General features: G+C 36.1%; 5 protein-coding genes and 1 long non-coding RNA gene across 10 annotated transcripts; 2 read left to right on the top strand and 4 right to left on the bottom strand.

Moving 5' to 3' along the window:
* The first annotated feature begins 6,109 nt into the window (after positions 1-6,109).
* Positions 6,110-11,824, top strand: LOC137830918 (uncharacterized). 4 transcript variants are annotated; one of them, XR_016521628.1, is made up of 4 exons: positions 6,131-7,217; positions 9,570-9,692; positions 9,828-10,089; positions 11,238-11,824. XR_016521628.1 is itself a non-coding variant. In XM_068638326.2 (3 exons), exons 1-3 carry the CDS (start codon positions 6,286-6,288, stop codon positions 11,415-11,417), a joined length of 1,374 nt encoding a protein of 457 aa, XP_068494427.1. In that variant the 5' UTR covers positions 6,110-6,285; the 3' UTR covers positions 11,418-11,824. The 4 variants fall into 4 exon arrangements, 2 of the variants coding, with proteins under 2 accessions (XP_068494427.1, XP_068494428.1); XR_016521629.1 differs by having other exon boundaries at positions 9,570-9,720; XM_068638326.2 differs by lacking the exon at positions 9,570-9,692 and having other exon boundaries at positions 6,110-7,217.
* Positions 11,825-13,683: 1,859 nt separating this feature from the next.
* LOC137833001 (uncharacterized) lies at positions 13,684-17,325 on the top strand. The gene is made up of 6 exons (XR_011084642.2): positions 13,684-13,868; positions 16,085-16,201; positions 16,287-16,415; positions 16,501-16,605; positions 16,685-16,775; positions 16,860-17,325. It is a non-coding gene; the product is annotated as an uncharacterized LOC137833001 (long non-coding RNA).
* A 27,450-nt stretch (positions 17,326-44,775) lies between these two features.
* Positions 44,776-45,285, bottom strand: LOC137832962 (uncharacterized). Its single transcript, XM_068641365.2, has one exon. It carries the CDS (start codon positions 45,283-45,285, stop codon positions 44,776-44,778), a length of 510 nt encoding a protein of 169 aa, XP_068497466.2.
* A 1,515-nt stretch (positions 45,286-46,800) lies between these two features.
* MAPR4 (membrane-associated progesterone binding protein 4) lies at positions 46,801-50,546 on the bottom strand. Of its 2 annotated transcripts, XR_016521537.1 has the most exons (9): positions 50,314-50,537; positions 50,065-50,141; positions 49,890-49,961; positions 49,708-49,745; positions 49,012-49,055; positions 48,744-48,790; positions 48,308-48,374; positions 48,086-48,224; positions 46,801-47,159 (listed from the first exon to the last, which is right to left on the bottom strand). XR_016521537.1 is itself a non-coding variant. In XM_068638328.1 (8 exons), the coding sequence occupies exons 1-8, from the start codon at positions 50,416-50,418 to the stop codon at positions 46,992-46,994; spliced, it is 726 nt and encodes a 241-aa protein (XP_068494429.1). In that variant the 5' UTR covers positions 50,419-50,546; the 3' UTR covers positions 46,801-46,991. The 2 variants fall into 2 exon arrangements, 1 of the variants encoding a protein (XP_068494429.1); XM_068638328.1 differs by lacking the exon at positions 48,308-48,374 and having other exon boundaries at positions 48,086-48,260; positions 50,314-50,546.
* A 1,274-nt stretch (positions 50,547-51,820) lies between these two features.
* LOC137833002 (isoleucine N-monooxygenase 1) lies at positions 51,821-53,712 on the bottom strand. The gene is made up of 2 exons (XM_068641401.2): positions 52,689-53,712; positions 51,821-52,570 (listed from the first exon to the last, which is right to left on the bottom strand). Exons 1-2 carry the CDS (start codon positions 53,673-53,675, stop codon positions 51,917-51,919), a joined length of 1,641 nt encoding a protein of 546 aa, XP_068497502.2. The 5' UTR covers positions 53,676-53,712; the 3' UTR covers positions 51,821-51,916.
* A 4,179-nt stretch (positions 53,713-57,891) lies between these two features.
* Positions 57,892-58,482, bottom strand: LOC150026279 (uncharacterized). Its single transcript, XM_090303790.1, has one exon. The coding sequence runs from the start codon at positions 58,480-58,482 to the stop codon at positions 57,892-57,894; it is 591 nt and encodes a 196-aa protein (XP_090159916.1).
* Between the last annotated feature and the right edge of the window lie 13,244 nt (positions 58,483-71,726).

Raw genomic sequence — 71,726 nt, 5'->3', positions numbered from 1 at the left:
TCTGTTTTGAACCTTCCCCAGTTTATGCTTGAAAATCAAATTTGTCAACATGTTGCAGAAAAACAACCGATTGTTTCCTTGAAACAACCGATTGTTTCTTCTCTGACAGAACTGTGAAGAATTGAATTAATTCCTCTATACTTTCTGTTTGTTGTAGATCTCAATAATGAAAGGATCTTGGGTCAATAAAGCAGTCTTGAAAGCCTGATTGTGTTCTGGAGGAAGTTACAAGATGTCATAAGGAATATATTCCATATCTTGGAAATTTAAGAGCCTTTATGTCTAGTCAAAGATCAAATGTGCTGACCATGTGTTTTTCTACTCTTCTCTGACATTTTCTATGCAGTGCTTGGACCAGTCTCTTATCTTAAAGACTGAAACCCACAATCACCAAAGGATCAAAGAAAGTATCTGATTTGCTATAAAATCTGTTGCCACTGTTTTCTTTCACAAAAACAACCAATTGAGCCATCTCTTGAAACATCTCTTTCTCTCTTTGGGTGTGTGCCTTTGTCTCTTTTTTTTTTTTGCTGTCATGGAGTCCACTCCACCTACATCAAAGAGGATCACAACAAGGGTTGTAAGGTCAGGAGGAAGGCTTGAGGGCTGGTTTTCAGGGGATAATGAACTTATTGAGAGGTATCGCTTTGAGACAAGTACAAAAAGTGATCAACAATCCAAAAGTTGTCTCCTTTGATTGGTTGAAAAGCCAAAAGCTGGACAATGTGAGAAAGCTTCTCAAGGATTAGTTGCAGAAAAGATTCTTGGAGATGAAGGGAAACATTTATCCAGATTTAATTCGGGTATTTTACACAAACTTAAAGTTTGAAGGAAACAATCTTGTTTCACATGTTAAAGGTGTAGACATGGAGATTACCCATGATGTATGGGCTGCTGCAACTGGGTTGAAATATGCTAGTCTCATAATCAATAAAGAAAATCTTGGTGTTGTGGAAGATTTTAACAAGGTTCAATACTACAAAAGCTGTTTGAAGAATCAATAAGCTCAAGTGAAAACTTGTTTTGTTGGAGGCTTGAAGTTAGATGAAAGGGTGTTGGCTTTCATTGTCACTTGGATTCTAACTCCAAGGGGGAGCAATCATTTTGTTTTAACAGAAGAAGATCTTGTTTATATCTACTACATCATGAGGAAGATCAAGATCAACTGGATTCATATCATCAAAGAACATATGCAAAAGTCCATGAGGTTAAGTGACTACCATTATCCCTATGCTGTTTTAATCTCTAAATTTTTGCTTTATTTTGAAGTGAATCTTGAAGATGAAACCTTTGAGTTGGTTAAATCAACACAAGAAGTGAACAATGGTTCACTAAGCAAAATGGGATTCACCAAGATAAATGGAAGATGGGTGAGCAGAGATGGTGATCATGGTGGTTCCTCAAGTGTTGCAGCTGTTGATTTTGATGAAGAAGATCAAGCTGTTGATATGGATATCCACAATCAAGAACAACTTGCTACTAACTTTGATGCTGGAACAAGTGCAGGACATCAAGGGCATCCCCTCAATGTCTTCTTTTGAAAGATACATGGTGGATAGACTTGATGGCTTTGCTGAAAATCAAAGAAATCTCCATGATCTTTGTGTGACAAATTTCACGAGCATTGACAACAGATTCCAGAACATGGACACTCGCTTTCAAACTCTGGATGAATAGATTGAAGCTGTTCAGAACCAAATCTTTGAGCTGCAATATGGCAAGGATGACTGAAGAAAAACAACCGTTTGAATGCTCGAAACAATCGATTGTTTTTGCTCTGTAACAGTTTTATTGCTATTTATTTTAAATTCTGTTTTATATGGAACAATTTCTGTTTTATCTCTTCTTATAGTCTATTTGTGAAGACAAATAGGGGGAGATTTTATGTTGTGTTGTCTTAAGATCTGCAAACTCTATTTGTTTAATTGATTGTTATTTCTGCTGCTGCTAATGATGTATGATTTGCTTTGGTTTACCTTTTTTGGCTGGTTTTCTGTGCTGTATTAGTTAAGCAGAACACAAGCTATATGTGGTATTCTAACCTGCTACCATAGATGTTGTGCATAAAGTTTTGTTTTGCAGGAACCGCTTCAGATTCAAAACAAGTCCAACACAAGCAACCAGGGATTTGTCTTCATCAAATATGAGGAGATTGTTGAATCAAGTGTGATCAAAAGCTTTGAAGAATCCAAATCCTAGTGTTTGATGATGGAAGGCTGAAGTTGTTGCTATGTTTAGAGTAGGATCTGGGTAGTTTATCTGTGTAATCCACTCTTTGTTGAATCTAAAGCTAAAGTGTTTTCAAATCTTTTAAGTTTAAAGTGTTTTTCAAACTAAGTGAAAAACAACATGTTGTTTTGTCGAAACAACCGATTGTTTTACTCTTAGGTGTTTTTGAAAAGGTTTAAAACTGTTTTGGTTGGTTGACTTGCTGTCAAACCAAAACAATTGATTGTTTCGTGCTTTCAATCGATTGTTTGTTTGAAAATCCAAACAGAATCTGTTTTATTAGTTGAGTGTGCTTTAAATGATTTTCAAACTGAATACGCTCCTGTTTTAAATGCTTTGACCAATCTTTGAAAGCTATAAATAGTTTGTTTATGTTTTATAACAAATAAGGAAAAAAAAACAGATTTGAGTTTTTCATAGATTGCTTTCAAGATTTGAACTTTCACTATTCAGCTTTGGTTTTCTCAAGAGAGAGTGGAATAGGATTACATCTATATTGATTTCAGTTCATTCTGTAACAAGTGTAATTCGTTCTGAATACTTTGTAAATTCTGGTGTTGTAAACCAAGGAGTGTTGTGTGCTCTTGAGGTTGTCAAGATCAACATTCTTGGTGTGTGTTGAGCCAAAGGAAGTGTGTTTCTTGAGGGGTTCAAGGTCACTTCTTTGGTGGTTTTGTGTGTAATCTGTATTTTGATTGCGTATTGGATTGCCTAGTGGATTCTGGGGACTGGATGTAGCTCTTGGTTTAAGAGTGAACCAGTATAAACTGTTTGTGTATTTCTTTCTTCCCTTAAACTCATTTAAATTCAGTTGTTGTTGATTTGCTGGTATAAACAACCGATTGTTTTTCTGGTGCTTTGTTGTTTTGTGCTTTGTTTCTTGGCTAACTGAATTCCTAATCTGGTTTCTTGCAAAGAAATTCATTCTAGCTTAAAAAGTTTTCGAAAACCCCCCTTAAACAATTCACTCCCCTCTCGTTTAAGGCCATATATTCTAACACTATGGAGGTAACACAGTTACGTTATATCCTGTGAGACCTCAAGGTTCCAATTAGCATGCCTACACCTTTGTATTGTGATAACCAAGTGACACTCCATATTCAAGCAAATCCTGTATTTTAGGAGCGTATGAAATATATCGAGATAGACTGTCACATTGTACGGGAAAAGTTGTAAGCTGGTATGATAAGTCCATCATATGTCTCTTCACATTGTTAGTTAGTAGATATATTTATTAAGCCTATCGGAAAAGATTAGTTCGTGACACTAAGCAGACCTTTATTGCTAATGAGGGCAAGGGAGATTTTTAATTATTTATTTGTTTATTTTGTCCTCGACTAAAAGGAGGTACTCAACCCTCGACTTAAGTTTATTTGTTTTTTGCAAATAAAGGGAAATTTAGGTGTAAATTTGAATGAAAGACAAAAGATTTTTAAAGGTCTTGAGGAGAACATTTCACCTCAAAAGCTTTTAGAAAGGCCCAACTATTTGGGTGAAGCTTGCTAGGAGTCATGTTCATGGCACTAAGCATTCAATTTTCAAAATGAGATAAATAAAACAAAATGTGGAGTTCTTTGCAAAGTTCATATAAACTCGATTTAAGTCATCACAAGCTTCTGTCGAGGATGAACTCGATCATGGAGTCATAACGGACACTGAAAGAGGATTACAAACTCCTCGACGGTTACGAAAGTTTAGTAAAACTACCTGCAATCCGAATAACTCATATTGACTTAAAAACTTATTTTTGTTGCAACATACTAAGAAACCTAATACATAGTAACAATTTGTTTGAATATTAACATAGATCCAAAATTTTACAAATATAACTTTATTCTACATAGAGTACTTACTCAATGTCCTTCATACTCATTAAATGCTTTTATATTTCTCTAATTTCTTACTAATTTCACAATTGAAAAAACTTCTCTAGGTGAATCTTCACTCGATGTTTCATCAACAAAACTATTTAGAAGAAGAATCAACGAGAAAGTTTAGTTAATATATTACATTTAAAAATTTATATTTCATAAATAAAAATTTAAGTCCCATATATATGCTAAAGAAAAAATGGAGCCATCTATTTCTTTTTTTAGTGGTAAAACATTATTTTTCATAACATAATATAATAAACTTGCGGGGCAAGTATTGAGTTCAACTTAATTCTAGTTCAACTTAACACAAGATATGCTGTTTTCAAAAGGAATGAGTTATATAATATATTGTACCATTCCAAAACACTTTATTCTACAAACTCATGTTGACCAAATTATCATTCACAAATAAACTATGTTTTTAATTATGCATATATTAATTCATCTCTACAATAGATGACTCCGTCAATTCAATTGCAGACAAATTTAAAAGGTTGAAATTAAGCCAACCACACTTCCAAAGGACAACCAAAGCTATTGCTTCCTTTTTTTTTAAATAATGTTATCCCCAATTCGATTTTATTTTTTAAGAATAACTTTAAATCCTTGTTTTCTTATTAATATTTCTACTTATTAAATGGAAGAATATTAAATTTTATTTTAGTTTAACATTTTATAAAATAATTAATATAAGCATATAAGAAATAAAAATACTATTATTTTTTACCTTTAATTGAATATATAGTATCAACGGTAAGTTAAACTTTTCTTATCAATAAAGTTTCTTATAGATATATTAACCACCTTTCCTAGCTGGTGAATTACTGTTGTTTTTAATTATATTAATATTAATAAAATGGATTATATTTCCAAAAGTAATGACTAATATAATTGAAGCAAACTCATAACGAATAACTCCGCTTAGATAATTCCCTTGTATTTAGGAAATAATTATAATTAACTGAATTGTTTTTATTTGAATTTATATTGATAACAGATATTAAATATCTATAAATGACTTATATACGTAAATAAAATTTTCAATTAATTATTTGAATAAAATATTTAATTAAGACCTATCAACCGATTTATTTATTTATCTAGACCAATTTAAATGTTTAATGAGTTTAATTTTTTTATATTCTAAAGTATAAAAATTGCATACTATTTATCGATTATTGAGAACAATTATTTCTTTCCCTCAAACAAACAATTATGATTTTTTTTACCAAGGTTATAGTTTTCCACATGAGTTTTTTTTATTCAAACAAAAGAAAATAATTATAAATGACCAAATTTTCATATAAATATCTAAAATGGTTATTATGTAAATCAACAAACTTACTGTATGATGATTAATTAATAATATACAAATATATATATTTTTTAAAATACTATGGAAAGAAACATTTTTTTTCTTTTGTTAACATATTCCATTCATTAAATTTAACTAAAATCTACAAACCCCCTTAATTTTTCCCACTCATTTTTCATTTAAATAAAACCACTCTATTTCCCAACCCCACCTCATCCACTTTCATCAGTTTTTCTGACAACTTTCAATCCTCTCACTATTCATATTCATCCCAAATATTTTTAAAGTACTGCATTTTTTATTCTACATCAATAAATATAACCAAAATAATAAAATTTTCAATTTTAAGAAAACTGATAAAAAATTATAAGGATCAAAATTAAAAACATAATTATTTAATCTGAACTATATTTTTGTTATCTTCGTTTCACTAAAAAAATTACACATTTTTTCTTTAGTTAATTTGAACTATTTTATTTTATTTTATTTAATAATATTTGTTCTAAACTACTCTAATACTGATTAACTTTTATTTTATTTTATGCAGAAAGAATATTTAAAAAATATATTAAAAAGTTAGTTAAATTTAATACATTTGACTAATTTTTCATTAATAATCAATAATAATTGGTGTGGAGTTAAAAAGAAAGAGAAGTATTTATAACATAAATAATAAATATAAACAGATATAGGAAAAAAAGAAAGCATAGAAACAAAACTCAGAAACAGATACATTTCTTATTCTCTCATATTTCTTTGCACAAAAGTCACAGACAAGAGAACTTCAAACACAAACATAAACAGAAAAAGAAACAGTGAAAGAAGAAGAAGAAGAAGAAAGCAACTAATTACGTTTTCCCTTATGTAATGCATCAAAAGAAATCCGAACTCCAGATCGGAAAAGAAAGCACCGGCGTCTCTTCCGATTTCAGACCCCTCCATCATCACCACCACCACCACCACCACCACCCTCACCACCACCTCAACTACCACCACCCTGTCCCGAACCTGACTCCCAACCCCAACCTCGAAACCCTAACCTCCACCGCCCCATACAAAAGACCCTCACTCTCCAAATCCCAAACCCTCCACAGATTCCCAAAACCGCGCCACGCTACCGCTCCCTCCGCCACACCCGCCGCCGCAACTGCCACGTGGCTCTCCTCCGCCTTCTCCCTCCGACGCCGCCTACGTCACCGCGTCCGCCTCTTCCTATTCCTCTCCCTACCATTCTTCTACTTCCTCGTCTCCCACCCTACAAATTCCTTCCTCCTCGATTTCCTATCGGCGTTCTTCTTCTCTGCCGCTCTCTTCTTCTCGCTCAACCTCGCTCTGCCACGAATCCCCTCCCTCCGACTCTTCCTCAAGCCCAAGGCCCGGCCCGCGCTCAAGCTCCCCGTGTTCTGGGCCCGGCCCGCCCAGCCCGAGTTTCAATTCTCCGTGGTTGCGTATTCTAACGGCGACGTTTACGAGGGGGAGTTCAGGGGAGGGAAGTGTTGTGGGAGCGGGGTTTACTACTACAGCATGAGTGGGAGGTATGAGGGGGACTGGGTAGAGGGGAAGTACGATGGCTTTGGGGTGGAGACGTGGGCCAGGGGGAGTAGGTACCGGGGGCAGTACCGCAAGGGGCTTCGCCACGGGTTCGGGGTCTACCGGTTTTACACCGGCGATGTTTATGCCGGGGAGTGGGCAAGTGGCCAGAGCCATGGCTGTGGGGTGCACACGTGCGAGGATGGGAGCAGGTACGTGGGGGAGTTCAAGTGGGGCGTTAAGCATGGCCTTGGACACTACCATTTTAGGTATGGAAATAGTTGGGTTGGTGGGGTTGGGGGATGATAAGTGTGTGTTTGTTGTTTTCATTGAAGTGACGTGGTTTATGGTTTGTGATTAGGTGTTTTTATTCTGAAAGTCACATGGTAGTGAAATTGGGTATGAGGTTGGTTTAATATATGATCAATTTTGGACCCCGAATCAATATTTCATCGTGGAACTGAGTGTGTGAATGTTTTACTTGAGATCGCGGTAACTGGTGTTTTGACGTGATTGTGTGGATTGGGTAGTGTGAATAGGACATGTGTGTGTTCTAATTGTTTGTGGGTATTGATTGACAGATGTGTGTTGGCTTGGATTGTTGGAAGTGTGCTTTGTCTTTGGTTCCTTAGGTTTGTGGATTATGGGAATTTCTTACTTCTGGACAATGTTTTGGTGGCCGTGTGTATGTTTGAGTTTCGTTTTGCTGTTTAGCTGATGGTGTTTGGGCTTTGACAAATGGGAATGGTGTTGTGCCGGCTTTTGTTGGATGTAAACTTATCGCATGCTTGTTTTGTTTTTGTTTTATTTGTTGTTTGTGTGAAGCTTTTGAGTTACCTTGGCAGGATTTGTGCGTGTATGAGTTTTTTATGTGATGCTATTTTGTGTACCTATTGGTAGCAATTGTGGAGCATAATATGTCATGCACTTATTGCCAAGCCATTGCTTTTTTTTTTTTTATCTTTTAGGATGTTAATTTTGAGTGTATCGTTAGCCTTTTCCGGGAAGAAACTAAGTTGTAAATGGACCTAATACCGATAGCATATTATGCTAATAATGATAGTTTATTTCACCTGCATTGGCATTTGGCTACCAATTGGCCAGCTGTGTGGAAGTAAATAAGTGGGAGTTTAATATTGAAATCAAAGATAAGATGCAGCAAGCATGAAGTTGGTCAAATTGCTTTGAATGGATGGCGTGAGACTGATACTCTTGGTTCAAAAGCGCCTGTATCCACTACAACTATTTTATAGAAAGCCACATTCATTTGTGGTGTCTGACTAGTTATCTGATACAAAACATCAGTGTGAAATCCTTCCCTCTTATCCTACTACATTTAGTTTTAAAGCAGTAAATATCTAGGGAGTAGTAACTTAGTAAGTTTAAGTTTGTGGGGGAGATGAATCGTGAAGTAGGTAAAACAAGCATGCTTCTTACTCTGATCATGGTCTAAAGAGACCATCGGAGCAATCATTTCTATCTTCCTGGATCAGTAAAACACAAATCGATTAGAAGGGTACAGATTGTAGAATTATCAATTCAGTAATGAAGTAGTATTGGCGGATATCACATATGTGATAATTCCTGTATCTGTAATCTTCTACGAGGTGTAAAACAGGGGACATTTTTCATAGGAAGTAAAAGGAAAAGGAGTCGACAGAAAGCATTTTGTGATATTGTTTGAGTTCATTTTCATTATCTTAGTGAATAATCTCATGTCCTTCTTGAGGAAAACCATTTTAAGGGAATACATTATTTCCTTATTATTTTATATTCCTTTTTTATTCATTTTTGAATGAAGATCATATAATCGTCTATAAAGTAGACAACAACAATGTAAAATCTTAATGCATAAAAACTGAAAAATTTAAAACGTAAACAATATATGTATGTATTCATGCTCTTAGGAGTTATCTTCATTATTGCTACTTTTGGTAAAAAGGTATCTGCTCCCAAGGATAGAATCGGTTTCAAAGGTGCTTTATACCTCTCAAACTTTAAAACAATAGGGTATTTCACAACTTGGCTTTGTGATCTTCAGGTCATGTAGCAATAATTCCAACTATTTGGATGCCACGTAGCTTAATTTGGCAAGCTTCTACAAGTGTGGTGTCTTTTCTTCTTCTTCTTCTTCTCTCTGTCTCTCTCCCTGTTTATTCCACTTAAGGAAATCAGTCAGTTTAAAACAAAAAGGACTATTTGTTCTCTGATCAGAGCATGTTGGTTGGTACTGTTACAAGCGGAAATAACACAAGGGCAAGTCAGGAAATGGGAAGAGATAAGAATAATTCTGTTATGGAGAATGGACATGTGTCAAGTGATCGATGATTGTGGGCAACCAAAAAAGTGCGATGATGAGGATGGTGAATTCATGCTTGTGGGATTATGTGTGAGATAGCAATTAATTATATAGTATCTGAGAGGATTAAAGAGGGTTATGGATATTGTTGCATTCTGTTTCTTCTTTCTAGTGTCTCTGTAGTTGCTATTGCAATATATCAACCTTCGTCTTCATTGTAATAGACCCAACATTACAATAATACATACAAAGCTTTTACCATATACACCGTCATTCATTAATTCATTATTTCACTTCTTAAGTGATTTTTACCTCATTACAGGTACTTTGTTGTGCATCTACCACATTACAAGTATCAGTGAATAGGATCTTGGGCATGCAGTTAATGAAATTTGGTGCTTAATCCTATGATGCATGAGAACATTCTTCTGATTTTTCCTTGAATGTGGGTTCCTCTCTTCTAAGGATCATTGGTGTGTTATCAATGAATTGAATTATGTAGTGCTTTGTTTGGTTCCTTTTTTGTTGCTCACCAGTAATATTTTTCATTTTTGTTGTAACTAATTATTTCTGTTATCAGAAATGGGGATGCATATGCTGGGGAATACTTTGCTGATAAGATGCATGGGTATGGCGTATATAGTTTTGCAAATGGTCATTGTTACGAAGGATCCTGGCATGATGGCAAAAGGCAAGGTCTTGGAATGTATACATTTAGAAATGGAGAAACCCAGTCTGGTCACTGGCAAAATGGAGTCCTTGACATTCCCAGCACACAGAGTGCCACCTATCCTGTTTCTCCTGTTGGGGTCAATCATTCCAGAGTACTAAATGCAGTGCAGGTACACTCTACATTTGTGACTTAGTTTACCGTAAGTTATTGTTAAATGTTCATTCCTGATTTATCATTAAAGAAAAAAGACGTTTAGAATGATCAGTCTGGACGATTCCATTTTGTCATTGGTGCTTTTCTATTTTATGACAATGTAAAAGCATGAACCAGTCTTCTGAGGTCATTGCACTATCCTCTTTTTTGAGAGATGCTTAAACTACACCCCTTCCCTTGAACACCTTACTAATTTTGAATACAAAAAGCCTAAATAGTTATGAAATGAAAAGTTATAAATGCGCCTCCCAATAATATTTTATATTTTTTATAGCTGTTATTATCACTAGCAATTAGCTTTGAAAATCTATTAACAACTTTAGTATTTTAGAAGGTCAAATGGAGTTTTATATAGAGCTAGTATTGGCTTTGAAATTTCATCTCATGAAATTGATAGTGTCAATCATGTCTAGAATCACAGTGAAACAAAAAACTCTAAAATATTTTTTTTTCCATTAAAATAGACTCAAATGTAGATATATTCATCTTTCAAGGGTGGGGAGTGTATGTATTTTAAAATAAGAGGGGAGAGATTATAATTTAAGCATCTGTTGAAGGAAAAAAAATTACTCTACCTTTTTTATGTGAAATGTTTTAGTTATGCATTCTTATGATTTCAGTTACTGTCCTGTATCTCATGCTTTCTTGTAATTTTTTATTACTGAATCTGCAAATTTGTTATAATAATTTTCTTTGGGTGTATTTCTGTCTCCAAGGTTGGTTTCTTATCTTCATATGAATGAGTGATTTTTAAACTGAAATTCCAATAAAAAATGTAGTGTTACACACACAAGAAATTTAGCCAGAATTTTCACAGATTTCAGCTAGATTCAAGGGTTGTTGAATGAGATATGGTAAAAGTCCCCCATTTATTCAATAATAAAAAAAAGATGCCACTCATTCTGTCTGAAGTTCGGTTATCTACAATTTTTCCATATGGACAAAGCTGAGAGAATTTCAGATACTTGAGCATTTTCTTTTATATGTATGAAATTAGTTCATTTGAATAGAAGGAAAGAAGAGACAAAATTAACTGCAACCAGCTAGTTTGCATCACGAGCTTTCATTACATTATCAATAACGTGTGTGTTTGTGAACAAACAGGAAGCAAGAAGAGCAGCTGAGAAGGCCTATGATGTGGCCAAGGTAGATGAAAGGGTGAATAGAGCAGTAGCAGCCGCTAATAGAGCAGCCAATGCAGCTAGAGTAGCTTCTGTCAAGGCTGTGCAAAATCAAATGCATCATAATGTTAACAGCAAGAGCATCCCAATCTCCATTGTGTGAGGGTATCAGCTGCAACTTTTGTTACAGTAAAGATGCACGAGTTTGTTGGAAGAGATCGATATTTTAAATTGCACCCTTTACACTGCCATCATCACCACAGGCTGAGAGCAAGCAGATTTATTATCCTCTGCCATAAGTCTTGTATAGAGGGAGAAAGGGTGATATGCCTTCCACTTGGTAAAAATCTACATATACACATATTTTTTTATTTTTCCTTTGCCTACATGTAAATTTATGTAGATGTAAATGCTGTGGTGTGGGTGAAACCTCAACCCAGCTACTGTTGTAATATCACTTGGTAAAATAAGGAGAGAAACATCTAGCTCAAAATCTTCTATTTCCCCTGCTTGATATCTTTGCTTTTATCTGACTTTGGAATGAGATATGTTTTTTTGTTACCTGTTTAACTGGAGTTCTCCATTGGTTTTGTATTTTGTAACTTTAAATGGTAAATATGAGAGTTTACAACTATATTTTGTATCAATAATTCTGCTTGGTGTAAAGGTTGAAAGAGAGATTAGCTTAAAGTGTTTTGGGTGTGATGTTTTGTTTTCTATTCTAATGTCTGCACCTTTTATGTTAACTGAAAACAATGCTCTATCTTTATTCAGTGGGACTGGGAGAACATGTGAGAAAAGCTGACTAGTAACAAGTCTGAATTTATTAGATCTGTGAAATTTATTTGAGCTTTCAAAAGATGCATGAGGCATTTGGTTTTGGGGATTGAATTTGAAAACATTTAGAAAGAAGTTCTATTGAACAGAGTTATTATTTAGTCATCGGAAAGTGTTAGAATTGATTTTCTATCAGGAGAAGAAGAGGGCCTTAAAAGAGATTTTGGATATCAGATACCTATATCGTGTCTTTTTTGCCAAACTGAGTTAAAAACATGGATTAAAAAAAGTGTATGGTAAACTTTTTTGGTTAAGATCACGAGTATATTTTTAAAAAAATATAGTATATGTATTTTCAGGTGAAGTTGGATTTTGTTTCTTGCCTAAATTTTAAATCTCCAAGATCCAAGATACTTGCAATGAGTTATTAGTTTTTTTTACGTGAGAGATAATTTTCAGTGTGGATTGGATTAAGATCTTAAAATATATTATATTGATTTATCATTAATGTGAATATTATAATATAATTTATACTGAATTTCTTTTGTTGTCCATTTCAATACTTTAGTTATTATAATTTTTTTTGAAGTTTGAAGTAGAGACTAAAAGAACTTAGAAACATATTTTTTTTTCTTAAAACATATTTAATTATATTTTTTTTAAATTGATATCAGACGGGCATGAATATTATATGATTTGAAATACTTTATTATATGTGCTCTCTTTCATTCTAAGATATCAAATAGACGTGTATATCAATCTTCATTGCTGTTGTTGATAATTGAATAGGTGGCAATGTGTCTGAGACATCCCATCATCATCATCATCTTGAATGAAAGACAACTTTATAAATTAAATTTGAAAGTTGATTGGATGCAGGTAAAAAATCATCGATACAGAAAGTCTGGACCATTATTTTGCTTGATAGAAGAAAAACAGAGTATTGACAAGAGGAATACTTCTTCCAATACTTCCTTATTTTTTTACACCCCAATAAATTTTGTATTTCAGAAATGTCCTTATATAAAAATGTTCAAATATATTTTTTTGATTGTGTAATGTGAAGATTTACTACATTACGGAATTTTAATATATATATATATTTATATATATAAATAAATATTGTATTTCAGATTACATAATCTGGTTTATCTCGTTTCAGGAGTAAGTTTTGGATTTTCCAAATCTGAACACATATTTCAATTAATTTTAGATTATATAATATAAAATGTAATTTATATTATAAAATTTTAAAGATATTTTTTAAAATATATTTTAAATTCTATAATTTGAAATATTTTTGTTTGTATTGTAGAATCTGAAAGATATTTTTAAATTTGGAAATATTTTTTGAATTCTATAATTTAAAAATTATTTTTGAATTTGAAAATATTTTTCAAATTTTTTCAATCTGAAAGGTACAAATAGAAAAAGGAAAATGTTAACCGCTTATCTCATTGCTCTAGTGTACATGGCAAAAAAACAAATATTAAATTATTGTTACGGGGCCCACAATTTTTTTTAGAAGGTTTAATCTTTGGTTCAAATTTCCATTAGGGTTACGAAACGTTTCCTCTTTCAATTTCTTCTTTTTTTGGTGGCTGAACACTCCCTCTTTCAATTTCTTCTTCTTTTGGTCCCGTGGTTCACCAGTGCACCGTTTACTCTTTGAATTTCTTCTTCGCAAAGGTCTCGTGGTTCTCCAGTGCACCGTTCCCTCTTGCAGTTTGTTGTTGTATTGGTTTCCTGTACCGTGGTTCCTTGTTCTTCGTCGTCGTCGGCCGGTGTTTGCTCGGTGGACGCCTCCATCTCTTTTCACGGTGGTTAGGTGATAAAGGTAATATATTTTTGATTCAATGGATTATGAAGTGAAACATTGTTGTTGTGTGATTTTGATGATGTTGTGTGATTTTGATGTTGTTGTAGAGCCTATTTTGATTCAATTTTAGTTTGAGTTTCGTGTTGAAGGAAGTTTGAAGCTTTTCTTCCTTGAATGTTGAATTGTTGGTATTGTTGTTATTACTAGACACATTGATATAGAATTGATAAATTTTTTTCACAGTGATGAAGTTAGAGCATATAAATTGTATGGTCTAATCTTGAACAAACAAGTTTGGTAATTGTTGGTTTAGGGTTTAGTAGGAATATGTGGTTGGGATAGGCATGAAGTGGGCAGAAAGTGCGTTAGATAAGATTTTTAGAGTCCATCCGCTTATTGAGTGTGATTGTATAAGTTGGGAGACCATGAACATTTGGCATGTGCTCCATTTCCTGCATCTATTGCATGTTAAGCTTTGAGGTTGTTGTTAGTAGAGGATAATTGTTTAAAACACTTTGCAGGCAAGGCCAATGGCCAATGTAAGAATATAATTCCAAAAGCCCAAATTAAAACAGCTTCGTACAACTAGATTAATTGAAAATAGAACACGATAGGGTAACCTCATCATAAAAACTACACGCAAATTACTTATTACCCCAACTCTGTGTTGTGCATAAATATGTATTAGGTCTTTCATGTTGTTGACAACCTCCGAAATTTGTCAAGCATTGTAGCATGTAATATATTGGTTGAGAAAATACAAAGCATAACAAATCAAAGGTTTTCTTTATAGTACTCAACATTTGACATACACTTTTAGGTAGAATTTAATACCATACCTGCAAACATCTCACATATGTTTCAGAAAAACCCAAGTCATTAAGCGATTGCAACTCCAAAATCTGTGGAAGTTGGCGCCATGCTGTCAATACCCTGATGCAAAATAAACATTACATTAAACAACTCAAGTGTCATTGTAATTATTTGTTACCTAGATGTGACATAGACTGTTCTAAGCAGTAGATACTTTTTAACCAATCATTGTTATAAAATGCTCAAAAACAGAGGGTGGTTGACAAAAGGGAATGAAAATCTGAATTTGTAATCTATATTTAAGAAATTACCATGAGATGCTTTTAATTTTGTATAGCATGATTGTAAAAATATGAATGTGTGACTTTGCATCTCTGTATGTATAAAATATGTTATTTCTGTGAAGCAGGGCAGCATAATGCAACCAAACATGCCCATGGGGTAAAATGTCATATTACAATAAGATCTTTTTGTTTCCAATTTTACGGTTAATGATTTCCAACAATACTTTTTTTTCCTGTGATTTTGGCCCTGGTTATATATAGTTGGATAGCCGTTCAATAAACCCAATAAATATGAAGAAACATAGTTTGCACCATATCCTTTGTGTTGAGCTGTTGTTATCCATCTATATACCGAAATCACAGAATGCAGCATGAGTGTAGGGCAGTGTCCAGTGATCACAAATTCACTCAATTTAGAGGTTTGTTGTATGTGGTGACCCTAGTATGAATATGTGGTGACCACATTAGACTTCCTGCACAGTCCCTTTGCAAACTTATTCTGGAAATGTGAAGTGTGTGTTGGTGTTGGTTTGGGTGGGCATGATGTCGGCAGAAAATGCGTTAGATCAGATTTTAGAGTCCATGAATGTAAGGCAGTGTCCAGTGATCACAAATTCACTCAACATAGGGCATTGTTGTATGTGGTGACCTTAGTAGGAATATGTGGTGACCTTAGTAGGAATATGTGGTGACCACATTATAGTTCCTACACAGTCCCTGTGCAAACTTATTATGTAAATGTGAAGAGCGTGTTAGTGTTGGTTGAGTTGGGCATGATGTGGGCAGAAAGTGTGTTATATCAGGTTTTGAGAGTCCATGAGTGTAGGGCAGTGTCCAGTGATCAGAAATTCACTCAACTTAGAGGATTGCAGTATGTGGTGACCCAAGTAGGAACATGTGGTGACCTGCATTAGACTTCTTGTACACACCCAGCGAAAACTTAATTCGTGGGAATCTGTTTTTAGGTGATGTTCTTTGCAACGGGGTTGTTCATGGTTGATCAACTTCAAAAGAATGGAAGGGCCCAACGTTTTTCCTTTAACCCTTTTTTTTGCTGTGAGTGGATTGTGGAATTTAAGTTTTTGTTTTCATATGTATACTTTCTATTAATAACACTACATTTTTTGTTGCATAAAGGATCGTGTTATTGAAGAAATGAAAACAACTTCGGAAAAGAAAGAGTGGGACACGAAGGATTACTGTTCATTTGCAAAAGATTTGATTCCATTTGAATCACTATCATATTGCGATTTTGTAAGTTTGTATTATATAATTTTCTATAATGATTTTGGGGCATAATTTTTTATGTGTTTAATTAAGTTACATTATTCACTTTTAGGTATTCATCCCAACGGTGCACAATGACCATTGGTGGGTCTACGCGTTTAATTTTCATAGTAGGGAATTGCATGTCTTGGACTCCCTCGGCCATAGAAGGTGAAAACACAACAAAATTGATAAAGTCATGGTAAAGAGTAAAAGATGATGTTTAGTAAAGAATGAAGCGATGAATTTGGTATTTGATTTCTAATTTCTTGTATTGTACGATGCAGGTTGTGCAAGTTGACCATGTGTACAAAATTCTTGACAAGTTCGGTGGAGTGAATAGTCCCCCCCATTAAAGTAGTCAAACAAAAACTTCCTATACAGCCAAACGGGTTAGTATTGAAATGAAAACTTTTGTTATTTTTATGCATATTCATATGTAAATATTTTTATGTGCTTTCCTGTATGTAGTTATGATTGTGGAGTATTGGTTTTGAAATATATTGAGCTGTGGAATGGTATGGTTGACTATGACGGGAAGACGATGCCTGAATACAACAACGTACATATTTGTTCCCTTCACTAGTAGAGTACAAATTATAACTTTTATTCTGCACTGAAAATTGATTTTCAAAATTAATTTCAGGACGAGCTTCAAGCATTCCGTCAGGAAATGGTTTGTAATTGGGTCCTTGATGCACGTAATGCAGAACGAGAAAATTTGTTGAGGGAGTTCAACTTTCGTGGAACTTTAGAATGATGGTGGTTGAAAGTGCGTTGCATGTGAATCTGCATGTTCTGCAATTGTGTAGTTATTCATTACATGTTTTAGTGTATCCTAGGAGCATTCATAACTGTAGAAACATAATGGATTACATACACTTCCATTGAGTTGAACAATGTGCGAACTTTTTAATGCTAAGAATTGAAGACGAATATTGTTGTACCATATGATGCAACAAACCTTCTAATTACACTTAAAATTAGTTTCCATCATTTGTAATTATGATGACAAGTTTTTCCATAAATGATTTTATTCGTATTCAAACCCAAAGGATCCATTAGCAGGTGCCACATACTGTGGAAGGTTAATTTAACGGTCGTTCGTGGTTAAGTATGACTTCGTTCTTAGTTCGTTGGACTCAGTAAAAAAAAAGTTATAAATATTTACATTTGTCCATTTTGCTACACTAAAATAAGTTCAAAGTTAACAATATTGAGTTAAAGTTCAAAATTTGGCAACTTTTTTACCAAGTCTTTGGGTAAAACATAAACAACTACGATCAAAGCGAGGAAGACAAAATTTCATGATACTATGCCTAAGCAACATTCCATCCAAATTTTTTTGTGCAAGCTCAAATGGACCCCCCCTTCAGCACTGGCCTATTTTCGCTCAATCCAAAAAATTTTGTGTAAGCTAAAAGGGACCCCTTCAGCACTGGACTATTTTTGCTCAATCCAAAAAATTTTGTGCAAGCTAAAATGGACCCCTTTAGCACTGTCCTATTTTCGCTCAATCTAAATTATTTTCGCGCAAGCTAGAATGGACCCCTTTAGCACTGCCCCGTTTTCGCTCAATCCAAAAATTTTTGTGCAAGCTAAAATGGACTCCTTCAGCACTGGACTATTTTCGCTCAAACCAAAAATTTTCGTGCAAGCTAAAATTGACCCCTTTAGCACTGCCCTATTTTAGATCAATCCAAATTATTTTCGTGCAAGCTAAAATGGACCCCTTCAGCACTGCCCCGTTTTCGCTCAATCCAAAAATTTTCGTACAAGCTAAAATGGACCCCTTCAGCACTGGCCTATTTTCGCTCAATCCAAAATATTTCGTGTAAGCTAAAATGGACCCCTTCAGCACTGCCCCGTTTTCGCTCAATCCAAAAAATTTCGTGCAAGCTAAAATGGTCCCCTTCAGCACTGCCCTATTTTCGCTCAATCCAAATTATTTTCGTGCAAGCTAAAATGGACCCCTTCAACACTGCCCCGTTTTCGCTCAATCCAAAAATTTTCGTGCAAGCTAAAATGGACCTCTTCATCACTGCCCTATTTTCGATCAATCCAAATTATTTTCGTGCAAGCTAAAATGGACCCCTTTAGCACTGCCCCGTTTTCGCTCAATCCAAAAATTTTCGTACAAGCTAAAATGGCTTTCTACCTTAATATAACCGTAAACAACATTGTTAAGGTATGTGACTTTCATTATAACTATAGTACAAACAACTGTGCCTTTTGTTACAATATTCATGCCTATAGGTTTTAAAATTTAACATATGTACACCATCTGATTCATGCCTATAGGTTTTCAAATTTGACATATGTTCACCATCTGATGAGGAAGTTCGTTGTTCTCATCCAGTAATACGCAATCCACCGACTCTAGGTACAATTTCAAAAATTGTCTATACTTAAAAAACAATGTCCTATATCCAATATTCTAATTCACATTTCAATATCCAAAATATATTCAGATGCAAAGCAATTGGAGTTATTGAATAAGATGGAGGAAGATAAAATCCGACGTTCAAGGATGGTTTAAACTTCCACATCTTACAAACATGGCTACATGCACAATGAAGACTATTATTGTATAATTGAGGATACAAAATTGTATTTAAAATTTATAAGCACATGTTTGAACAATGCTTATTACATGTGTTAAGTGAATTTTTTGGTTACTTGTCCTTCTTAGCTTCTATGAACTTAGTTTATATGTGTTGACACTGCCATACATTCAAATTTAAAAAATGTGTTCACTTCTACCACATAAACGGAAGACAATTAAAATTAAATAAAACTTCAAAAAGTCCAACCAAATTAGAGTTACTAAAATTACAACGTAGTTTCTAAATACATGTCTTAAATTCTCTAACCACATTACACCCAATGAAATAAACATGTATCATTTCTAACAACTACTTCGTAATAAACATACTTAAGTACTAAACACGTCATGTACGATCCCTTTCAATTATGACTAACAAAATCATTTTTTCCCCTTCCATACCTAGTCCATGGTGATTTCATCACAACCGACTTCACACGTTTCCTTGCTCTATGCTTGACTCGAGTGAATATGTTACTTTTTTCTTCTCCCCATTTTGGTCTTCGGGTACGTCTTGCTCTTGGGGTACGTCTTGTTGTTCGGGTATGTCTTGCTCTTCGGGTCCGCCTTCCTTTTCGGGTACGCCTTGCTCATCGGGTACATCTTTATCATCAAAGTAAGACGTCTGTAGATGTTCGTCATCATCTGCAGAAGGACTATCATGCACATAAGATTTTGCACGTGCACTTAAAAATTATTGTAACTCTTTCAACTCATTCTCCAAATTGCTGATGACAAGCTTTTGTTTCTTCACTTGGCGAAGCATATCAACTACTTTCACCTTCATTTTACCATGGTCCTTTTTTTTGACATGTCGGTTGTAAATCCACGTCGAACTATCTCAAATGTTTGTACAACGAATTCATTTTGCAACTTTTCATTGGACGCAGATAAGTCCACAATAACCTATTCATGCACACAACATAAATGACAAAAAAAAAACTAAGTATTGTACATTATTAAAAAAAAAATCAATGTATTCTACACACCACATTTTGTTGCAGTCCAGATGCAATTTCAATGTCACCCAGCCTAACATCCATCTAATGTGTGATACGAGGATATCTATTTCCAATCCTCAAAACTTGCCGCTTGTAAGAGAACAAATGTTCAAGAGCCCATATCTACACAATTCATGTCAAATTAATGCCACTAACCAGAAAATGTATGGGAAGTCATTACACATACGAAGTAAACATTTTAAATTACCTGCATCAAGTACACACAACCACAAACACAGATATATATATAGCATTAGTTTTCCTCCTCATACACATTGAAGCTGAACACAAACTCTGAACCAAAAAGTCATAAACTAAACCTACCCAATTCACCCAGATCATCCACAACCCTAAACAACCCACCAAGGACTAAACTCATTCTACTTGGAAATAAAAACTCTGACATTCCTAACAAGATGTACAACCCGCAAAAGTCATGTATGGAACATTCGTTGTGACGTTTAACAATTTCATCATAAATTTTCACAGATACATGACTAGTTTTGAAAAAACTCCTATTCTTACAATTGTTTTATGTTTTTTCGAAGTCAAGTTTGTCTCCCACAACTCTAAGACCTATACCTAAACAAACATCTAACAAAGTAAATGGGACAACTATAGAGCTGACTACAAAACCATGACTTCTCTCCACCCACCTAATACATAACTCCCTTAAAAGGCAGCAACTCAATTTCAGGTTCCCATCCAACACAATTAGCCAACCAAAGGGGTTGACTGAATAATAAACTTTTCTTCAACACTTAAGGTTTTGTTCAAACTTCCCAAAATTTTTGGCCTGCAATAACGCCTAAAGACCTACATTTATAAATACATGTGTAGTTTACTAAGAATGTCATGTCATCGTATGTCTAAAAAAATTAAGCATATTCGAAATCAAACCTTATCATCCACAAAAGATTTTGCATGACTACTTTCCTGAATTGTCATTATATCCTACAAAACATAAAAATTCAACAATGAATACGTTATTCAAAACCAAACAACAATGAAACAACATCAATCTTTAAAAAATCAAACAATTCACAATTAATGTATTCTGTAAATGTGCTTCTGCAATAAACTGACTTTGGGTCAACAAAAGGAACATAATAAGGACAAAAAACTTCCATTATTCCCCACCCCACCCTAACCAATAACAAAACAAACCTAACATTTTAACAAAAAGTTACCCTGCCTGTGTGATACAACTATAATGTGGGTCACCAGATATTCCCTCTAGGGTCACCACATTTTGCAACTGTCTAAGTTCAGTCAATTTTGTGGTTAGTTCGCACTTTCCTACTCTCATGGGTTCTAAAGAACCCATTTAACCCACTTTCTCCCCACCTCATGGCCCACCCTTCACCAACATGAACACTCACTTCCCATATCTAGAAAAAAAATTCACTGGGTCTGTGCTCGAACTGTAATATGGGTCACCACATATTCCCTATAGGGTCACCATTTGATGATATTGTCTTAGTTGAGTGAATTTTCTGCCCACTTCACACTACTCTAAACTCATGGCCTCTAAAGACCCCAATTAAACCACTTTGTCCCTAGCCACTACAACCAAGATGAACACTCACTTCCCATTTCCAAAAAAAGTTTCCCGCAGGAAGTGTAATCTGGGTCATCACATATTCCCTATAGGGTCACCATTTGATGATATTCTCTTAGTTTACTGAATTTTGTGCCCACTTCACAGTGCTTTACACTCATGGACTCTAAACACCTCAATTGAACTACTTTGTCCCATGCTCATGCCCCACTGAAACCAACACAAACACTCACTTCCCATTTCCATAAAAAGTTCCACTGTTGGGTCTGTGCAGGAAGTGTAATGTGGGTCAACACATACTCTTACTAGGGTCACCACATACTGCAACCCTCTAAGTTGACTGAATTATTGCTCACTTGAAACTGCCTTGCACTCTTGCCTCTAAAGATCTGATCTAACACACTTTCTCCCCACATCATGCCCATCCCAACAAACATCAACACTCACTTCATATTTCCATAAAAAAGTTTCACTGGGTTTGTGCAGGAAGTGTAAAGTGGGTCACCACATACTGCAACCCTCAAAATTCACTGAACAATGTCGTTACTTCACACAGTCCTACTTTGATGGCCTATAAAAAACTGATTTAACCCACTTTCTCCCCACCTCCTGCCCCTCCCCAACCAACATCAACACTAACACTCTCTTTTTACCTTTCTTATCCATGTCAATATTACAAAATTTCCTTAAAATTTTTGGTACCTCATCAACCTAACATTCTAAACAAACAATCTTCATTATTTATACACCAAGACAAAAATTTCCAACAACAATATTTTCAACAAAAAATTTAGTCATACTCAAGAAAAATGGGTCTCGATTTTTGGACAACTCTAAATGAGTTGCTCTACCGATCCCTTTTCTTTGTGTATCCTAACATGCTACTATGAAATAAAATACTACAATATTAGTCAAATACATACTCACAAAGTAAACTCAACGTGAAATACGACTATACATTTATCTTAACAGTGTGTGCAAAAAATTAGCTTTGGGTCACCACAGAACAAATAACCCAAATGACCCAACAACAAAAATCACACAAGATCAATGTTATCCTAAACCCTAAAGAAATGAAAAAAAAATAAATGTATTACCTTTGAAAAGAGGATGCCCAAGAGGAAAACGCTACCCAACCACCGTGAAAACTGGATGTCGAAGACGAGACCCCCACCCAACCACCATGAAAGGAGGATGTCGAAGACGACACCGCCACCAAACCACCCTGAAAACAGATGGACCAGGAGGACGACGAACGCCGCTGTAGAAAAACGTTGCGGAGAACTTGGAAGAAAAGCCTTGCGTTGAACTTGGAAGAAATACCTTGCGAAGAACTGGAAGAATATGTAGAGGACAAACAGAAACGTAAATTCAACCCCAATTTCTCTTTCTTAAAACCTAATTTCACATTCTGAAACAATCAAATACTAAATGTTCAACTTTTACGTGGACCCCACAACCCAAATAAAATAATATTTTTTGTGCCACTTTGGCAGTTGTATGGTGGAGCAACTCATTTAGAGTTATCCAAAAATTGGGACCCATAAAAAAATTATACATTTTTAGATTGTATAATATACTTTTTTTTTCACTTGATCTATGAAGTGTAAGGAGAAACTACAAAGGTACAGTAAACAAAATAGCACACAACCCAAGATATTTTGCCTCTTAAATAAATAACATAAACCTAAAAGATAAAACTAATATTATAAGATATACAGATTATTGAGTTTTCTCCTTTTGAATAATTTTTCCTGTGAACGTGATCTCAAATAAAAGACACGTGATCTCAAATAAAAGACCTATACGTATATTAGGTCACTAACTCACATTCAGATAAATTTAAATAATTTCTAGGTTTAATTATTAATGTGATAATATTCTTGTTTATCATTTGTTATTGGATCATATATATATTTGATTTTTTTAATCATAACATTGATTGTTAGAAAAATAACTAGTGATCAATACCATTTAATCTACTTAACCAATATTCTTTTTTAATATGGTTTGTTCTATATATGTTCCAGTTTTATTGTTTTAAAAAGTAAGTTAATATATTTTAATTTTTATACTATCTGGTCTATGAAATCGGGTGATTAATATCTATTTTATAATATTACTCACTTATAACCCGTCCATAAAATTTAGGTTGTTAATATTTATTATATATTAACAACTTGGAAAGTATCATAAATATTGTTGATAATCTTCTATATGTATCCATAAAATTTAATATCTTATTTATGTAATTATTAAAATATGTATTTGACTTTTACTACCTATAAGTACAAATCCATGGAGTATTTCTCACTCACTAAATACTTCATACTTATATTACTTAGATATTAATATACTCTTACTGACTTGAGCGTCAAAGAGTCTTCTACAGGTGGATTCTGCTTGGTACATGGTGATAAAGTTCGGCAATCCTTCAAGAAACAAAACAGAAATCATCAACAACATGAATTCAACACCTTAAAAGGCTGAACGCAAAACCCGGTAAGAACAATTTTTTTTTTAATTATGGCCATCGTAACAATGCTATGAAACTTGTCCTAGTATAAAAACTACAAATTTTATAATAATTGTTAAATGTTAGAAAATTTATATTATGGAAAAAGATTTGTGATAGTATAAAAGTTATACCATTATATCGTTGACAAAATTTAGTAAAAATCAGGAAAATAACGCTAACCTCCGAACCAAGCTCGACATAATACAAAAGGTACATGAAGAAGCTCGTGTTCATGAGGAAGTTGTTAAACTTAGAGTTGGTTGACGATACAACATGCGAGTACAAGAACAAAACTTCCATACAGGAGATCTCGTGTGATGTAAGCTCGGAGATGCTTGAAGGGATAAATAGGAAGGCAAGTTAGCCCCAAATTTGATAACCAACATTTATTGATTCTCTCTAAAATGGAGCTTACAAAGTAGGAGAGTTAAACGACAAGATGATTCCTCGTGCATGGAATGCTACTCATTTCAAGATTTATTTTAGTTAAATATCTATTGTAAACATTCAACAAAGATAATGTACTTTTTTTTGAGTAACTTGGATTATTTTCCGATTTGAATTATTTTCCGATTAAGATTTTAATGAGGCACGTCCTTAAATTAAATATATAAATTTAATTTTGTATCAATTTTTCATATATATATATATATATATATATATATATATTTTGATGGTTCAAAGTATAACGAATAAATTCAACTTAGTAGCTTCAAAGTTAACTGATTATAATTATATCTTCAGTTCAAAGTAAGTCGATCACGATTACGACCTTAGGTAAAAAATAATGGATTATTTGTTCAAACTTAAATCATTAGGTTGGCTCAAAGATTAGCCACATGTCTAATTGATGGTTTTTTTACGACAAGAACACCGTGTTAAATGTAAAAAAATTATCCCTAATAATGAATATTGAACCCATAAGGAACAATTGAATTCTTAAGTATAATATTCAATAAATAGAAAACAATAAGTAAAAGTTTGTTGGATGTTTGTTGTGTATGAGATTGCAAGAATGTAAATAAAGTAAAGTAAAGTAAAGAGTTGTTTGATTCAATTGGGAAAATTATGATTGGGGTTCATCATTCTCACTCTTTTTTATTTTGAAAAGCATAATAATATTTTATCCTTGATTGATATTGATGACCATATAAAATTCATTTATATCAATTCCTCACATATAAAATTATTAAGATAGTCTCCTAAATATCGATTATTTGCATATTTATAAAAAAACCTTATCATTACAAGCAAATGTTGATAACAATTAATATTTCAAATTGATGAACATATATTTATTCACACTCAATAGCTTTAATCATAAATTATTGGACTATAATAATAAATAAATCAATTGTTTTAATTAATATTCATATAATTGGGTTTATTTGGGCCTTAACTATTATTTTTGTTAATTTTGTGTTTTTAGAGTAAATGAGCTAAATATGCAAAAGTCCAAGTTGCTTATTGAATCAAAACAAAAAACAAATTCTAAGGAGAAGAAAGAGAAAATAAAAGCTACAATTTCTCATAAACAAAATTGGAAGCAAATCTTCTGCAAAATACAAGAATTATGAAAGTTGGAAATTGTTAACAAAATCTAAACAAAAATATTTTCTCAAGATCCTTAGAGCAGAAAAGCCTATAAAAAGACACAAACATTAAGGAAAAAGGAGGAGCTTCATAGGATTTTCTTAGTTTCTTTTCTTTTTTGTAATTCTTTTGCCTCTGCATGGAAAACTAAATCTTTTTTGTTGATTTCTTTGTAATTCTCCATTGAGTTCTGAGGTTTTGATCAATAAAAGTTTCATTTTTCAATTCTTTATACCAGTTTTTTTATTGTCTAATCTTATGAAAAACTAGTTTTTGTGAGAGGTTGTACTTGAACACATGATTGAGGGTCTTCCTTATCTTAAACTTTGATTTCTTAGTTAGTTCACATTGTTCTAATTAATTTACTGGGGACATGATTCAAGGGAAAGGAGATAAGCATACCCATGGAGTATACGCATGGAACAAAGTGGGTACTAATCTAATGCGCCCAAGAAATTAAGTACTTACCACTATACTACTGGTTTAATCAGTACCCAATTTGTTCCATGCGTATACTCCATGGGAATGCTTATCTCCTCTTTCTTGAATCACGCGTCAAAGAAATTAATTAGAACAATGCACACTAGGGCAAAAAGAAGAAAAGGATACGCTTTATTTAGTGCGGCTTTTGCGGTACCCGCTTTCGTAAAAAACGCGGTGGCATTTTTGAAATTATTTTGATTTACGAATGCGGTTATTTGAATAGCCGCATTCGTAAATCAAAGCACTTGATTTATGAATGCGGTTATTTGAATAACCGCATTCGTATTTGATTTACGAATGCGGTTTTACCTTTAACCGCATTCGTAAATCCTTTTTTACCCTAAATTTTGAAGCGCGTCACACACAATTTCAAACTTTATTTCTCGTCTTTGCCTTCGTTTCGCGTTCGCACTCTGAGTTCGTCTCCTTCTGCTGCATCTGCATTCCATTTGTGCAATGTAAGTTTCTTGAACTCTCTTTCTTCCTCTTCATCTTCACAAATATATGCATAAATGTTTTTCGTTTTTCTTATATATGTTTTTTTCCTTGCATTGGTGGTCTCGAAGCACTGTTTCGTTGGCTGACATTCGTTTTTCTTACATTGTCTGGTTTCTTGCATTACTCAGTACTCTTTCATTGTCTTCGTGGTTTCTTGTGGAGTTTTTGGTTTGCTCCGTTGCTGCTTCTCTGTCCGCCGTCGCTTCTGCTGCCGCCACCGTTGTTGGCGCTCCTGTGACTCTTCATCAACGTTGGATTCACACAAGATTGACGATGTTTTAAAATTTTTAATTTTTCTTTAATGATTTGGCATATACAAGTGCGGTTAAAGCAAATAACCGCACTTGTAAATGGTATTTATAAATGCGGCTATATAGCCGCATTTATATTTCTTGATTTACAAGTGCGTGTTGATCAAATGCGGCAATAAAACCGCATTTATAAATTCGAAATAGCCGCATTTGTTTTATGTTTCTGCACTAGTGGCAAACTAACAATTCTAGTGTTTGATGTAATGATATTGGGAATTACCTACTAATGGAGAAGTTGTTTAAAATCCATGTGTATAAAGAAGAATGTGTATAAAGAAGAAGAGCCCCTTTATTTCACTATGGACCCTATAAGAACATATATGGAAGAAATCTTCTTTTTCTTAAACACTAGTGCAAGAAGATTATTTTACAACATTTATAGATACCAATTTTTGCGACATCGTCATATAAAAAAATGCGGTGACAATTTTGAAAACAAGAGCAATATATTAGAATCGTCACTTATTTGAAATAAGACCATATAGACTACAGTTCAATAGTCAAATGTCGCCTATGATGGACATTATAGACTATAGTCTATTAGGAAACCGCCACCTATAATCATGGGTTCTATATAGAGTACGTTTGTTATGTCATAACAGTCGTTTATATGCTTAACCATCCAGGCCTTTCCGTCTTTGCGTTTTCTTCTCCACTATTGACATTGTTGTCTTCTATGTGAACTTTCTCTGCTTCCATTGCTTTCATTGCTTGTAATGTGCCTTTCTTATAGTGTTTTATGTTGTTTTTCATACTTCATTTCTTCATGTTTTTGTGCATTTTTAAGTGTTGAACAAAGTGGTTTCACGAGTTCAAAATTTGGTACTCTTCTTCTCCTTGCTACTGTAGTTCATTGTCATTCTCCTCCACAACCCCTGCTCCCTTGTTAATTTAGTATTTTTAGGGTTTTTATTTTTTAATTTTTTATTATTATTTGTAATTAATTATTTGTTAAATTAGTAATTTAATTATTATTTATAATTTTATTTAGAGCATTAGTTAGATTACTATTTAAATTATGAGCTAGATTAGTAATGTAATTAATATTTATATTATTATTTAGGGCATTAGTTGAATTATTATTTAGATTATTAAATAGATTACTAATGTAATTATTATTTAGAGCATTAATTAGATTAATTATTATTTAAATTATTATTTAAATTATTAATTATATTATTAATTATAATTGTATATTTAGAATTCGATTAAGTTTTTGAATTGCATGTATGATTGTAATCGTTTAATATGTATTGGTATTGGGTCCAAAGTTGTTCAATCCCCGACAAATTATTAAATTTTGGAAATTTTCATAGAGAGATCTTAGTTTCTCATTTGAGATTTAATACATGTATTTGTCTATTACTCCTCCAATTGTAAACTTTTTAAAACATTTTATAAAAACTAGAGGAGGTTGTAGTGTATTGAGCCATAAATTTTCTAGTTGGACAATTGGAAAGAACAATTACTTTTTATTTGTTCATTAGTACATATATTGTAATCTACATCTCATATATTTTACGTAATTTTGGTTAATTGCCTTTTGTGTTGTTCTCTGGGTGCATATTTGATTTTGGAGATTTCGTGCCACCTGAATACCTATGCGAAATGTTGCTAGAATTTTGTGAAATATAAGGAATGATGATTAAAGTGTATCTACTCTTGAATTATAATAAAAAAAATGAATCTTCTCAAATGGGATAGGTTCATACCGTTAACAAAAATTGTGAGATTTTACATGCATTAGTCAATACCTCAATGACCATTACAGAACATACATATGGATCGAGACTGGATTAATTCAGCTCACATAAGTGATGAGTACGAAAGAGAAGTATAAGAATTTATACAATTTGCGCAACAAAATGCCAACAATATTGGTGATGGAGTAAAGTTTGGTTGTCTGTGCGTTAATTGTTTGAACGAGAGAAAATTTGATGTTAATAAAATCAGGGAGCACCTTCTGTGTGATGGGTTTGTAGGATCTTATACAACTTGGACATGGCACGATGAATTATTACATTTACCAAGTTTGTTTGTATTTCAAGACTATGTTTAATCATGGATGATGTAGTGGGTGATGATAAACTGGAGAACATGATTCGTGATGTTGGAGCTAAGTCTTTCACAGAAGTGCATGGATACAAAATTATCTCAACCGATGTAGAGATTTCATTGTATTCTAAATCAACTAACTTCACACGGTTGTCCGTGGTGTTAAGACTGATGAATTTGAAGACAATAAATGGATGAATAGATAAAAAATTTACGTAATTGCTTTTGTTGTTGAAGGAAATGCTTTTAGAGGGAAATACTCTACCTAATCGTAATTATGAAGCCAAAATGTTGTTGAGTATGAACCACAATTCATGGCCTATTTCACTAGTTATTTACAACTTACCTCCTGGATTGTGCATCAAGCAAAAATAGTCTATGATGATATCTGGTCCAAGACAACCAGAATATGACATAGATGTTTATCTAAGTCTCCTAATTGAATACTTAAAGTTGTTCTTAGATCAGGGTGTTAAAGTCTCTGATGAGTTTGCTAATGATACTTTTAAGATGCATGCAATGTTATTTTGCATCATCAATGACTTTTTGAAATATGCGAACTTGTCAGAGTATAGTCTGAAGGGTCATAAAGCATGTCCAATATGCAAAGAAGACACTGCTTCTTAACTATTGAAACATGGAAGAAAGATAGTATATCTGCGACATTGGAGATTTCGTAGAAGCCATATGATGAGCATATATTTATTCACTCACATTAACCTTAATCATAGATTATTGGACTATAATAATAAATAAATTCATTGTTTTAATTAATATTCTTATAATTGGGTTTATTTGGGTCTTAACTATTATTTTTGTTAATTTTGTGTTTTTAGAGTAAATTATCCGGAGGAAGCATCTACCTTTTTGAATGGGCCAAATATACAAATGTCCAAGTTGCTTCTTGAACCAAAACAGGAAACAAATTTCGAGGAGAAGAAAGAGAAAATAAAATCTACAATATCTCAGAAACAGAATTGGAAGCAAATCTTCTACAAAATACAAGAATTCTGGAAATTTGGAAACTGTTAACAAAATATAAACTACAATATTTTCCCAAGATCCTTGGAGCAGAAAAGCCTATAAAAGGACATAGGCATCAAGGAGAAAAGGGAGAGCTTCATATGATTTTCTTAGTTTCTTTTCTTATTTGTGATTCTTTTGTTTTGCCTCCGCATGGAAGGCTAAACCTTTTTGGTTGTTTCCTTTGTAATTCCCCATTGAGTTCTGAGGTTTTGTTCAATAAAGTTTCGATTTTTAATTCTGTATAGCAGTTGTTTTTATTGTCTAATCTCTTGGAAAACTTGTGAGAGGTTGTACTTGAACACATGATTGAGAGTCTTCCTTATCTTAAACTTTGGTTTCTTAGTTAGTTCACATTATTATAATTAATTTCTTGGGCACATGATTTAAGGGAGAGGAGATAAACATTCCCATGGAGTATACGCATGGAACAAAATGGGTATTGATTAAACCAGTAGACGCATGCTTTACTGGTGAGTTTCAGTTGAATCAGATCGACGCATGTTCAATCTGATTTAGCTCTGTTGGAGGATTGAGAAAGGACTAATCTTTAGAGAACCTGTGAAGAATTCAATGGTGGAAGAACTTGTGATCAACCGCTTTTTATTTTCTATTTCAATCTCTTTTATCTTTTCTGCATAACTATCTTAACCCCCTTTTTATTATTATTGTTATTCCTAACATTTCATTGCTTGCAGATAGATTTTGAATTCGGTTAACTGAATCACTATTGGATTCATTGGGAGATGACTTGGGGTCATCTGGCCACAATTATACTATCATCTCTATAGTGTTAGCCAAGTCTACGCTAGATTCATATTAATTTGACAACAAAACGATAGTTATCACCATAATCTTTATCGGAGGTTGAAAAAGCCTTTAATGGACATTAAAAGAATGACAGTTCACCAAATTCATTGACTGATGTTGAAATTTATGAAAAGATAAATAACACAAACCATTAGGTTCTATAACATTATATGATAGATGAGGAATAATATAAGTTTAATTTATATGTTTTTAAATGTTATTTTATATTACATGCTTCTAATGTATAGGAAATTAGCCAAATAGATAGGAATATATATTGGTAGATGTACTTATTTTAAATAATTTATCAATATATAAATAATTTTATAATATATATATATATATAATTATTTGAATAAATGTAAATCTGACAGTTTGAAATATTATTATATATATGGCTACACTTTTAAAATGATCAGGTTAACTAAGAAGAGGAAATATATTAAACAAACTAAACTAGAAAAAAACTCATCATAGACTATGATTTTGGCTTTAATCGTAGTCTATGATGGGTCCATGCAACAAATAGTAGAAGATCCAATAAAGGATGTAGGTGACGATTTTGTTAATAATTGTAGCCTACATTTATCTAATAGATTATGACTATTTAACCATTGTCTATAATTCAAAACTATAGTCGACATGCTCATAGGTTACAACCGTAAAACCTCACCTAAGGGCTTTAAAACTGTTGTCTAAAAACATTTTATAAAGACACTACAAAAAAATCATTAAATAGTAATTAATTTTAAAAATAAAAAATAATTAGTTATTATAATGACTAAGTTAGATACTATTTTATAAACTAAAAGCTTTTGGTATCTATTCTATTATTAATAAAAATTTATAAACTAGTTTCTAAATTGGGATCTAACATTAATTATCAAGATTTTAGCTACTAATTATTTTATATTCTAAATTAGTTTTTATGATATGGGTTTACTTACAAATTATCAATCTTGAACAAATATTTACTTACAAATTTTAATAGGTTGGATTTGGGTACCAGAGCTATAATTTAATTTTAAGATATATGTTTTAGAAAAATTATTTACAATATTTTTTAATTATGGCTTAAAATTATGTTTTTTTAATAAAAATTTATCTTGTTAGGCATCATTATGAAACTTGACATCTCAGCTAGGGTGACACTTTAAGTTTCAACAATCATTTGCCATTACATGAAAAAAGTATTATTAAAAAAAAAAGAAAGGAGATACAAGGAAATATGAAGGGACTAGGCCAAAACTCATAGAATAAAACCTAAGAAAAGAGATATACCTATTAATAAAGAATTATAAGAATATACTAGATAGAAACTTATTATACCAATGAAATTGTTTCTGTTAATCAAATCTAAGTTAGCAAATTTGTTAGCACAAAGTATTGCATTCATGAAAAATGTGAGAAATCCTAAATCTGATTTTCCCACAAGGCATTTGTTCCACCAATAACAAAGAATCCAAGAAACTTTAGTCCCAACAATAAAAGCAATCAAGTCAAGGCATAATCACATTCTAGTTACAAACTAGAAATATCCATATTTTTTAGTTTCTTCAATGACGTGGATAACTAGTAGAACTCAACAACCAAAACATTATGAATATCAAGGAAAGCAGAAAAACCACTAATAAACTCCATCATACTTCCACAAAAAATACAACCACCAGTAGCAAGATCAGGATAACCCCTAACAACACCATCAGTATTAATTCTAACTAATACTAGAATACTTTTGATATTTTTAACGCTATTTTAGAGCAAGTTAATAATAAAATGTATTTTTTTTTTCTTTTTTAATCTTTAAATTATGAAATAAATTGTGTAAAATAATTATAATTGTATCTTTTACTTTTATATTTATCTAAACCACAATATTTTATTCCATGTATTAGTATATGATAATCAAAGTTTTTTTATACTTTCTTGCGAGTATTTATTTATTTTTTAACACAACTTCTGTTTTTATAATAAAAAATTATAACTGCTTGGTCTCATCCGAAAATGATAAAAAAAAACGTGAGAATTTTTTAGTCGGAAGAAAAGGGATAAAAACATTGGTTATACATGTCTATAATACAATTTTTTAAATAGCGGGTCTTCGTAAAAATTTATTGAAAAAATAAATTTGATAATATAAATAAATAAATTTACAATTAAATTGTAAGCTATAAAAAATATCTTTCGAATTTTAAGACATCTCTTAAATAATGTATAATATATATGTAAACTAAAGTAAAAATAAACACAGAATTTTATATATATATATATCTTTAATCTAAATTAAACTAAAATAAAATAAGTGTTTTGTTCTCGTGTGAGGGTTGGGGCATAGAGAACTATTGAGAGAATTCGTCTTCTTCCTTCCTATCGGTCGGCCATATTGCTCTTCCACTTCCTTCCTAGCTTATGTTCTCGATCTTCTAGTGATTCCCGAATGGGGGTACCTACACGTCAACGCTGAAGTTAACAAAGGGGTTCAACACTCGGTTGTCAGAGTACGGTAGATAATAATTGGAATGCGTGCTATTTATATTACCTTAATGGGCTTTCCTTATTGGGCTAGATTAAGAAGTTGGACTGCGATCAGGGTTGCATTACGTAGCTTTTAATCATGGATTAACTTCGCTGACCTTGCTTGAGCGTAGTTGGACTTATGCTATCGGTCAACCCAATGGGTGTGGGCCTCAAGTCGGTCGTCTCAGTGATGGGACCGAGACATGACATTGGTCGTTCAGCCGTTACCAGTACATTTGCCCCCAGGCTCGAGGATTATTAATTCGTAGAGTCTTATGCAACGGTCAGTTTTTTTGACGTTTGTGGTGATGGTTGGATTTCTCGGGATCTAACGTGACGGTTGGGCTTCTCGAGGTTTGACGTGACGGCCGGTGCTTCTGATCGGTCGGGTTCCCCTGAGCAGTTGTCCCCGCAGGGGCTTGACTGGGTGGATCCGAAGATGACTCAGATCACCTCCGCCTTTGTGAAAAAGGCCTCGGTTGCTAAATTTTTTGGATAGGGTCGGTGTTTTGAAACCTGATGTCAGTCTAGACGTCATAGGTATCGAACCATGTGAGTTGACTGATACAATTTGTTCCGCTCAGTCTCCTACTAAGCGTCATTTTTTTACATGTGCTCTTGTCTGTTTTCTGACCTTCACGTCTCTCTCCCTTTTGATAACTTCACGGTGGGTGTCCTTTGGGCGCTCAACATGACTCCTACTCAATTACATCCAAACACCTAGGCGTCCATCCAGGCCTTCCGCATCATTTGCGATGTTTTTCGCCTGTCTCCCACCCCTTCAACCTTTCTCAGCTACTACACCTCTCCTTCAGCCAAACTGGTTCTGTGGCATTTGGTAATTGGTTGGTTGAGCAATGCGCTTTTCATCCGTCTTGAGGGAATGAAGTACTTTTTTGATGAAGCCAGTCGACCCAAGTTCCCCTTGTTTTGGACTAGTAAACCTACCGAGTTCAAGGAGTGGCCTCGTCCTTGGGCTTGCTGTTGAAGTTGTTGTTGAGATGCCGAAGTCACCCAAGACCATACTTAGGGCTAACTTGCGCTTTTCAAGAGGAGTAAAGGTCGGCATCGGCTATTCAGCGCGCGCGATGGTGAAGGCCATTCCTGAGGAGGAGTTGCTCAACAACGACATAAAGCTGTTCTGTTGGGGCCTTGTCCTTACTCAGTTGGGTGCTGATGCCTAGGCTCGACGCATCGAGGAGGTCTCGCAGCTCAAGTAGGAGTTGGCCGAGGCCGCATACATCCTCCAACAGGCCAATGAGGCCAACTCTTCTTATGGCGATAGGCTGGCTCGGTCGGAGGCTGATTGAGAGATTGTTGAGACTAGAGTGGCCAAGTTGGAGAGGAGGGACCGAGATAGCACAACTGAGAACACCAAACTCAAGGAGGCCCTGGAGATGTATGCCAACCGGGTCTCAGTGCTGGAGGTCGAGAACTCGAACCTGCAGTAGAGCAAGGCAACAGTCGAGGCGGAGCTCGATGAGAACATAGACGAGACATTGGTCATGCTAGGCCAAAGTTTCGATCAAGCCATCTGACATGCCCATTTCCTTTATGGCGACCCTCCTCCATCTAGAAGCTTCGACGTCGATATGGACGTATACGAAGGTCGGATGCTGCCTTGCGGGGAGGTGGAGTCCTTGAAGGTTGTCACTGAAGAGGCCGCTGCTAGTGCTGCCGAGGGAGCCGAGGGTGAAGACCATTAGGCTTTAGGCTTATATTTCGTAACCTCACCCGGGGTGTGGCCTCCTCCTTGTCTTGCTTCAAAGAAACCGTTGTTCCTTTGCATATATTTGCTTAATGATCAAAGAATTTAAACAAGTTAATGTTATCGTTCGGAATTATTTAATCGGATGGATCGTGTGTCGCGTGGTTTAATGGTCTCGGCAGGGTATGCCGGTTAAGGCTTCGTCCTTGACTACACCAAGTCTTTAGGTGTCGGTAGGGTATGCCGATTAAGGCTACATCCAGACCGAACCGAGTCTTTGGGTTTCGGCAGGGTATGTCGGTTAAGTCTACATCTAGACTGAACTGAGTCTTCGAAGTGTCGGTAGGGTATGCCGGTTAAGGCTTCATCCTTGACCGCACTTAGGTTTTTAGGTGTCAACAAGGTATGTCAGTTAAGGCTACGTCCAAACCGAACCGAGTCTTTGGGTTTCGATAAGGTATGCCGATTAAGGCTACGTCCAAACCGAACAGAGTCTTCGAGGTGTCAGTAGGGTATGTCAGTTAAGGCTTCATTCTTGATCGTACCTAGGTTTTTAGGTTTCGTTAGGGTATGTCGGTTAAGGCTACATCCAGAACGAACCGAGTCTTGAGAGATGCATAAACTTTAGATCACAAGTAATTGAAGAAAATCGTCTCGTTAAAACCTTCCCGACTGAAAACCCTATTTAGGAAAAAACGGCCGAGTGAGGAAATAAAGCGTAAATTTTATTAATCAACTATAATAAAATATGAGGTGCGTGACATTCCACGTCTGATGAGCATATATTTATTTACACTCAATAGCTTTAATCATGGATTATTGGACTTGAATAATAAATGAATCCCTTGTTTTAATTCAAATTCATATATTTGGGTTTATTTGGACCTTAACTATTATTATTGTTAATTTTTTGTTTTTAGAGTAAATTATCCAGAGGAAGCATCTACCTTTGTGAGGGCCAAATATGAAAAAGTCCAAGTTACTTCTTGAATCAAAACAAGAAACAAATTCCGAGGAGAAGAAAGATAAAATAAAATCTACAATATCTCAAAAACAGAATTGGAAGCAAATCTTCTGCAAAAGACAAGAATTCTGGAAAGTTGGAAATTATTAACAAAATCTAAAATGCAATATTTTCCCAAGATCCTTGGAGCATAAAAGCCTATAAAAGAACACAAACATCAAGGAGAAAGGAAGAGCTTCATAGAGTTTTCTTAGTTTCTTTTTCTTCCTTGTAATTCTTTTGTTTTTCCTCCGCATGGAAGGCTAAACCTTTTTGGTTGATTCTTTTGTAATTCCCCAATGAGTTCTGAGGTTTTCTTCAATAAAAATTTTGATTTTTAATTCTCTATAACACTTGTTTTAATAGTCTAATCTCCTGGGAAACTAGTTTTTGTGAGAGGTTGCACTTAAACGCATGATTGAAAGTTTTCATTATCTTAAACTTTGGTTTCTTAGTTAATTCGCATTGTTCTAATTGATTTCTTAGGCGCATGATTCAAGAGATAGGAGATAAGCATTCCCATGGAGTTTACGCATGAAACAAAGTGGGTATTGATTAAACCAGTAAAAACATGCTTTATTGGTGAGTTTTAATTAAATCAGATCGACACATATTTCAATTTGGTTTAACTCTGTTAGAGGATTGAGAAAGGATTAATCTTTAGAGAACCTATGAAGAATTTAATGATTGAAGAACTTGGGGATCAACCCCTTTTTATTTGTTGTTTTAATCTTTTTTATATTTTTTGCACAACTATCTCAATCTCGTTTTATAATTATTGTTATTGCTAACTTTGATTGTTTGTAGATAGATTTTAAACGTTGATTTAGTGATTTTACTATTAGATTCATTGGGAGAGGACTTGGGGTCATCTGAACACAATTATATTATCATCTCTCTAGTGTTTGACAAGTCTACGCTAGAATCTTATAAATTTGACAGCAAAACGACAACTATCAAATTTGGCGACCTTGGTACAATTCTGCCTGACAACCATTCTAGGTGATATGCCACCCAGCTGCAACTTCTCAGATCCGAAAGGGCCCTTCGCAGTTGGACGAGAACTTGCCTTCATTATTCCTTATGTCGCTCCTCATTCTGCAGACGAGGTCTCCTTACTGAAACTCCTCGGTCAGACTTTTGTGTTGTAGCGCCTTGCTGCCCGAAGCTTGCATGTTGCCTCTCGAATCTTGTTCTTGTCGCGAAGCTCACTGACCAAATCTAGGTTGATCGAGAGGCTTTCTTCGTTCAGGGTCAAATCAAACATTTTCCTTCGAACAATAGGCTCGCCTACTTCGACCGGGATTATTAATTCGGTCTCGTACGTTAGGTTGTACAGTGTCTCTTGGGTGGACGTCTGGGGGTGCAGCAATATGCCCACATGACTTCTAACAATTCTTCGGTCTGTAGGCCTTTTCCTTTGTTGAGCCGCTTCTTTAGTTCGTTCAAGATGACCTTATTGAACGAGGCTGTTATGAACTTGATGCCAAGGTCATTGTAGAAAGATTAGAGCCCTCGATCGATGAACTACCAGTCGTTGTCGGTTATTATCGTGTGTGACACTCTGAACCGGCAAACAATACTTTGCCATACAAAGTTTTCCACGTTTTTGGCGGAGATGGAACGAGTGGCTCGGCCTCGATCCATTTCGTATAATAGTCGACTCCAACCAAAAGGGGAATTTTTCTGTCCCTTTCCTGTGGCAAAGGGACCGATGATGTCCATCCCTCAGATGGCGAACGGCTATGTGGATGTCATGTTGTGTAACATTTTTGGCTTCAGGTGGTGCAGGGGACCGAACTCCTGACACTTAGCGCATTTCTTCACATATTTTGCGTAGCCTCCTTGAAGGATCAACCAGTAATAACTAGCCTTGAGGACTTTGGCAACCATCGTTCGGGCTCTTGAGTGAATGTCGCATACCCCCTCATGGATCTCTTTGAGGACATACTCGGCCTGGTCCTTAGTGATGCACTTCAGCAACGACGTCAAGTAGCCCCTTTGGTACAGATCTTGGTTGATCATGGTGTACCTTGAACACTGCAATTTCATGGCTTTCTGCATAACTCTGTGCTGGCTGTTTTGCTTAAGAAAATTATTTTCCCACATAAGAAAATTTTGAGCCTCTGGATTTTGCAAGATTGAGGTGTTAGAGAAAAGACAAAAAAAGAATCAGTTCAAAAAAACAAATAGAAAAAAAATGATAAATATTATAAAAACAGTGTGCAATCCTGACGCTACAACTGGCGTAACTGAGCATTGATTTTAGAAAATTTATTAAAACAAAATGGTGCATGCGTTTGGAGTGAAACCAACGCTAGAATTTTGTTAAGATCTTGATCTGTTTGCATATAAATTTTCAGAAGCAAATATTAAAAGGCCAGCTCAGCATAAATCAGTGAAAATCACGCTCTCTGGACCACAACAATTATTTCAGTGGTGCTGTTTTTGATTTTGAAATCAAATCTGGTGCTATTCTATAGGTTCCATTTTGTGTGTCATCCTTTCTTTGAGTACCTTTTTATTTGCTTGTCTAATTTCATTGGAACTCTTTCTAGTTGTCACATTTAATTCCTTTTGTGTGGTACTGTTTTTCAAATTAATTTGTTTCTTGCTTTAATTCTTTGACCTCTAAGCTTGGTGGTGGATTAATTATCAATTGGTACTTGATTGAGTGGGAATTGACTTGAGGGGAGTCTAGTTTGCTTAATAGGTGCTGGATTGAAGAATTAATTACCTAATTCCAAGAGGAACAAAGGCAAGGGGCTGAAACAAACATCTTCTAAATACACCACATACATTGGAAGGCCCAACAAAAGAAGTGCAAATAGAAAAATCAACAAAAGGGAGTTCATCTAATTTCTTTTCAACTTAACTCTTGTTAATTACTTGTTTAATTACGTAATTAGACGGTGAGTGTGTCTTCAAGGGCTCCAAGTGTCCAAGAAGCCTCACCTAGGGCCGACTAGTTTAGAACTTTCTAGCTTAGCAATTGTTAATTGTTTTGTTAATTGCTTTTGTTTAGTCTTGTTTAAAGCTTTGATTATTTCTTTTGTTTGTTAAATAGTTTGCATTGTTTTCTTGCATTCAAAATTTGATTTTTACATCCTCATTGTGTTTCAAGTGATTTACCTAAAGAAAGATTTGTGTGAATGTCTTGAGGGATAGTTTTTGGCTAAGGCAAAGACTTGGTATTTAAGTAGTCCATTGTGACTCACCTCTCTTACCTGGAAAACTACCTTCATTAGCTTCCCTCCTCTTTCTTAAAAGTAAAACATTTCTAAACACAAAGCTTTAGTCATGGCTTCTCACTCCTCTAAATCTCTTAAAAGTGAGGAGAAATCCTTGAAATCTCTTTTGAAACAACTTTCTAAGGATATGCAATCAATTTCATCTAAACAATTGGAGAATGAGGCTAAAACTAACGAATTGACTAAAGCAAAGGATGAGAAGTCTCACATTTTAAAAAAATTACCTTCTCATACATCTATCTCTAAAGATCATGATTCTTTTGGGAAGGGAAGCCTTAGAATAAATGATTATTATCAAGCACCCCCTAGAAGACATAGAAGAGATAGAAAAGAAAAAGAAAACCCAAGAGAGGTTAGGGTAGACCAACCCCATTTCCATGGAAAAGAAAATATAGAAGCTTGCCTAGATTGGGAAATGAGGGTAGAAAAATTGTTTGCTTCCCATAAAGAAAGAAAGGAAAGAAAAATACAAAAGAAAAGAGAGGAAGTCGAAAGGAAAGCTAAAGAAAAAGAAAAGCATGAGAAGACCCTTGAGAAACAAAAGGCATGGGAGAAGAGTGTTCCTTCCCACAAGGTCATTCAACAAAATACCTTTGAAAATATGTGTCTTGTTTAACAACCTCAAAGCCTTACCTTTTGTAAAGGAACACTTGCAAGCATAGAAAAAAAAAGAAGAATCCTTAAAAGAGGCTTGCATAGATTATTTTACATATATACCAAGATATCCCCAAGTGAAGGTCAAGTTATCTATAGGTAACTACCAAACCAATTTTTTATGTGAGGTAGTACCTAAAGAAACTTGTCATTTCTTATTGAGACAACTCTTGCAAAGCATTAAAATTTTCATGAACAATGGTTGTATCAACGAGACTACCTTCACACATAAAAGAAAAACTCTTCATAAAGGAGAACTCATGGGACAAAATAGAGTTGATAAAACTCTAGAGCTTTTAAAGGGAAAACTTTTGTCGCCCATGAGAAAAGAAGTTCAAAGACATTACCTTAGATACATTTCTTGTTTTACAAATACGCCTAAGGCAATGTCTCATGAACTCTATACTCCTTTACCTTTTGCAAATGATCTTTGGGAAGACATAAACCTCGATTTTATCTTAGAGCTTCCTAGGACAACAAAAGGTTTTTCCAAGGATATGGATAAACTCTTCTCTAGAGAAGTGATAAGTCTCCATGGTTTATCTTCAAGCATAGTGTTGGATAGAGCTCCAAAAATTGAAAACCATCATTCGAGGATACTTTTAGAAAAACTTGAAATTAAGTTGTACTCTTCAAATTTTTATCCTCAAAAGAATGGTCAAAATAAAATTGAAAACATAGCTCTTTCCACTATGCCTAGAGTAATCATAAAAGACAAACACAACTCTAGAGATGAGCATGCACACCATAAAGTAGTTCACAAAACTACTTATATTTCTACTTTTGAGGTTGTATGTGGGCTAAATCATCTTTCTTCTTTTGAGTTGTTACCATCTCCTATAGGATTTGTGCCTAAGGAGAAAGTAACCACAATTGAAAATTTTAAAATGCATAAGATGATTAGAGAACAATACAACAATCAAAAAAGAAATATTGTAAAAAGTTGTCAAACACAAAAGAAAAAGAAAAATGGCAACTTAGTGAAATTAATTTTCAAACTAACACCTCTGCTTTATTTTATGATTTCCGTAGGTACATGTTTGACCCGAGAGGGCAATCCTAGTTCTCAAAGCAAGAGGCTGCTATCCGAGATCAAGTCTGAAGATCTGAGGATAGATCTTCTCAAGAAGGAGGAGATGATGGACACCATCCAGCCACAACCATCCCCCTAGGAAGCAAAAGCATTAGATTTGAGGACAAATCCTTTTCAAGAGGGAGGGGATGATGGAGGAGGGCCAAGCACAACCTCCCATGAAAGGCTAGACCCCAAGTCAAGAGCGTCTAGACCCAAGCCAAGCATCTAAGACCAAGCTATGAGCGTCTAAGATCAAGCTAGGAGCGTCTAAAACCAAGCTAGGAGCGTCTAAGATCAAGCTAGGAGCGTCTAAGACCAAGCTAGGAGCGTCTAGGACAAGAAGACTTGGATCAAGCTATGAATGGGAGAATGACATATTGGTACATGTTCCGTGAAGGTCCATCAAGTGTAGCCTAGTTTTAATTGGGGTGTAAATAGCATAGCCATGTGGACAAATGTTTATTTTTCTGCACATTAGAATTAAGGAGGAGTTAACCTTGATTAGCTAAAGGTTTCTAGAAGCCTTCACTAATCAAGTTCGTCCATGTGTAAGTTGGAGGGCCATGTGCACCCATGTGCCATGTGCTCCATGTGCCTCCATGTGCCACTTCTTTACATTTCATTTGGCTTACATTTGTGTAGCATTTAGGTCATCAAATCTGGTTCTCCTTAGCCTATAAAAGGAGGAGCCAACCTCATGTATTTGAAGATTGAATAGAGTATTGTTATGCTGCCAATTTAGTGCCATACATTACTCCTTGCCTAGCTTCTAGGTTTTAATCTTCATTTCACCACCTTCAAAGGGGCTGGCCGAACCTCCCCATTTCCACACTCTTCATGCACCTTCAAGGTCACCACACCTCTTAGGAGGACCTTGTTCATCTCCTCCATTAAGCTTCCGCACCATCTTCTACAAACATCCAAGAAGAGCTCATAGGAAATCCATCATCTGCCACGCTATGTTGTCTCAGCCAGATCTGCTTGATCGAACTATGGTGGCTTTCCTTCTTCGTTGTTGATAGTCGAGACTGTGTATCAACACGCTTGTTCTCCTTTCGGTGGATGTCCTCTAACGTTGCTATCTGGAATCAGGCGATGCTATTTCGGACCGTGTGATAATACCTTTCGAGAAAAGGTTCTTTAAATTCAAATTCACCGTTGATCTGACCGATCATGACTTGGGAATCGCTCTTGCAAGTTACCTCGCGAGCTCTCATGTTGTATGTTCAAGCTGACAAGGAAAGCTTCGTATTCGACATTCAGCCTGGTTGTTGGTGGCCTTGAATCCAAACCGGAGGGCTTGCTCCTAGAGGAGGTCCCTGGGTCCTTCGAGGATAACTCTTACTCCACATGCGGTCTTGTTTGAGGAGTGGTCCACATATAGCGTCCATCCAGTCGAGAGGTCAGGGAGAGGAGTAAGCTCGGTGGAGAAGTTAGCCAAACATTGGGATTGTATGGGACCTTTCGGCTCGTATCGGATGTCGAACTTCGAAAGCTCAATTAACTACCCTATCATTTGTCCTGCAGGGTCGGGTTTAGATAAAATTTTAAAAATGGGTTAGTCAGTTCTTACCGTGATGAAGTGGTTCAGGAAGTATTGCCGCATCTGAATGGTCGTTAGGACTAGGGCAAGGGTCACCTTCTCAATCATCTGGTACCTCGTCTCGGCTGCATGGAGCGTCCGACTCACGAAGTATACCGATCATTCTTCATTCTCCACCTTTTGAACAAGTGCGGCGCTGACCGCTTCCTGAGAGATCGCCAGGTACACCATAATGGGTTGCTCAGGTCTCGGCTTCTGGATGACAACTGGTGATGACAAGAAGTTCTTTAGCTTTTGGAAGATCTCTTCACACTTCTCGTCCCGGCTGAACTTAGCTACCTTGCAGAGCAGTTGTACCATTGGCTTGGTTCTCTTGGTCAGCCGGGGGACGAACCTGGAAAGTGCGGTGAGACGACCTATCAATTGTTGAACCTCTTTTACGTTATGGGGGCTCCACATCTTGGCGACCGTCCGACACTTGTCTGGATTGGCCTCGATCCCCCTGTGGGTTAGCATGAAACCCAAAAAAATTTCTCCTTCAACTCTGAATGTGCATTTCTCGGGGTTGAGCCTCATGTTCGTACGCCTGAGGGCTTTGAAGACCTATTCAAGGTCCTCGATGTGCTGCTAGCAAGAGTCGGACTTAACTACGATGTCGTCCACGTATACCTCTACACACCGACCGATAAGACCCTTGAAGATCTTATCCATGAGCTGCTAGTATGTTGCTCCAGCGTTCTTCAATCCGAACGACATTACCTTGTACTAGTAGTTGGTGTCATCCGTCACGAAGGTCGTCTTCTCCTTGTCCCAAGGGTGCATGCTTATCTGGTTGTATCCAGAGTAAGCATCCAAGAAATTAAGGATCTTGTGGTCGGCCGTTCCACCTACCAGTCAGTCGATGTTGGGAAGTGGATACGAATCTTTCGGGCAGGCTCTAATCAGGTTGTGTAATCCACACACATTATCCATTTTTTGTTCGTTTTGGTGACCATCACCATGTTGGCCAACCATGTTGTGTACCGGGCCTCACGAATGAAGCCGACCGAGAGGAGGTTCTCGGTTTCTTCCTTGACTGCGAGCCTCTTCTCGTCACCATGGTTTCTCTTTTTCTGTGCGACTAGGTGCGCTTCCTTGAATACCGAAAGCTTGTGGGTCATGATATCCGGGCTTACCCCGGCATATCGGATGTCGTCCATGCAAAAAGGTCTACATTCTTCTTCAGCGTGGCATGCATCAACTCGGCCTAGGTAGCTGCTATGGCCGTACCGACACAGGTACTGTGCTCTTCGTCAAGAAGGGGCACTCGACGCAGCTTTTCCTGGCCTCTAGCCTGTCCTTGGTCTTCCGGAGATCCAGATCCATCAGAGCAACCGTATGCTCTATCGGTGTAGGTTGGTCTTCTCTACGAGGAGATTTTTGTCCTTGAGAGGTTTTACGCTTAGGGGACCATTCTTTGTGCTCCACCCTAAGGCTCTTGGCGTAACATTATTGGGCGACCTTCTGATCCACATGCACCGTGAGAATGTCCCCTGACGCTGAAGGGAACTTCATTGCCAAGTGGGGTGTCGAGACGATCGCCATCAGCCGGTTGATGGACGACTGTCCGAGGAGAATGTTGTACGAGGTGTTAGCGTCAATCACCAAGTATCTGATCTTGATGGTCTTGTTGTTCTTCCCCTCGCCGAAGGTGGTATAAAGCTCGATGTAGTGTTTAGTACCGACCTTCTCACCTGCAAAGCCGACAACGTGGTGATCGTACGTTACCATCTTTGCCTCATGTATCCTCATTGCTTTGAAGGTTTTCCAGTAGAGGATATCTATTGAACTTCCTTGGTCCAACAACGTTTTCATGATGGTGAATTTATCAATATCACCATCGGGTCGTCCTACCGATAATCAACACCTTTGAAATCAACGTCGGTGAAGGTGATGAACGACATTCTTAGTCGAAATGACACCGCATTCACCTAATGCACCGCTCTGAGGTGCTTCTTCCAGGCACTATTGGAGCTTTAATAGTTTGGATAAGTTGTTCTATCTTATCCTTAAAAGCTTTGCATTCTTCAGTGGAATGCCCGCTGTTTTTGTGGTATCGACACCGCTTCCTGCGGTCGGCGTTTTCGGGGATTGATGCCTTCTTGGGCGAAGGGATCAGCTGAACGCTGGGAGCCTCATCTAGGATCCTCCCTCTCTCGGTCGTCAGCGTGGTATATCTTGAGAACCGGCTGCCCTGGTTATCCCTTCTCCTATATCCCCGGTTGGTCGATCGGTCATGAGGCTCCTTCTCCTCCTTCCCATTTTCTTTGCTAGCCTCCGCACGGGCCTAGTTGCAAAACTCTCTTAGTTCCTTCTACTTCTCATCCAAGCTTGCGGCCGACTGCATGCAGAGGCTATCAGCAAATGGTCCCGGACGTAAGGCTATTAGCATATGGTGCATGGCCACGTCCATGCTGAGGTTCCGAATGCTCATCGCTACCTTGTCAAATCTATCGACGAAGGTTCTCAAAGACTCCCCCTTCTCCTGGAGGATACCAACCAGGGCAATGGAGGTCAGATGGTGCGGACAGCTTGTGACGAAATGTGTCTCGAACTTGGACATCAACGTCGCGAAGCTATCGACGGAGTCGAGAGGGAGCTTCGTGAACCAGGTGAGAGCTCCTCCCTTTAGCGATGTGGGAAACACTTGGCACATGACCGCATCATCAGCGGTGTACATGCTCATGCGCATGGTGTACGCATCCATGTGCTCATCTTGGTCGGGCGTGCCGTCATATCGATCCTTGTTGAAGCCTTTCCACTTGTCCGACAGTGGAACTCCGATGATAGAATCGGCAAACGGGTGTCGGCACATAGAATTCATTGTACCGGTCATGTGGACCGGACCGACTTGTTAGGACAAGACTTGCCATCCATCTCTGGAGTGGGGGCCTTGTTCAGAGGCTGACCGACCTACCGACAAGGTTAGGCGGCACAATGGATGGTCCTTCCTCGGTCAGCTTCCTCTTCATATCCTCGTTCTCCCTGCGGAGAGCTTGGATCTCCTGCTTGTTCTTCCTGCTCACTTCTTTGTTCCTTCCAGCTCAGCCATCTCTCTCTGCAGAGACAACAAAAATGTGGTCTGGTAAGCTTTGGTCATCCTCTCTCTTGTCATGCTTCGAGTTGATACCATCTACTAGAGTCCGAAACTCGATTTCCCTCGGTCCCACGGTGGGCACCAATTGTTCTCGTGTGAGGGTTGAAGCCTAGAGAACCATTGAGAGGATTCGTCTTCTTCCTTCCTATCGGTCGTATTGCTCTTCCATTTCCTTCCATTACATTAGTGAGCTTTTCTTATTGGGCTGGATTAGGAAGTTCGACTGATCAGGATCGCACTATCTAGCTTCTAATCATGGATTAACTTCGCTTTACTTGAACGTAGTTGAACTTAAGTTGTCAGTGGATCAGCCTAGTAAACATGACATTGGTCCTTACCCATACATGTTTAAATATGTTTCGGTTCCATTAATTTTACCAATTTCAACTTCTGATCCGTCCAATATTTTTGTCCATGTCACTTTCAAATGCTTTTATTTAGTTTTTTTTAATTATTTTTACTTATACAAATTCTTAACAAAAAAGTGATGGCAAATAATACAAACAAAACACTTGAAAATTAAGTACGGAAAAACTAGAACTTGTTTAGGAAATACAAGTAAAAATTGATATAATTGCAAGGAATAAAAATATTTGAATCTAAAATAAAATAAAAAAGTAATAAGAAAATTATGATGAAAAATTAGAAGACATAAATTACACATTTATAATAATGCTAAAATATACATAAGTTTTAGTTTACAAGTACAGCAGCCTTTGTACAAGTTTAACGAATCAACTTAGAATAAAATAAATATAAGTTGCTTGAAAAATTAGTCCATGATATATAAATTTACTCGTAACTTGAATATTTGAAATAAATAACTCTTTACTTTTGTCAACTCTATTTGAAAAATCATTTTATTATGAACAATCAAATTCAATAAATAAAGGTGTTTTTTACAATTTTTTGTAAATCTCTACAAATTAAAATGAACATATATAAAAAATGTTTATGAATACTAAACAAACCTATAATCAATTTATAACTTTATAAAATTGTATTTTTTAGATAGATAATATATTAAAATTATTAGATAACTCTTTACTACATTTTATCTGATAATGCTTCCATTATTTGTTTGGTTGTCTTATCTTCAAATTGTTATTTGGTAACAGAATGTTCTTCAATTGAAGACATTTGCAGTTTAAATGAATATAACATAAATTTATAAAAAGTGAGAAAAATATATAAAAATTAATGAGAAATAAAAGTTACAAATTAATGATAAAAAAAAAGAACTTGAAAGGAAAGAGCAATCCAATCTTTCAAATTTTAAATTTAACTGTTAAAGAAGAGTGACTATTCCAGATTAAAAATAGCACAAAGCAACCCTCAGAATATAAATAAAAGTTACAAAAATAATTACCATTTTCACTAAATTAAGCTTTTAATGTACATACATATAGCTCAGAAAAACATTAAATTATTGATTAAACTTTGCACCTGGTGGCTTGGTATTCACACCCTTCATATACCTCTAAACCAGGTTGATCCAGCTTTGAATCTTCAAAGCATGCACAACGCTTGCTCATCTTCCCTGTCAAAGCAATCTCTAGTGGTCTCTGTACCAATCTAGGGTAACCAACATCACACCATACCTGATCAAAATAAGCAATCTGTGTCTTATAATTTGTAAACAATCTCCATTAATGGGCTATGGTGATGAAGGGTTAATGAGAAAACATGATTGCAGACAATTTCAGTTGCAATAAATTTGTCTTTGTCTAATGCATGGGAAAGTCAGTTATCCATACAAGTTTTGGCCTATTTGTATAAACTGCTCAAATTAATATTAACTTATCTACCACAGCTTTTTGAAGAAATTAAATGAAAAGATCTTGTATAAAAGTTAAATATACAAATTAATTTTAGCTATTGTGAGAAGCTCAATTCATGTTGGACATGTTTGGATAAACTTTTCTATGAATACTTGTAGCCTTGTAGGAAAAGAAAATAAAAAATGAAATCACTTTTTTTATAACTTTGAATAAGTTTATGCATAAGTTAATAATCAAATTTGGAGAAACTAATAAAGTTTCTACAGATTAGGCTATGTACAAACTAATATTAATTTGTAGAGAAACATGCAGCAAATAAGGACACATTTCTTTGAACTAAATTGCACCAAGCTAAACTTTGGCCAAGTGCTTCCTTGGTCTTATTCTTACCACATTAACATGTGACATACTACATCTTTAAGTAATTGCCCATTTAAGTTTATTCTTCTATAAACAAAGGAACTCAAATTCATTAATTCCATCTGATTTCTGCATAAGTTTTCATCCTATTCCATGTAGTTTACTATTCATTTGTTTCCCACTTTATTATGTTACTAATTTAAGTAGTTTGGATGTAAAAAATGAGCAACATAAAGAGTAACTGGACAACCTTGTATCCAAGAAATGAAAACATAGTAAGAAAATCATGATTCACCAGCAATCACTTAATATATCATTTTTATAATTGTTACTAGGAGAAACAAAATATAGAAAAAGTGATTACAAATAATGACAACAGTGCATACCTCACCGCCGTCGTCTTGACTCCATCTTGAATTGCACGACGGTTGTTTAGCCTCTTCAATTTTCTGCTTTTCCAGAAGCTGTGCACCTCTGGCAGCCTTGGCTTCCACCCCTTTCAAATACTTAGTAGGATTCCCTTGGCTGTCATAGTATCGCCCAACTAGCTTACCAACATACCTATAAAAGTAGATGAAAAAATTCTGGTAAGAACTAAAGCAGCATACCTTGTGATACAAACTGGAGAGACGCATGCTAGGAAGGAGATTATATTCATGTTTCAGATGTAAGTTCCTGTCAGAGAATCAGAGTAAATAAAAAAAATACAGTGAATCCACCCAATCACCACCATGTTGTGTGAAATGAAAAACCCTCTAAAATAGCAATAGAGAACAAAAGAGAGGGAGGTCCCATACACACAATCCTAGAGGGATTCACTGAAATATGCCAGCAATTTGATTAGCTGTGTTTAGAGAGAGATGATAAATTCAATGTGTCTGAATTACAAGCTGGCATAACTGATCATCAAAAACTGTCCTACGACACACACCCAATTCTCTAGAGGCTGAACAATGAATTAGGTGCATAATGGATGCATTCCAAAATATTCATGACTTACTTATACGATACACAAAATATCAGATTTCATAAAATATGACTTACTTATATGATTTGTGGTAGAAATCCCTCCATTCAACAATACTCTTCACCTGCATGAACCATTTAACTTAAGGTTAAGGTTTAGGCTTGGAAACAAAATGTTACATCAATATTTTAGACAATCAAAGGTATGGAAGTTCACAAAAAATATAGAAGAAGAAGAAGAAGCTATAGATTCAAGGAAGAAGGGCAAATCAATTTGTAAGACCAGGCTTCTTATGAAATCTTGAAGAAAACAAAATAAAACTGAACAAATCACATTAATTACAACCTCAGTGCTAGATAGACCGCGCAATGAGTCAGTGAGACCATCTCCTACATGAGAAAAAGGAAAAATCAAATATGAAAGAGTTAAAAGGCATGCTAGGAGTAAAGAATCTTTCTTTTTCTTTCTACAAACAACATTATAAACAAAATTTATTTTCCTAACATTTTCTCTTCTATTTTTCTTCCTCTCAAATTTTAAAGCATTACATGTACTCATTTATCAAACAACGTTCCTTGTCATCAATAAAAAAAATCGCTTAAATATCAAAAACAGAAGTATTTGATCATTTTTATGGTGAGTAGATACAGATGACCTCTAAGGTTGGCAAAATATAAATACAATACAAACATATCTAAAGGATGATCATTTGACATGATTTCTAGAATGGCAAAGAGGAGGAAGTCCACAATCATATAAAAAAAATGAGAACTCTCATTAATATTCAAGAATGACCATATCTAGGATATTTATTCTAAAATCAAACTATTTCAACTGCAATTTAAAGCATTGAGAACATGAGAGATGTGGAATCCATTTTTGTGTACAACATCATTTAAATTTGAAACAAATAAAAATGCATCACTGTGAAACATATATCTGAGCAGGCTTTCCAAAGTCAAAAACCAAATGAAACACATATCTAGATTATTCACACACATCAAAAAACACCAACCAGAACAAGTCAAGAAACTCAATTACCTGTGAAATTTCCAGAGACAAATGCACGAGAAGCATCCCTGAATTCATGCCAAAATGGGAAAGAAAAAGAAAGAAAAGGACCAAATTGCTGTCAATAAGTGTTGAAAAGTAAATCTTTCACACAATTCCAAGCACAGCAACAACAAAAATGTTTGGATGAGAAAAGGGTCCAAAGAGCATACCTTCCAGCAAAATGATTGTAGCCCCCTCCTGACCCATAATGAGATTTTCCCTTGGTTACATCAAACACAGATCTATAAAAAAATAATAAAAATGTATTAATATATCAGCCTCCACATTCTCAAGAAGCATCACAATTTCAAATTATCTCATTCAATGAATTCAAAGAGAAAATACCCAAGAATTCCCAGGAGGATTGGCAACCCCTCGTCCGATCCATTGAACAATGCAAGCTCTTCGCCACTGAACAATCTCTAAGAAACAAAACGCACAGTCAAAATCGTTGACTTCATCATCCATACATGAATAAAAAATAATTAAAAATTGAAAAAAATAAAGATAGGATCTTTTATGACCCAATCGAACAAACGACACACAAAAAATCAAAACCCAGAATCTAAATTTTTGTGGGTTAACAGAAATAACCTCAGCAGTGTCGAATTTGATGTAAAATCTGAGAAGGAAAGCGAGGAAAACGACCAAAACAGTGATCCCCGAAAGAGGTGAGGTTGCTAATGCCTTCAACGACATATTCAGTTCAGTCTCAGAGACAGACACATAGTCGTCTTCGTAAACAAAGAAGAAAAGAGAGTCTGAGATTGTAAAGTATTTGAGGAATTTTTATATGTTTTCTTATGTTAGACATTTAATGTTTGGTTAGGAAATAATAGAATATAGAACTACAGTAAGAAGATGTATTGGAAAGAAATAAATTAAAAGTTATATTTTAATATGTTGAATTTTGTGATGGAATTAAATATAAAATTCATTATTATAAAAATCTAAAATAATATTTTTTTTTATCTAATTAGGGTTACTAAATTGGAACAATTGTTGATTTGGAAGATTTAGTGCAAATTATTTTTTATTTAAAATTTATTTTTAAATTAAAGTTAAATATTAGAGTTTTAAGAAAACAATTTCAAAAATTATTTGTCAAAAAAAAAAATTAACTTAAAATCCTTTCAAAGTTAAAAAAAATGTATGGTGTGATTATTCACATTAAAAATATTCGGTTATTATTATATAATTACAGTTTAATTATTTATGCATTTAAATCATTATGATTTAACTACTTTTTAATTTCTAAAATTTAGGATAGTTTTGGTTTTAGTCTCTTAAATTTGAAAAAGTTTTTCAAGGATAAATGTTAAAATAAGGACATGCAAATAAAAATGGAATAATATCGTTATACCTTTTATAAAAAGAAAATCAAACCATTCTATAAGTGTTCCAACATTAATGGTCATTATTACTATTCAATAGTAATGGTCAATGGTAATAGTAACTAATAGAAAGTATGTAACTAGTAGGGTTGTTACCCAAAAAAAAAAAACTATTATAAGAGTTTGAAGAAGTTTGTAACGATGAATCTAACTACATGAATAATTTAGGAACAAGTGGAGTATACAGTAAAGGAAGTTTCCAAACGTCTGAAAAAACTCTTGCTTCTGAAAAAAATATAATGTTTATCTTAAAACAATCTAAAAGTTTAGTCTATCTTGCATTAAAAATTAGCAATAATTACCCATCAAAAGAAAATTTTCAAATTAATATTTTAACCTACTACAATCTAAAACCATTTTTTTTTAATAAAAAGGTTTCAGGTTGATTATCACTATCTCAAATAATAAGAATTATTTATCATAAAAAAAAGATTATTAAAAAAAATAAAAGAATATGAGAAATTACATCAAAACAAATTTAAATTCAAATAATGTACAACAACAATATCTTTATTTAGGTGGTGATACATTAACATCATACACATAAAAAAACATACATTAACCTCCTAATAAATTAATATTTTAATTATATATTTTTTAATTTAAAATATTATTATATTATTATATTATTATAAAGATTTGTGAAGTGTACGATCTTCTACAATAAACACTGATACTTAGAAACTAAATTATACCTCTTCAAATAATAAAAATATTTTTTTACATTATAGTGTAATTTGAAGCAATGAAAAAAAAAAAAAAGTGGTGGTAATGTATATCTCCCTTTATATAACATAATAAAACTAAAATATTATCTCCGAGGAAGGAGAATTTGACGCAGTATAAAGTTGTGGTTGTAATCTTGGGTTTGGGCGTGCGAGAAGAGGGTGAGCGAGAAGTATATCATGGTGGCTCTCAGCAAGGTTGATGCGTGAGGCATTGGATGGTGCAGTCCAAGTGAAGGAATGAAGCAACCGAGCAAACAAGATCACTGTCATTGTTGTACCAAGCATGATTGCTGGACAACCTCGTCTACCTGTGCTGAATGATATGAAATTCAAATCTGGTTCTGTCAAAACCACATCACTCTTAAGATGGCGTACTGGCTTGAACTTCAAAGCTTCGTCACTCCAAACTTTTGAGTTTCGTCCAAGTTCTTGTCTACTTAACACCACATGGCTCCCCTTTGGGATTAGGTACTTTCCCACTATGGTGTCTTTCACGGAAACATGAGGAACATTGAAAGGTGCAATGGGGTGAAGGCGAAAAGCTTCTCTTGCACATGCTTTTACGTAGTTCAGCTTTGGAATGTCTGATTCTTCCACTAGTCTCTCTTTTCCCACCACCCTGTCCAATTCTTTTGTCGCTTGTTGAAGCAACTCAGGCTGGTTTATCATCTCTGCCAGACTCCATTCAACTGCATTTGATGGATTATCCACCGCAGCCATCATCAATTCCTGCAAGGCAAATTTCATTTTTTATCAACTTATATATTCAGTCATCTGGGAAGTAGTTAACTGTATATATATACACACACACTAAGGAAATAAGCATTAATGTATATCAACTACGTACGATGATTTGTGCCTTGATTTCTTCTGCTGTCAATACTGGGTTCTTGTTGGCATCTTTGAGTGAGATGAGAATATCAAGGAAATCTTCTCTATCAGTCTTGGACCCATCATTCCATTCTTTGATTCGTTGGTCAATGATGGGATCATGATACTTGTTGATGATTTGTATTGCCTTCTTCACCTTGCTCTCATGGCCATCCAAGTCAAGTCCTCTCAAGCAAGGAACATAGTCAGAAACACTGAAGTCATAAATGTACTTTAGCAATGTGAAAATGGCATCAACATGTTCCTCTTCCTCCAAACCAGGCCCACCATCCTTCTTACCTTCCCCAAAGTGATTCCTGCTAAAGCACAAGCTTTTGATCACATTGCAGCTATAGTGTTGCGCAACGTGCCGCACATTTACAAGGCCAACATCATTGTTGACATTGTTTTTGCACTTGTTGAAGATGTAAAACACAAGGTTGTCGGCTTCTTGAAGCCTCTTATGTTGAAATTGGTGGTGGATGGTGGTGGACAGCAACTCATTGGAAACAATTCTTCTCATTTTCTTCCATTGTTCCCCAAAGGGTACAAGGGTTGTGGTGAGATATCCGCGACTGATAAGAGAAGTGGTTATGCTTGTGGGTCTAGAAGCAAAAGTAGCATCTTGTTTTCTCAAGAATTCACGAGCAATGGTGGGACAAGTTATAGGGATAACGTGGATATTTCCTAGGCGAATACATGCAATTTGGGTGTTCATTTCCTTCATGAGGTTGTGTATCCACCGGAATGTAGGCCTATTTGCAAGCATTTCAGGAAGGTTACCGATGATAGGCCATGGTTTGGGACCTGGAGGCAAGGGAAGTGTTTGTTTCTTGGATTTCTTCAACAAGTGAGATCCAAGGCCTCTGAGAAAGGTTATGGCAAAAATTACAAGAATGATGAAAGGTGACCACAAGACTTGAAGTTGAAGGTGGGACAACAAAAAGATAGAATAGTGATCCATTGGAAACCACAAGAACTTTTGCACTTTTGCTCTTAAATTTTGGATTATTTTGTGTGCTGTGACCACCAATACCCAACACCTATTTATAGAAGGAAAATGTTTTATTAACTCCTACACATTACACACTTTTTTTACGCTGCCCACTTGCTCGGAATGGCAAAGGACATTGTTTTAAATGTCATGGATGATGATGTGACACATTTGAAAATTTTTGTAAGAAAAGGATAAAAAGGGAGAAACTTAGGGTTTGAAAACGGTATAAAAAATTGGACTTTCTCAACACAGGTAGAATCCACAAGTAACTTTAATAGTATAAGAGTTATCACAACAAAAATGATGAAAAGTGACCACACACTACAAGAAAATCATCAAATAGAAACCAATTTTTAGAAACTAAAATAATTAATTGCAATAGTAACTAAATTAGAGACCATTCTAGAAACTAAAACAAAAATTGGTTTCTAAATTAGTTTCTATTATTGTTAAATAGTTCCTAAATTGGTATCTAATTTGCAACCAAGGTTTTAACTACCAATTATTTAGTTTCTAAATTTAGTCTCTAAAACTTTGGTTGCTAATTAGATACCAATTTAGAAACTATTTAACAATGATAGAAAATAATAGAAACTAATTTAGAAACCAATTTTTGTTTTAGTTTCCAAAATGGTCTCTAATTTAGTTACTATTGCAACTAATTATTTTGGTCTCTAAAAATTGGTTTCTATTTCATAATTTTCTTGTAGTGACAAGACTTGAAGTTGAAGATGGGACAACAAAAAGATAGAATAGTGATCCATTGGAAACCACAAGAACTTTTGCACTTTTGCTCTTAAATTTTGGTTAATTTTGTGTGCTGTGACCACCAATACCCAACACCTATTTATAGAGCAAAAAGATTACTTTTGCCAGAAAAAATAAGGAAAATGTTTTTCTCACACATTACACACTTTTGATGTGGGGATGACAATTTGACTTTAGACATAAAATGGGAGAAACTTACTGTTTAAAAACGGTGTAAGAAGTTTAACTTTCTGAACGGGGAAGAAGAATCCACAAGTAACTTTAATAGTATAACAGTTATAAAAAAAAAGAGTGAACAACTAAAAAATAAAATATATTTATTTGACATCACAAAGACAAAAACATTCATATATTTTTAATATATAGAAGTATTTTTGTAAGAGTATCATTTTTTTTTTTAAAATAAGATGTGTCAAATATCACCATTTTTTTAAAATTAATTAAAATATGAATAAATGGTATGCAAAAAATATCATGTACCATAAAGCATTGGGGAAGTTGAGGTGCATGTAAAGACTGAAGTCAGATAAGTGAAAAGGTACGAGGTATACGCAACTTCGTAGACGGCGCTGTTGCTTTCTTCCATGTTTGTGCAACGTAAAGGGCACCGACGGGGTATGAATCATTCTTCACCAATGTATTTATTATGTTTAAAGAAAAACTTAATATTAATTATTTTAAAAATTTCCGTAAATGTCTTTAATACATTATTAAATACATAAAAAATAATAATCTTTAATATATATATATATATATATATATATATATATATATATAAAGAGAAAGGGAAGGTGCTTTAGTATTTATTTTTCCAAAAAATAAAGTTATAAATGGTACTGTACTACAGCGCATTTATTGTGCTGAAACTCATCATTAGTTTAAAAATACTTTAATACGATTTTCGTATAAAAATTTAAATACATACATTAAAAAAAACATATTATTTGATTTTTAAATTACATATAGTTTTTATTGTAATGCATATTTTAATAATAATAATAATAAATAATGTAAGACAATATTTAACGAAATAAAAATATCTTAATTCAATTATAAATTTTACAAACGGTATGATTTTAGATTTTTAATTACATAATTTTTATTATAATACATATTATAAAAATAATAATAAATGTAATACATATTTAAGGAATTAAATATATTTAATTTAATTATAAATTTCAAAAAGTGTAGAGTGGAGGTAATATAAGACTTCAGCTCATACTTCTAACAATATTATCTCAAACACATTCATTCACGGACACCCACACACCTATCCGCCAGTGACACACAACCACACATAAAAGCATGCATATCATATATTCATATATTATTATCTTAATTTTGTATTATTCTCACTGGAGTCACCTTATTTCCCTTAAATGTGAATATGCTTCCTTGCTTAATTATTACACAATGTTATATTACTTAAAATAATATATTTTTAGAACATAGAATACAATAAAATTATTAAATAATAATTAAATATTAAAGAAAAAAATAATTAGTAAATTAGATACTATTTTGGAAACTAATAAATTATTGGTATTTAAAGTAATTTTTATTATTAATAAAAATTATAAAATGATTTCTAAATTGATATCTAAATTAGCTAGTAAGGTTTTAGCTAATTAATATTTTAGATTATAAATTAGTCTCTAAAATAAATTAATAGAGACTAATTTAAAATATAAAATAGTAAGTAGTTAAAACTTTGGTAGTTAATGGTTAGATACCAATTTTGAAACTATTTTATAAAATTTTATTATAAAATGGTCTCTAATTTAGTCAAATAATTATTAATTATTTTTGTCTCTAAAATTAGTTTTTATTTAATAATTTTCTTATATTGATAATTTTATCTCTTCTTCACTTATGTTTTAATCATCATGCTTAGTGATCCATATATATTGTTTTTCTTCCAAAAACATTTAGAATTTCATCGACGGCTACGCTAGCACTTGAGTGTCCATGTCATCTCTTTAACCTCTTCATGTATATGCATGATTTTTCAAGATTATCCAACATAAAATGGAGAAGAAAACATAAGAAAAAAAATTAATTAGAGGAAAAACTTAACTCAAATAAGAATTTGTAAAACTAGTTTCCAAGAGACACTTTTCTAATTATGAAAATATTGTTTTTTATGGGTTAAAAATATTGAAAATTACTAAGTTATTATACTTATTCTCATAAAACTTGTACCGATCAGGTAATCGGAAGTGATGACGTGGCAGCAAGCGATAATATAGGCGTGTTGAACGGGACACCTGGCTGACAGAAGGGAAGCACATCGGGAAGTCTGTGTAGTCGCCAATCGTTGAATTGGCGCTCTCCGTTCTCTAGTGTGTGTAACCGGCGGTCACCAGAGTTGCGCCATAGCCGCCATACATGAGTACTAGGAGATCAGGTGGTTAGAGACCGCCGAAAGGGGCACATCGCCGAAAGATCAGGAAGGCTTGCTTAAGGCTTTCAAGAGGTACAAGTACGAAGGACGAGGTTATTAGATGATCATTCCCTAGCCAGAGGTCGGGGCAAGGGAACAGTTTCCCAGAACATGCATGATGTGCAAGTAAAGCAGATCATGATAGCGGCAGGCGAGACCATAGAGAAGGTGTGCATGGTGACACCCCGTACTCGCCACTTAGGGGATCGCGCTCCAAGGAAAGTTGTGCACCAAGTTACTCCTTGTATGGGTAACTTAGTCGAATGGCTTGAAGAGTAGAGGTGACGCTCAAGTGGAGGAAGCTCCAGATGGGGACACGTGTACAGTTGGATGTGAGCCATGTGTCCAGAGGTGTAACCGTCAGGAGAGAGAAACGCTTAGGTATATAAGGAACACTTAACAGACTTTTGAGGTACGCTTTTAGAACACTTCAGTACGCTTTCAGAATATTTGCTAGTACACTGAGATTCACTGCGCACGGTTCCTTGAGTTGAGATTTCCTCTCTTAGTTTTTGGTGATTCCGTCACTGACTTGAGCGTCGGAGCGCGATCGGCCGCAGCGGCGCCACTCTATTTTCTTCAGGTTCTTGCGAGGAATTGAGGCGTGAAGGACAGAGGCTCACCACTTACACACACCAGGATGGGGTAGGTTAACCCATGCCTAAATAACTTACCATCGATCAAGGTGTACTTGCTCGAATTTTTCTTAATTTTACTGGCCTTTGTGAGCTCTATTGGGAGTATCTCATCAGCCAAATAGCGTTGGTAGGGTGTCATCCAAGTTTCTCCTGTTTTGACTTGGCAAACTTGCGACGACCTTTTCTCAGCGACTGGGTACACGCTTATTCTAGGCATTTTAAGCGTCTCCAGCGTTAACGACCGATGACTCCTCGTCACCCCTTCTGAAGTGCTTATCTGCTGGATTTCTGCCATATTATTTGTGGTAGTTCGAGGTGTCCTCAGGGTCTCCTAAATGACGGTTATCTGTCTGCCCCCCTTGCCCGAACTGGCGAGCTTTGCAAGCAAGTTTGCTCGGGCATTTTGTTCTTTGGGTACGTGGACTAACTCGAACGTCCCCTTCAGAACTTGGACGTACTTTAGATATGCGGACATATGAGGTTCTTTGGCTTGGTATTGCCCCGTGACTTGACCTGTGACTAATAAGGAGTCACCCTTTGCCAACAAACCTTTCGCACCCATCTCTTTCGCCAGCAGCATTCCAACAATCAGGAACTCATACTCTGTTTGGTTCTTACTGGCCATGAAAGCGAATCGCAGGGCTTGCTCAATAAGCAACCCATTTGGTCCTTCCAAGATGACAACAACCCCACTACCTTGTTGGTTGGAGGAACCATCTACAGAGAGTACCCATCTGAAACCTGCTCCTTCTTGGGCTGCCGATGAGAGCTCTACCACGAAGTCAGCATAAATCGGGCCTTTAATGGGGCCTCTAGGCTCGTACTGCACATCGAACTCTGATAGTTCTACTGCCCATCGCACCATCCTGCCTGCCACATTTGGCATCTGTAAGACCTTGCGTATTGGAAGATCTGTCATCATTATTACGGTAAAGCTCTGGAAGTAGTCGCAAAGTCTTCGCGTTGAAAACACTACTGTCAGAGCCGCTTTCTCTATGGCCTGGTAAACAAAGAGAGAACATAACAAATAGTAAACAAGAGTAAACAAGAGTCAAGTGAAACAAGAGAAATCATCAATAATAGTAAACAAATATCTATAACTGATCTTGCCGGTTGACCTAGCGCAAGAGCGTTGCCTCGTCACGATCTTCCTCACTAGCTTGACACCACGTGCCCTTCAAGTCCACACCACAGATAGTCTTTCTGAGAACCTGAAAACACAAGATGGCGCCTCTGCGGCCGGTGGCACTTCGACGCTCAAGTCAGTAAGAAGAACACCCAAAAACTGAGAGAAAACTATACTCTGTAGAACCGTACTAAAGTGCACACAACCCTAGCAATGAGCCGTAATGAAAAACGTACCTCTGCAAATTCTGTTAAGTTTACCTTTATAGCTAGGTTTTTTTTCTCTCTCCAGGCAGTTACGCTTTGGACGCGTGGCTTGCATCCAACCCTGCACGTGTCGCCATCTGGGTCGGGGTAGCAGGTAGCACCCAGCCCTACACGTGTCATCATCTGGGCTAAGGTAACTCGAGCGTCGTTTCTATACTGTATCCCACCCTACACGTGTCATCATCTGGGTTGGAATGACAGGTAGCATCCAACCCTACACGTGTCGTCATCTGGGTTGAGGTAACTTGAATATTATCTGTGCGTAGTGGCCAGCCGCGCAACCAAGTCCCCTATTCGAGGAGTAATCTAGCACGTACTACGCTGTGAAACACCACATGACAAGGCGAGTATCGGATGCAACAAAGTGCATCATCTTTGTGATATCGCTTGTCGTGAGTGCCACCCTCCTTATTGCTACGTCGTACACGTTCTAGCTGGGGAAGCCTTGCCACCAACGAATGTCCACTCTGGGAGTCCCGTCGCCGATGAGCAAGGTGTTCCCCCCAGCTTACTCGACCTTTGTTCCCCATGCTGGTGCAACAACCATCTTACTGGACTTACTCGCTGGAAACTACTCTTATGAGCCTCCAATAGTTTTAACTAGGTTTCCTGGAAGATCCGGCAATGTGCCCCCATTGGCGATGTCTGACCACCCGATCTTCCATTGTCTAACACGTCGATGTCATACAAACTCGGCGACAACCGGCTATGTTCATTGCAACACGCCACTTCCATGAGTCGGCGACTATGCTCACTCCCGAACCATTCATCTCTCTCCTGTCCACGTGTTCTGCTGAGCACGCCCCACACGGTCACGTGCCAGACACGTCATCACAGCCGATGACCTGGTCGGTACACAAGCCCCCCAGTCTTGAGCTGCGACTTGTTCAGCGAAAAGGCTATTGGGTTAAATTTCCGGCGACCTACGTGGCCTTGCGCGTTGGCGCTCATACTGTTCATCGATTTGACACTTCACCAACCCCTTCGATCGCTCGACACGTGGACTTATCAACGACCATAATTCCGTGTCGCTTGCGCTTTTCGCAACGTTCGAGACTCTTCAAAACTTTTAAACACTTCGCACCACTTCACTGTTTCATTATCTTCTTCCTTACTCCAAACTCTCGAAACACCTCAACGAACGCTTCGACTCCCTTAATCACCATCTTACTGAACACTCTTCTGATCATCAAAAGGTAACTTTTTTATCACTCCCACCGATATTTGCTGCATTTTAATCGGTTTGCATCATCCATTAACTGTCTGGAGCATACGTTGTGGGATGTTTTCTCTGCTTTGCTTTTTCTTTTCTGCATTTAGGGTTTCTAATCCTTTTCTCTGCGAGCCCCCCTTGTTCTTCTATCTCCTTCTCTTCTGTTGAGTCTCTCTACTTACAAACTCTCATCTCTTCCCCTTTTCGTCTTCTTGCAGCTTCTCTGATGGCTCGCTCCAAAGTTACACCAAACCCTCCTCCATCTCCTTGCAACCCTCCGACGAACACCCGTAGGGAAAACCCTTCCTCCTCCCGCGACCCCCCAAGGGATCCTAACGTCCCTTCAAGTTAGGTCGTGAGACCCGCGTCTTCTCGACCTAGCCAACCGCGGCCAAACCCACCTCACACCAGCGCAGCTGTGAGGTCCCTTCCAAACTACAAGCAACTATACCCTTGGGCCTCTTCAGCCCTGCTGGGTGAGACTTCCTCCATCAACACCGACCGTGACATCCTCCGCCTTCAGAAAGGTGACCAAACTCACCTTTCTTTCAGCAAAAAACACGATGACAAGGTATTTGTGCATCCTTGTCCTCCTGGAGAGCCTATTTGCATCGATAACCAGGGGTGCGACGGCGGCCCCTTCTGCTTCATCTACGCCACAATGTTCAAGAAAGTCAAGCTCCGATTCCCTTTCACCCGCTTCGAGAGGGAGCTCCTGACCGAGCTTGACATAGCCCCCGCCCAGCTTCATCCCAACAGCTGGGCGTTCGTCCGGGCCTACCAAATCATTTGTGCACACTTGGGACATCCAGCTTCAGTGGACGTGTTCCTCTACCTGTTCGAGGCCAAGAACTCGGGCGATCGTCTATGGGTTAGCCTCAACGGGGTCGCTGGGAGGTCCATCCTTTCCATCTTCCAGCAATCTTATAAGGACTGGAAGGGGAAATTCGTGTGCGTTCGCTGCAACGACCGAGACTCTTCCCTCCTCGACGAGTTTCCCTTGTATTGGGTGAACAAGGGAAAAAAGGAGTCGAGCTTCAGGAAGGCCAGGGGGCCAGAAAAAATGGGGGAGCTCGACAAAGACTTATGCAACTTCTGGAAAGGAGTTGCCTCTTCCAACGTGACTCTGTCTACTTCCTCCATCATCACCAACGAGTTTCTCGAAGGCCAACTGGATGTTCACATAGGTTTGTCCTTAAGTCTTTGAGTTCCCCTAGTTCAAACTTGCATCACCCTGTCCTTACTTTGATGTTGTTGTTCTGATTTGCGTATGGTTTTAACTTTTTCCACGCATTGACTTACGCTGCTTATCTTCCTGTGCATTATTAACTATCGAATCTTTGTGCTGGTTGGTAACTGTTGGCCCCTTTATGCAGATATGATGCTGGGGAAGGATAGGATGGCTGAGCTACGCTCCATAGCCAAGCTCCACAATCTTGCGGCGGGCTCCCAAACTGTCCCAAACTCTGTCGCGGAGATCGCCGCTGCCCAAGGTCAGTCTTCGCCAGTTGGCCCGTCCAACGCTGTTGCTCTTCCCGCCCCTGAGTGGAAAAAACTACCACCCAAAAGGGCTAAGAGGAAAGCCCCCAGGGTTGTATCAGACGAGGAAGCAGACGAGAGCACCGAAGACGGGCTGATTTGCAAAAGGAGAAGGGGAGTTGCAACTCAGCCACCAGCAGCTGAGGTCGCCCCTCCTGACTACGCCGAGAATCCCCCCAGTGCCTCCACGCCCTTTGAGTCCACTGGGGACGTTCTCGCCTCCAACACCTCGGCTGCTGAAGTTGCGCCTGAACAGCTTGCTGATACACAAGCTTCCTCCCAGGCTGCAACAGAACTACCAGCCTCACCACCACGCCTTGAGGCTCCCCTCGCCATCCAACCTTGCGAGGGTGGTGGTGAGTGTTGAAGATGGTTGCTGCCCCTTCAAGATTGTGTTTGATGAAGACTTCTATGTACATTTCATTTGTATTTTGCTTTGCTTTAAGTGTGTCTTAGGTAGTGCTTAGAGGTTGTTTAAGAGTGGGCTTTTTGCTGGGTAACACACCTCATAACCACTGGCCATGTGATAAGAACAAGCATAAGTTTTCTTAAACTGTTTTTCACATGTTTTACAAAACACACGTTTACTGAATAAAAATAAATCTGTTCTTTTCAAAATAAACAAATTCTTTTTTACACTGATGCCTTGGCTAAGTCTTGTAAAAATTAGATTTTGTGCATCATGTTTTTTGACTAAGTCTTCTACCTTTCAAAACGACTGTGTTTAAATAGTTAAGCTTTTCTGTTTTTGTTTTGAAAAATAAATCTGTTCATCTGTAAATGAATAGATTCTTTTTGTCTCTGGTGCCATGTCAAGCTTAAACGATTTTCAGTTTTATCTCAGCACCAGAATGGTTGACTAAGTCTCCTCACTTAACAAATTCTCTAACTGCTTTTGAAAATAAATCTGTTCATTTTATAACAGCTTTAACTATTTTTCAAAATTAAGTTATAAGTTGGTTTTCTATAAAATGAAAACTTGTTTCTGAGTTTAATAGTCGTTCATACATTTGCAAAAACAAGTTTTGACAGCAGAGAATTAAGAGTTTACAAAGGATTAGCATTTGTTCTTCAAAGATTTCGAAAATCACAAAGTGCTTGTTCTTGGTTTGGTTCCAAAAGCTTGGTGTGAGGTGCTGCTACTGTTCTAGCAATCTTGCCTACTGGTTTCAGGCAGATCTTTGTATCCTCAATCAGGTGTAGTCGTTTCACTTCTCATTTCTTGTAATAGTTTGGTTGAACACTCTTCTTGATAGGTTTTCTTGAAGAGTGTGTGTGAGCTGAAAAAGGTTTTTTCAGCAAGAGTACCTAAGTTCTTGTAGGTTTCAAGAACAGTGGGAATTGTGTTTGTTTGTACTGTGATTTAGTGAATTTGACCTTGGTTTTAGGTGAAGACTGGATGTAGCTCAGTTGAGTGAACCAGTATAACTGCCCTGTGTTCATTCTCTCTCAATCTCTGCAATTAAGTTTCTGCATAATTGTTAAAACAAAAAAGAAATAAATCTGTTCAATCAATAATAAATCTGTTTTTTCTGGGCTCAATTCATATTGTTCTTAATTTCTGAAAAAGCTGTTTGATTCTGATAGGAACATATAAAATTTGTTAAAAGTCACTGGAACAGATTGACTATGATAGGTTGCTCAAGAAATTGTCAAAGCTATTAATTGAACCTTAAACAATTGCTTAAAATTGAAGCTTGCTGTTCTGTGATTCATTGTTCTTAATTTCTGGAAAACTGTTTGATATCAAGAAGAACACTCATAGTTTGTTAAAAGCCACTGGAACAGGTTGATTGTAAAGGTTACTCAATTAATTGGCATGCTATCAATTGAACCTTAATCACTTGCTTGAAATTGGAGTTTGTTGTTTTGTGGTTCACTGGTTTTCGTTCTAATATCAGTGTGTGTGCATCTGGAAAATCTATCTGCATAATGTTGTGATTAACCTTTCTGCATAATGTTGTGATTAACCTTGCTGTATAAACGCTTTTCAAACAAAAACAGTGCTGAAATAAATCTGTTATTTTCACATAAATCGATTTATTTTCTGTAAACTGTGTTAAACACTGTTTCTACGAGAAAGTTTTAAAAGGTCAATTCACCCCCCCCCCCCCCTCTTGAACTTTGGCACTATTAAACCCAACAATTGGTATCAAGAGCTAGGACTTGTATTTTAATCAAGTTTGTTTGTAATAATGTCTGAGGTTTAATGTGCTTTTTGCTGAAGGATCTGCTGTTAATAGACCACCTATGTTCAATGGAATGAATTATGCATTTTGGAAAGTTAGAATGAGAATTTTCATGGAATCTATTGATGCATTAATTTGGGAAGCTGTGGTCAATGGACCTTATGTGCCAATGCAGGTTATCAAGGATGAAAAAGTGGTAAAGCCAAGATCAGAATGGAATGAGACCGAAAGGAGGAAGGCTCAACATGATCTTGTGGCCAAGAACACCATAACCTCTGCATTGACAATGGATGAGTTCTTCAGGATATCCCAATGTAAGTCAGCTAAGGAGATGTGGGAAGTCTTAGAAGTCACTCATGAGGGCACTGAAGATGTGAAGAGGTCAAGAAAACATGCTCTCATCCAAGAATATGAACTGTTCAGAATGCAACCCGAGGAGAGCATTGCTGATGTGCAGAAAAGGTTCACCCATATTGTGAATCACCTCACTGGTTTGGGAAAAGAATTTGACAGAGAGGAACTCAACATAAAGATATTGAAGTGCCTCGACAGAAGCTGGCAACCAAAGGTGACTGCCATATCTGAAAGCCGTGATCTGTCAAAGCTGGGAACTGCTGCATTGTTTGGAAAGCTAATGGAGCATGAGCTAGAGCTCAAAAGACTCAAAGAGCAGGAAACAACAGAGAGAAAACCCAAAGGTCTTGCACTGAAAGCTACTGAACTGGATGAGATCAAGGAGGAAAAAGAAGATGTTGAAGATGATGACACAATCAGCCTTCTTACAAAAAGATTCAGCAAATTCCTGAGGAAGAAAAGCAGAAATAGAAACCAACAGAAAAGAAGGTATCCTAAACCCAATGATTCAAATTCCTCTAAATATACTTGCTTTGGATGTGGCAAAACAGGGCATATCAAAACAGATTGTCCAGACAATCAAACAAAGGACAAATCTGCCAGCAAGAAATTTGAAAGGAACAAGGGAAGAAGAGCTTACATCTCATGGGAGGAAAATGAAGTGTCTTCAACCAGCAGCTCTTCAACTGAGAATGAGGAAAGCAATCTGTGCTTCATGATGAAAGATGAGGAGTCAATCTCAAATTCAGTAAGTGATTTCTCTGTGGATTCAGATAACTATGATCAATTGCTTGCTGCTTTCAAGGAAACTCATGATGAAGCAAATAGGCTAGCTGTAATATGCAATAAGCTGCAAAAGTTGAATAATGTGCTTGCACCTAAAGTAAAAACACTTGAGGAAGAATTGCATAAAGCCAAAACAGATTTGGTAAGCCTTGAACTAACATGCTTGCATGCCTCTATTAAAACCTGTGAAAACTGCAAAAAATTGGAAAAACAAGTGGAGTATTTGCTAAAAACCCTTTCCAATTTCACCAAGGGAAGAGAAAACCTTGAGTCTCTCCTTGGATCACAGAATGCTGTTTTCAATAAGAATGGACTTGGTTATACCCCTGGAAATGTAACCAATGTCAAAAAGTTTCAAGTTTTTTTGTTCTAGCAAAATCAGTTTTTTCAGCTTTTAACAGTGGCAAAAAGGCATCTCATGTAACCTGTTTTTACTGCATGAAATCTGGTCATACATCTAGGTCTTGCATTGCTAGAAAGCATCTTGTTCCTAAGAACTTAGCAAAATGGCTACCAAAGAGAAGGTTTTAATCTGTGCTGGACCCTATACTGAAAAGGGTACCATTTGTATCATTTTTATTCTGTTTTGCAGATTGGCAGCAAGAAAAATCAATGGTACTTGGACAGTGGCTGTTCCAAGCATATGACTGGAGATCTTACAAAGTTTACTAGCTTGAAGCTCAAAGCAGAAGGACATGTAACCTATGGTGATAATAACCGAGGGAGGATTTTGGGCAGAGGAACTGTTGGAACAGGGAACTCAACAACCATTGAGAATGTGCTCTATGTAGAAGGACTCAAGCATAGTCTTCTCAGCATAAGTCAGCTTTGTGACAAAGGATACAAAGTGAATTTTGGGTCAAAAGGCTGCACAATCTCAAGTAATTCATCTAGTAAGGTACTGTTTACTGGTAAGAGAGTGAATAACATATATCTGCTGAATATCATGGAAACTAACTCTTCAAATGAGTGTTTGCTGTCCAGAAGTGATGAGTCTTGGCTGTGGCACAGGAGGTTAGCTCACATATACACAAATCACTTGAATAAATTGAAATCTAAAGATTTAGTTTCTGGTTTACCTAACATTAAATTTCAGGACAACAGGCTTTGTGATGCTTGTGTGAAAGGTAAACAAATCAAATCCTCTTTCAAGTTAAAGGATATTGTCTCTATAAAAAATCCATTGGATGTGTTACATATGGACTTATTTGGTCCATCTAGAGTTGCTAGCTTGGCTGGAAATTTGTATGCTTTAGTTGTTGTGGATGATTACTCTAGATTTACATGGACTCTATTTCTTGCACATAAACATGATGCTTACACTGCCTTTAAGAGATTAGCAAAAATTCTGCAAAATGAAAATGGTTGCTGCATAAAATCAATTCGAAGTGATCATGGGGGAGAGTTTCAAAATGCTAAGTTTGAGAGGTTCTGTGAGAAGCATGGGATAACACATACCTTTTCAGCCCCTAGGACACCTCAACAAAATGGTGTAGTTGAAAGGAAAAATAGATCATTAGAGGAACTAGCTAGAACTATGTTAAATGAATCTAAGCTTCCTAAGTATTTTTGGGCTGATGCAGTTTATACTGCAGCTTATGTGTTAAATAGGACCTTAATAAGACCAATTCTTAAGAAAACCCCATATGAATTGTATAAGGGCAGAAAACCTAGTGTGAGCCACCTTAGGGTATTTGGGTGTAAATGCTTTGTATTGAATAATGGCAAAGAAAATCTTGGTAAGTTTGATGCTAAATCTGATGAAGGTGTGCACATTGGTTATGCTTTGAATGGTCATGCATATAGAGTCTTCAATAAAAGGTTGCTTATAGTAGAAGAATCAATACATGTTGTTTTTGATGAAACTGATCATAGCATATCTAAAACTGCTGCTGATGACCTTGACAGTAATGAATTTAAATATGTTTTAAATCAAAATGAATCGATTCATTTTGATACTGCTGATACACATGCTATACAAGAATCTACTGCAGCTGCAGGTTTGCCAAAAGAGTGGAAAACCCCAAGAGACTTAACCCTTGATAATGTCATTGGGAACATTGAGAAAGGAGTGTCAACTAGAAAATCCTTGAACAATTTCTGTGAAGCAATGGCCTTTGTATCTCAAGTTGAACCCAAGAATTTGAATGAAGCTCTCAAGGACAACAACTGGATTTTAGCTATGCAAGAGGAACTGAATCAATTTGCTCTTAATGAGGTATGGACTCTTGTACCTAGAATACCTGAGATGAATATAATTGGGACAAAATGGGTATTTAGAAACAAGATGGATGAGCATGGAGTGATCACCAGAAACAAGGCTAGGCTTGTAGCTAAAGGGTACAATCAAGAAGAAGGGATAGACTATGATGAGACCTATGCACCAGTGGCTCGGTTAGAAGTTGTTAGATTGTTGCTTGCCTTCTCCTGCATCAAAGGGTTCAAGCTATTTCAAATGGATGTGAAGAGTGCCTTTCTAAATGGTTATATAAATGAAGAGGTATTTGTTTCACAACCACCAGGTTTTGAAGACCATCAACATCCAGAATATGTGTTCAAACTCCAAAAGGCTCTCTATGGACTCAAGCAAGCTCCTAGGCAATGGTATGAGAGGCTAAGTGATTTTCTCACCTCACAAGGCTATGACAGAGGCACATCAGATAAGACCTTGTTCATTAAGAAGAAAGGAGATGACTCAATTCTAGTACAAGTATATGTGGATGATATCATTTTTGGATCAAACAATGAAGAATTGTGTGAAGCTTTCGTGAAAGTCATGAAGAGTGAGTTTGAAATGTCAATGATGGGTGAGTTGAACTATTTTCTAGGCTTGCAGGTCAAACAACTCAAGGATGGCATTTTCTTAAGTCAAGCTAAGTATTGCAAGGATCTGCTGAAGAAATTTGAAATGGAGAAGTGTAAACCAATCAGCACACCCTTCTCAACAAGCTGTCATTTGGATCATGATGAAGCTGGAATTTCTGTTGATGAAACCAAATACAGAGGGCTCATAGGATCACTACTGTATCTCACTGCCACCAGGCCAGATATAATGTTTGCAGTGTGCATGTGTGCAAGGTTTCAATCTGCTCCTAAAGAATCACACTACAATGCTGTCAAAAGGATTTTGATGTATTTACAAGGAACTAAAGAAGTTGGCTTGTGGTATCCAGGTAATATTTCATTAAGCTTAACTGGATATTCTGATTCAGATTTTGCAGGTTGCAAAATTGATAGGAAGAGCACAAGTGGAACCTGTCATTTGCTTGGATCAAGCTTGATCTCATGGCAATGCAAAAAGCAGGCTTGTGTAGCTCTTTCCACTGCTGAAGCAGAATACATTGCAGCAGGGAGTTGTTGTGCTCAAACTATATGGCTAAGACAACAATTGAATGATTTTGGTATCTTACTTAACCATATACCTCTGCTGTGTGATAATACAAGTGCAATCAACTTAACCAAAAATCCTGTCATGCATTCAAGAACCAAACACATTGAAATTAGACATCATTTTCCAAGGGAACACATATCTAATGGAACATGTGATATTAAAGTTCATTGGTACTGATTTACAACTTGCTGATTTGTTCACAAAACCATTAGCCAAAGATAGGTTTAATTTTCTGCTTAATGAATTGGGTATTATAAATGTCAATTGTGCCTAGCAGTGAAAAATTAAATTTGTTTATTCGTAATTGAATGTGTTTATTTTCTGCACTGATATGCATTGATGACTAGGAAAGAGAATTTCTGATCTTTGACTGCTTGACTGACTTAGTGGGCATTAACCTATGTACCTTTGACGGTTTTGGTCATGGTTATGTAACCGATTTGATGGTTTGGGTGCTCAATAAAAGTTTGAGTGTATGCATCGTGACCCTAAATATTTGGTGCATATTTTCAAAGATTCTCTGCACAAATTCAGAGCATAAAATCTTCATGCATATCCACTCATAACTGCCATATCAATCCATTTATTCTGCTATAAATTTGTGTGAATATTTGCCACCCACATTGGCTACCTCTCTTTGATTCTCACCATTAGAAACAAGAAATATTTTCTGGTTCAAACATGGCTTCGTCTTCAAGACAAAAACAGAAAAGCAAAGGAAAGCAAACCACCTCTGAAGGTGTACTAGAAGGTTGGTTCGCTGTAAATGAAGAAGGCATCAATGCCTACATTCACGAGACAAGCAGGAAGCAGATCAACATACCCAAGGTGCTGGATTTCAACTGGCTGAAATCTGAAAAACTGGTAGAAACAAGGGCTGTGTTGAAGCACCAGAAACTGAAAAAGCTGCTGGAATTAACGGGTAATGTTTATCCTGACTTGGTTAAGGTGTTTTATACTAACCTCACATTGGATGGGAAGAATGTTGTCTCTTATGTGAAAGGAATTAAGATGAAGATCACAAGTGAGGTGTGGAACTCTGTGGCTGGAATAAAATATGCTGGATTGAAAGTAGGAAAGGGAAATACCAGTGGAATTTCAGAATTCAACAAGCTGCAATATTATAAGAGTTGCATGAGGAATCCTACAGAGAGTATAAACAGGTTCCATGCAGGGCATTTGAACCTCATTCCACGGCTAGTTGCCTACATCATAGCATGGCAACTTATTCCAAGAGGGACAAACCATGCTGTCTTACATGAAGAGGATCTCATTCTCCTATATTGCATCATGAACCAGATTAAGGTAAACTGGTTTTTCATTATCAATGAACATATGCTCAAATAAAAAAGGTTGGCTGATTACCGATTTCCCTATGCTATAATTGTTTCCAAATTGATTGATTACTTTGGTACTAATGTTACAAATGAGAGAAACGACCCTATCAAGGCTGTAAGTGAGATTGATACTTCAACTCTCACCAAAATGGGTTTTCACAAAATTGAGGACAAGTGGGTGGTTCTCAAAGGGAAGGACCCTCAAGCAGAACATGAGGCATCAAACCTCCACAATGAGGATGAGGAAGAAGATGTTCCTATGGATGATGACTCACCTGCTACCCAGTCTGTGCATGAGGAAGCTACTGCAAATGCTATAGTTGCCTATCAAGCTCCTGAATACCGAGGAGAACCAATGTCTATGTTTGAGAGGCAAGTGTTGTATCGTCTTGATGTAATGTCTGCAGAACAAAGGGCATACTTTGAGACTACTCATGCAAGGTTTCAACACCTTGATGATCAGATTGAAGGGGTTCAGGCACAACTGGCAGAGCTTTACTACAAGGATCAGTAGTCATTTGTTTTTAATGCTTTCTTTATCAGCTTTCAAATGTCTGTAATGGTGAACAATATGGTTTTATTTTCTAGACTATTATGGTTATGGTTTCTGTTTCATATTTGTTTTCCCTATGCTTATATGCTGTTTGATGAATCCAAAGGGGGAGAAAAATAGCTCACCATGCTAGGTGAAGCTAGCTGAAACAGAGAGTTAATTCTGCACCTTAAAACCATTTCTCATGATATGCAATGTTGCTGTTTTTTTTCTGGTTTAAAATCTGGTGCAGTGCAGGTGCTTAAAGCAACAAAGCTATGAGGTTAGCTGTGGGGATTTGTCTCCATCAAACAGGGGGAGATTGTTGAAGATGGTTGTTGCCCCTTCAAGATTGTGTTTGATGAAGACTTCTATGTACATTTCATTTGTATTTTGCTTTGCTTTAAGTGTGTCTTAGGTAGTGCTTAGAGGTTGTTTAAGAGTGGGCTTTTTGCTGGGTAACTCACCTCATAACCACTGGTCATGTGATAAGAACAAGCATAAGTTTTCTTAAACTGTTTTTCACATGTTTTACAAAAAACACGTTTACTGCATAAAAATAAATCTGTTCTTTTCAAAATAAACAGATTCTTTTTTACACTGATGCCTTGGCTAAGTCTTGTAAAAATTATATTTTGTGCATCATGTTTTTTGACTAAGTCTTCTACCTTTCAAAACGACTGTGTTTAAATAGTTAAGCTTTTCTGTTTTCGTTTTGAAAAATAAATCTGTTCATCTGTAAATGAATAGATTCTTTTTGTCTCTGGTGCCATGTCAAGCTTAAACGATTTTCAGTTTTATCTCAGCACTAGAATGGTTGACTAAGTGATGGAGATCAAGCTCAAGAGGACATGGAGGCCAATCAACAAGATCAAGAAGAGGTAGAGGCACAAATGGAGGACGCCCATGGAGGTCAAAGCCCACCTCAAAGGATTACAAGAAGCATGTTCAAAGTTTTAGGAGCTAGGGGACATTTATTTTCTCTTTTTGTAATTTCTTTAGTTGAAGGTGCTTAGAGGGCAACATTAGAAACCTCTTTTGTTATAGCATCTTTTAGGCTTTAGTTAGGAGCTTTAGGAGGGGGGTGTATTAGTAGATAGGTGTAGGAGTAGAATAGGAGGTGCCAAAGTGAAGGAAGAGGTCACACCTTCCTCATGCATAGGTTTAGGCGCCGGTTTTGAATAAGTTTAGGAGGGAATTTTGAATTCTCTTAGCTTTGATTTTCAGCACCTTAGGCTATAAATAGAGGTGCTCTCCTTGTATTTTTCAGATTTGAATTTATCTAAAGAAACTATACTCAAAATTGGAGTGAGCATTGGAGAGCTTTTGAGCCTTCTTCTCTAGTCTTATCTTGAAGGATCATGGTTTCCTCAAGTGGCGGCTTGCACACTCATCTAGGAGCATCCATACTTCTAGTGGCGTGATCATCCAAC

Source organism: Phaseolus vulgaris, chromosome 6, assembly GCF_051622355.1.
Source record: "Phaseolus vulgaris cultivar YP4 chromosome 6, ASM5162235v1, whole genome shotgun sequence".
Taxonomy (NCBI): domain Eukaryota; kingdom Viridiplantae; phylum Streptophyta; class Magnoliopsida; order Fabales; family Fabaceae; genus Phaseolus; species Phaseolus vulgaris.
Note: the sequence above shows the minus strand (reverse complement) of the source record. Positions and strands in the feature narration are given on the sequence as shown.

What these genes read in the sequence shown, in the direction of transcription:
- LOC137830918 (XM_068638326.2), top strand. Translation starts at nt 6,286, where the DNA reads ATGCATCAAAAGAAATCCGAACTCCAGATCGGAAAAGAAAGCACCGGC. An exon ending in CTTGGACACTACCATTTTAG is followed by an intron (nt 7,218 to 9,827) that starts GTATGGAAATAG and finishes TTCTGTTATCAG; the next exon opens with AAATGGGGATGCATATGCTG. An exon ending in GAGTACTAAATGCAGTGCAG is followed by an intron (nt 10,090 to 11,237) that starts GTACACTCTACA and finishes GTGAACAAACAG; the next exon opens with GAAGCAAGAAGAGCAGCTGA.
- LOC137832962 (XM_068641365.2), bottom strand. Translation starts at nt 45,285, where the DNA reads ATGAATTCTATGTGCCGACACCCGTTTGCCGATTCTATCATCGGAGTT.
- MAPR4 (XM_068638328.1), bottom strand. Translation starts at nt 50,418, where the DNA reads ATGTCGTTGAAGGCATTAGCAACCTCACCTCTTTCGGGGATCACTGTT. An exon ending in TCAAATTCGACACTGCTGAG is followed by an intron (nt 50,142 to 50,313) that starts GTTATTTCTGTT and finishes TTTGTTTCTTAG; the next exon opens with AGATTGTTCAGTGGCGAAGA. An exon ending in GCGGTCTATCTAGCACTGAG is followed by an intron (nt 48,791 to 49,011) that starts GTTGTAATTAAT and finishes TGGTTCATGCAG; the next exon opens with GTGAAGAGTATTGTTGAATG.
- LOC137833002 (XM_068641401.2), bottom strand. Translation starts at nt 53,675, where the DNA reads ATGGATCACTATTCTATCTTTTTGTTGTCCCACCTTCAACTTCAAGTC. An exon ending in AAATCAAGGCACAAATCATC is followed by an intron (nt 52,571 to 52,688) that starts GTACGTAGTTGA and finishes TTTGCCTTGCAG; the next exon opens with GAATTGATGATGGCTGCGGT.
- LOC150026279 (XM_090303790.1), bottom strand. Translation starts at nt 58,482, where the DNA reads ATGATGACAGATCTTCCAATACGCAAGGTCTTACAGATGCCAAATGTG.